The following is a 72089-nucleotide window of genomic DNA, read 5'->3' on the forward strand; positions in this document are numbered from 1 at the left end:
TGGATGTAGACATAAAACCTACCAAGTCCCAAAAAAAACAAGAAAACATTCTGTTCTCTCTGTCCTTCAGAGAACAAAACTCCAACACAAGCCAATTTCCATGGCAGAGTGGTTTTCAGAGCAGCTATAACACCAGAGGTCCTGGGTTTGAGTGTCCCTTCATCATATCATCACTCATCCATCTCATCTTTGCAAATAGCCAAAGTGGCAAAAAAAGTAAGTAAAATAAAGCAAATCAGTCAATCAAAAACATCCCAGCACAACTACAGCCATCGCCTACACAGAGCTTTAGTCAACCGTGGCTACCCTTGTAATCAAATAACCAGAGTTTCTTCCCATTCATCCCACACACAAGGCACAAGTTTTGGACTGTCTACAGGACACATGCAGGTTTAAATCTCATGGGGAAAACGTAAACAGTGTTACACCCTGTCAGGGCAACAGTGTTTTCTTTTTCTTATTGAAATATTTATTAAAATGTTAATTAATTAGGTAATTACGTGTATAAAAATATGTATATGTGATAAGTGTATCTCAATTTATTATGCATTTTTAGGTTCGTATTATTCCATGTGTAAGTACCATGTAGCTCTCTGTTCTTTCTTCGTGTTTCGAACGTTTGAGGAAAAGGCGGGCAGTTTAGCTGTTATAGATTAAACATTTTGAAAGAAGGGCTGTTGGCAACTGACGCCAACAAAATGTATATAAACTCCCAGATGAGAATGGGGAGGTCGGCTGTTGGAACTGAGACTTGGAAGGGAGAGGCTGTTTTTGCTTTGGTCAGCTAGGACTGGAGGACAGGTCTCCTGAAACGGATGCTGTAAGAGATTGGATTGCCGGGCAGGCTAGTGCCTTGGTGTCCAGTTTACAGGTAAAGGGGTACTTTGTACTGGATGTTATTTTGAAAGTAATTACGGTGCACCGGGCAGCCTATTGCCTCGTCACCATGGAGGTTGAGAAATGTACACATCGGGCAACCTTGCACCTGTTAAGACGTTTCTTGGAGTAACGCGAGTCTACCTTGTGACAAGCGTACTCCAGATGTAATTCATGAAATGTAAAGCATCCAGGTACAAACAATAGAGATTTCCAACTTCAAAATTAGAGTTTTGGCCCGATAATTAGAGAAATGAACGTTCGGATACGACTTGTATATACTTCAAATTTTAAGTTAATTAAACTATAGAAAATATCCAAAATTTCAGTTTTTAATTTCACAGATGCTGGACAAGGTAATTTATCCCCCTATAGCAATAAGGTTTCGCAAAGATTATCCGTTGTCTCTTGTAGTTAATAATATAATTATGTTGACTTGAAGCAAGCCACGTGCATTGTCGTACAAAGAAAGATACCCCTAGACAAATCTGAGCCGAGTACGAAGTGCATCGAACCTCGAGTGCGGAGGTAAAGTGTGGGGGGCCAGGCGAGTAACAACAGTTGTTGTGAGATTTCAGCCTGTATATGGGACAGGTGGCTACCCACCATCATGAGGAAATTGGGGATCTACGAATGAGTAGCGTAATCCCGTATCAATCTATAGGATTGTATGTTTATTTTATTAAGTCTCTCTGAACGCTTCATGTTGACCAGGGCATTCACTTGTTTTTCTCTCAGCTGTCTCAAGCCTCTTAGGCATGTTTACAATGCATTGTGTTGTGCCATGCAAACCTCCTGAGCATTCAGGAAACAGGTAACACTTCTGGGTTTTGTGTCAGCGGTTTGCATGGTAGCAATTATAATAAACACGATTCGGCGATTCGACATCGAGGAAGAGCTCGATGGCCAGGGAATATAGAGGTGAGACAAGCTGGGGAGTGGCTGGACTTTGGGAATTGAGTTGGTAGAGAGAGGAGGTCAGCAAGGCAGGAGGTGAAGAGTAGTACAACGCTCTGGTCAACAAATAGGAGAGAAGCTCACAGAGGACTTCGCTATTTTCATTCAGCTAAGAGACTTCAGTTAGACAGGTAATTATCCTACACCCAGCCATGATACAGGTTCAACGGTTCACAAAATCCAACGAGTTGCCTTTGTCTTTTCAGTAGTTTAATTCCTTTGTGTAATTTGTACCTTTCGCACGCCAAGCAATAACTCGTCATGTCAATGACGAGTGGTCTCATCAAGAGGATGAATGATGAGTAGTTTACATCACCCCATCGATTAACTGGTTCAGATCCCTTCATTCTATAGAATGACACGTGGTGGAGATTAGCGGGTCTTTTCATTTTTTTCAGAAATGAAAAGAAATTGTTAGCCAGTTTATATTAACCCCACCCCAAAGCTCGTTACGTGATGAAGATACGTGGGCCTTTTCATTTCTTACAGGAATGAAAAGAGTTTGTTAATCAGTTTTAAATTCAACCCCACCCCAAAATTTTGCTCATTTATTTAGTTTCGTTAGTATGTCCTTGCCATATTTTATTTTGAAAATACATAGGGCTTAAAGCTTTTGCATTTATGGGGGGAGAAGAATTTATATATGCCATGATAGATGTTTAGTCTAACATGAGGATGAATTCGATTAAATTTATCGACTTCAAGTTTGGGTCGATAATCAGCGAAATGTAAAATGCGGAGGAACCTGCGCCCCAGCTCCGTCGCGGTTATCCGCGTCGGGCTGGCAATTTGGTATCAGGAGCGTCCGGCATTCCGCGTGGCGGAAGGTTCGATGTCGGATTTTAGGGAGGCCCATGTCATCAAAAATGTGGCCGGCCCAGGGACGTCCGTGGACGATTCCCTATCAATCTGCTCCTGGTAGCTCTGTGGTTCACTCACGAACCCGGTACCATGGCTACAACAAATTCCCACTTGGGAAATTTTTACCATCCAGAATTTTAAATAAGGAATAAGAATAAAGCATTTAGATTTGATGATTTCTTGCATTGACAGTGATTTTAGAATTTTTTTTATATGATCTTGGATACGAAAATTATGACAAGTTATGAGGATGCAGTAAGCTATAGTCAGCAGTAAACGATTTTTTACCCTTAACATTTTAATTAATTAATAACGTGGATTAAAAGTGGATTTTAAAGTGATTTATGAATGAGGAAAATAAATTAGTGCCACCGAGTCAGAGTCAATCGGCACTATGGTGCATTTTAACGAGTCATGGCACAGAGGATGCTTGTTTGAGTCAATATATTGTTATTATTATTATTATTAATTGAGATTTCTTAAAAGTTTAATTTAAAATTTGTTTAAAACTGACCGTAACTTGTAAAGGATTTAGAATGCTTGAACTATGACTGCTAAGACTTTTGCAACGAGGATATTACATTTTTATACATATATAGTTTTGGGAACGAATAAGGCCCCGAGGACCACTCATTTATATTCTTAATGACTGAAGTCTCCTAGCACCTCATGAAGGGAGCTTAGATTAAGGAGATAGTCAAGTTTATACGAGATAGTCACTTGCCTTACGTTACCTTAACTTACGCATACATTGCCTGAAAATTTTAATCCATGTTAATATGTAAAGAAACGAAACGCTAATTATATTCCTCGACACGCTGTACAATTATGTCCGCTATTACGCCAGGCGTATATAGTTAGAGTGGCGTACCGTGATTTAGGGTATAAACCGCCCGATTAATTAAAAGTTCTAGTTGAGAAGTAATAGATGTATAATTAGGCTGCAGTGACGAGAGATGTCTGTACACAGGTAAGCAGTTGTGACGAGAATGAATCCGTACACATATATACATATACTTATATGCTTTAAGCAAAGTTAGGCACAGCCAACTTATTTTGAATAACTAGAAGAGAATTATGAGAGCATTACACGGCGTGGACGTTTCTCACATATTAACGAGATTTTATTGTTAGTTTATATTTATATATTTTTTTTCCTGTCCGAAACATTGTTTCGTTTGACAGTTGAATATGTATCCTTAGCACGTTGTAGCTTCGAATGTTAAAAACTTTAAAATGTAGTTTGTTTTAAATTTTAAAATATAAATATTAATATTCTGCTCCAAGTTACGGTATTTATTAAAGTGAAACAGGTCTAATATTTTAAATTCACTTGCATGACATAATAATAATTTATAATAAAATAGCACTAATAATATTAAAGATTCAAAGCAGACTTATTATTTAATAATGTGCTTTAGGCACAAAAGTTTTTTTGCAGTATGTAATAATACTAGCTCAGCGAATACATCACTGGAATTTTATAGTTACTCTTCAGAAGAAGGTATATGATTATATTAGCAAAGTTTATTTTAAGCGCCAGTTATGAGAATATTTATATTATATGAATATGTAGACGTCGACGTCAAGATTTTTTTTGCGCTCCTACAACAAGTATTTTCCTTCGGATATTGGATCATGACCAAAATCCTGGAAATCCATTCTGCCATCGCAGAATGATAATGATTAAACCACAACGGTTTTAGTTTCTAACTTTGCCACAATAATATGCTAAGCATATTTTAGAATGAGTAGAGGGAATTATAGATTCTTCATTTTTAGTGATGTTAGCATAATATAAAGTTAATTATCGCATGTTTAGAGAGTACTTTATCTTATTTTTTATGGTCGATTTAAAAATAAACGATTGTTAGCAGACGAAAAGTAAACTAACGAGACTAAAATAATAATTATCTTTTAAATAGTAAAGTTTGAACAAATTTAAACCAGAAAAGCCCCCATCAAGAAAAGTAAAACTTCAGGTAGGAAATAACGTTAGTTGTAAGAAAGAGTAACTGCGGTTGAGACTAAATATGCACAGGAACTTGTACAGTCAAGAGCAGAAGCATTACATAAATCGTGTCATCTTAACAAGAAACCAAAGTAATTTATTAATCATGTTCTTCAGAATAAGAATTTTCTTATTAAAACACCCTCGATTGTACTAAACTGCTTGCCTGGTAATTTGAAATAATATTGGGACATGGTTCGAGTCGCGTCAGCGCGATCGCCAGCAGCAACGTCGCTGGAATCAAAGTTTAAACCTCACAAGCTGAAAAACGGGAGCAGCGCCAAAAGTGTTAACACCGCTGCGGGCGAATCCTCCGCGAGTCCAGCCCGACGTTATAAACATTAGAGAGAGTAAACAGTACAGTTTTAAACACGTGCATTTTTGTATGGGAGCGACCAAAGTCCAGCTCGGCAGCGGAGAAGCAAACCCCTTGCCATCCCGCAATCCTCCGTCGGTCATCTTTGGACCCAGTCGGCTTGTCACGACACATTTTTTTTTTCCAAACGTTGAATTTAGTCTCCAGTCTTGAAGCCGTCGGAATGAAGAATTTGCAACGTAAGAAAATCACCCCCTTTCCCTCTTGTATCGAGTTACGCAGCAAGAAGCAGCCACTTCGGCCGCGAAAGACATGTATTCCTTTAACAGGACAACCACGGGAAGGAAAACTTCAATGATAGCAAATTCTTTGTTTGATACAATGTTGCCACTCCGGCGTTATAATTCCCAGAAACACTTTTACGAACAGAATTTGCTTCAAGCGAAGCAAACTATTAGAATAAATTTAAGCGATTATATATCTTAACGTTTTATTTCCCAGTAAAAGTATGTATTTTTTAAACCTCTCTCACCACAATGAGTCAGTACACGTTCAATTTTTAACGATAACAGGACTTGGTCGACTGTCTAGAATGTTCGTTAACAATAGTATAATAATAGGCAAAGTAGAGTTTTCAATGTTTATAGCAAGCAATTTTCCATTCAAAAGAGTAGTAGTAATTTAAGTTGAATCAAACGGAAACAGGACATTTCTCATAGCACAAGGGAAATTAAAGAAATAATTTCGATAATTTTAACAAATATTTCATTGGTTTCGTTATGAATTCTCACATAAATATAACTAACCTTATTCAGTATCAATCTAATTACATACCTTATTATTTTTTGGTTATTAGCTTTCTTTATATTGTATTATCGTGGTAACTTATAAATGTTCATACGAGGAATGGCAAAGCAGTTGAATTTCTGTATTTGTGTTAATAAGTCTAGATCAACACCCCTTTCCTCATTTCCCGTTTACGAAATTATACTTTATCCTTTACCTAAGTCTGTCTATTCATCACACCAGTCAAGAGCTATCAACAGGAGAAGGATTTTCCCAGCGTATCTATTGGGAATCAACATGCAGCAGTTTGGCCAATCACCAGCGAGGAGAACGGGATCCGAACCCAAATCTGCACGCATCCCGACGGTTTAGCTTCCCAGGACAACAGCATGCAACAGCCATGTGAGCCAGCCAGTCTGCCAGTATTTTAGTACATGGAACAAACACTTTCCACCCTTATAAGAAGAAACTCCCAAACCGGACAAAATTCTTCAGTCCCTTTCCCCATCAATGCTCCCACAAAAGAAGAACAGAAGAGATGCAGAAAAGAAGAACAGAAGACATGAAGAGGGAGCAGGGAAGAGAGCAGAATACCAGAGAGAAGAATGAACACCGTAGTTTTGTCCCCACAAACTACACACAATATGCTCCTGTTCCGAAAGTGCATCGCTTTCCACAAATATCACGGTACTTCAATCAAAAGTGCAGCTTACATAATCCAAGTCATCACTGTGTGTAAACGTTCCCCAAAATCTGCCAGTCTTTATAAATTTCACCCAATGAAGAAGCAGAAATTCATGAAGGACGTATCCTAGTGTTTACACTTCTCACCTCTGTACACTTGCATTACAGAATGTACATGACCCCTCCTAAAAAGTCATTCCGCAGTGTTTACGAAAGTGCATTTTTATGTGACATGTAATGCGTCACATTCAACTCTACAACTTTCATGTAAAGCAGTTTTACACCCACAAAGAAGAACCTTCCAGTGTGTGCAACCTGTCTTTTAACGTCATGCACAGGAGTGTACTCAGTGAGTTTCAACGTCCCATGTCTCATTCACTTTTCCATAAATGCACAAACTATGCTTATCAACGGTGCAATTTTACATGGTTTAAGTGAATATGCTGCATGACAAAATCGTGTTTCGCCAGTGTCTACAATTTTGTCGACCGTTTCTCACTTAGTTCCTTGAAAGAAACGTTGAAATGAAAATCTGTGTGCAACCAGTTGTGCAACTTTTGCACGGGAGTGTACCATGTGAAAATATTTAAAAGTCGTTTATTCATCATTAAGTACACCGAACAATACTAATCAACAGTGCTTTTAACACATGCCCTTGTCGATCGTTTTCTTACCAGCTTTAAAGAAAACATCGAAGCAAAATTGCTAAGTGCATCAACCTACAAAGGGAAGTCTCACAGTAACTCGACGGCATGTTTCCCCCAAGTGTACATGTGTGCTTCATGGATTCCAAATATTAATTCATACTTACATCCGTAATTCCAGTAGTGCCGAGAGTGATAACAATCCACTGAACAATCGTGACAACTCCAAACACTTCCAGTGAATGCGTGTGCATCGCAATATAAAACAAGAAGAACCCAAGTGGAAATATATTTATTATACACACATACAAACACTACGTAGTGTATCCGCGAATTTACGGTACTTTTTAACTCGAGTGAAAATATGTGTCGTGTGAGTCCACTTGTGTTGACTACTAACGCACACGTGTGTTCACGCCCTCTTTTGGCGACCTCAGGTCATAAGCAGTCATCGTTGTTGCTTGGCCACACCTTTAACATGTTACGTCAGTTATGTCAGTGATCATCACATGTCAATCTTCCGCATCTATTACAAAATTGACGCTACCCTCATTCCATGCATGATTATGTGAGCGAGTATCAAAGTGCAAGTTAAGCACTGTGCTATTTTTTTTTTACTAAGCAAAGATGCGAGCTTGTTATTTGTTTTTCTTACGGCCAGTTACACCAGACAGTACATTTATGCCTATGGCCAGTTCTCGCGTCTGAAGTATCGCCAATTATTTACTCAATTACTATTCTGTTATCATTATTTTTTTTCTTTTCGGTTTTGGCGGAAACTATGGTTTCATTTCATTTTTATTTTTTCTATGTTTTTAATAAAAACTTCGATTTATAAGGATAGATCAACATGGATACCTTAAATATAAATTTCAATTCTGGAAATTTTTTCCACAGGGGGTTATCGTATCAATCTCTTCTAAATTGAGATTTATAGCTAGCCTGAATTCATAACCCCTGTCGCCAGCCGTTGCTCTCTCGGGCATTCAAAGAATGTCACATCAGTAATTTACAAATCCTTCCTGGTCTATTGGAGTTAAGGTGCTGATCAGCTGGTATTTCAGGGCAACGACCAGGGAAGGAGGAAAGAGAACAAAACAGAGAGCAACGTGTGGTGTGAGGTCTTTTACCTGGAATCGCCGAACAAGAAGGAATTGAGGAGATTGAGCGATCGAACACGTTTCGATATGAACAGCTATCAGCGGGGAATTGTATCATCAGAGACAGACAGGTATTGTTACTTCCAACCATGTTGATCTAGACTTGAAGGTATAAATCCGAAAGCTTGTGTTTTGCCATTTCCAAGTGTGTAGTTAGTACCTCTCGCCCATTACCATTAGGCTTACCTTGAAGGGCGAGTGCTCAAACGAGGAGGATGAATGATTAAGCGAGCTACATCACCCCCCTCAATGGTGAAGGTTCTTGGTTCGATCCCACGTACTCAGAGTACGTTACGATCCGGTTTTAGAAAACCTACAACAACTTCTGGGGGTTAATCGTGCTGACCACATGTCACCCCGTAACCAGTTGGATGATCTCCCACCTCTGATGGGAGTGAAGCTGGCAGTCCATAGGTAGGCCTTGGCCATCGAGGACATTTAGTTGCCCCGTGGGTTATTATCAGGGCTTGGATTTTCATGACATGTCATCTTTAGCCTTATGTAGTATGCATTGCTCTTAAGTGTTAAAATCCTGAATACGAACCTCTGGTCATAAAAGTGTGAATTTTATTTTGCATTTCTTCATCATATTTTCTATATTTTAAGTTAAGTAATTTTTACAAGTTTAAAGTCATTCTTTGGTCAATTTTTGCTTTTTGCATCTTTTCTGGTCTTTTTTTAAAATTACGTTATGTTTCATTCATTTATTTTTAGCCAGGAACTGACATTTATTACTTTGATGTGGGTAACAAAACAAAAATTCCATCTCTACTCAATTGTAGGAACAAATTAACATTCCACTCGACAATGCACATGGAAGTCTGTCTCTTGGCTACTTATTGTTGCTGCACACTTTTGATTCACTGCCATATTTTTCGTTAGTGAAAAATCTTCAGAGAGGAGAGTTTTCTTTTCTGTTTCATTAGAAGTAAAACCATCTTGTATATTGTCATTGTATCTAAAGATATCTGTTTGGCGGTTAAGCGGAGATAGGTAATCCCGTGCGGGAACGGCAGAAAGTGATAGGACTGCTTCAACTAGAGCCGCCACAAGCACAAGCAGAAGAAGATGGAACCACGCCACCTGCAGCAAGACAGTATATGCCTGACGAAGCCACCAGACAGGTGGTAAAATCGATCGCGAAAGAAATTTGTGCAGAAAAATCAAAATCCAGGCCCTGATTATCTAATCATTGTAATTTTTGTATTGATTCCAATCATTTTTCCCTTTCCAGTGAAGAGGACCTCCAGGTGCAAAGGGTGATGGAAAGGAACAACCTGACCGAGTCGAAAGTAAAGCAAAGGATCCAGGCTCAGATGCCACTGGACAGGAAGTGCCAAATGGCTAATTTCGTTATCGAAAACTCAGGAAGTCTCGACGATACCAAGAACCAATTGTTGAGAATTGTGTCCTTGCTGAAATCTGCAAAAATTCACTGGAGAATCCGAATTATTTTAGGACTTTGCTTCGGTGGAGTGTTTTCACTAATCATGTTTCTTACTTATAAGTTTGTTTGCTATTTGAGGTGATAGTTTCATTATATTCAATAGATGATTTAGTTTCTCTAATTGAAAGTATATATATGTAAATTGCATCATCTTGGTATTATTTGGTGATGGACATTTATTTCTATGAAAGTTTTCATTCAAGCTTTGTTGCTAGGTTACGCATTACATGTGAATAGTTCTAACTACAACTACAGGGTGTCCCACATAAAGCTGATACGCCTGTAATGAATGATATGTATGATGAGAACTGGTTTAATGTGGGACACTCAGTATTACGCTGTCTTACTCTTGTAAACTATATATAGCCAATATGTAGCCTTGTATTCAAACTATCAGTAAAAATAGTACATTGCCATACATGAAACTGTTTTATACAATCACTTTGCAGTATTAATGTCCATATTATTGTTGCACTTGACGTTACATTGAAAAGAAATGAACTGTTTTTTGTAACATTGCTAAATTTGTTACTTCTTCACATATTTCTCTAAAAGTAATTTAGATACTAAGAATTTTCATATGCTCCTTTTCTATATATTAATGCTTACTGAGGATAGTGTCTTTTTAATGGATTTGTATATGGATTTATGAAATGTACATTTGTTCACATTTAGAAGAGAACACAGATGAAAAGTAGTATTACGTAATGTTGAAAAGGGTGTTACAATAAGTAACAACAGTAGTATATTTATTAGTAGTATAAAATTTAAAGAATTTTAGATCTTGATCTTTATCATTATCATTATTTATTACCACATGCTTCTACTGTGCTGAAAGGAAGTTCACATCACAGTTGATCAACCTCAAGTCATAGGTAAAGATAGCATCATCCTGCAACTTTTTTCCAGTTTCACAAAGGATAATGCACAAGATTTTGCATAAATTTGTGGAGGTCATTTACCCGCGATCGGTCAAGGGTGAGTGCCATGCTCACTTTCAATTTTTAATGAAGTGCCATTTTAACAGTATTTAAAATATTGGCCTGTGATGCTTTCTAGATGACTTTATAGTGTGTCGCAAGTGACGTGATCGCATTCTAATGAGATTGAAGTAAATAGCAGTATGAGAGAGAACATTGTTGGGATGGAGTGTTGTCAGAGTGAGTGCAGAGCTCACCCACAACTGATTACATTGCATATTGTTTTATTTAGATTTTACATTTTTTAGTCAATAATTCTATGCTGTTTCTAGTGAGCTTTCGTACCTGTATGTTTTTGTCATGCTAATAGAAAATGCAAAAAGTGTTGTAAGTGAATTCATATTACATATTTGTGGAGCACAGATGAACCTTTTTGTTAGCACTGAGAGCTGTTTAGTTTTACAATATATTATTCTGTTTGAAAACAAAAATGTAATAAAGAAGGAGAAAAATAATAAAAAGATCACTAGAAATAAAAAGTAAAATTTTAAAAAATCAAATGTAGTGAAATATGCCTTATAAGCAAGGCACTCACATGCGACCGACGACTCAAGCGATCCTTAATTGACTGATCATGGGTTAAAAATTCAGGGTTGCTACGCGACTGGAAAACCGGGAAAAGTCAGGGAATTTGGTTGGTCAGGGAAAAGTCAGGGAAATGTCAGGGAATTTTGCAGATTTTCTGGAATTTACGCACATTTTGGAGAACCAGTTACAAAATGAACGGTTCATTTCCAACAAATGAACGGATCATTCCCACTTCCGAGTTAGGTACTTGTGATTCCACTCTCCCAAAAGATTCAGTTCAAAAACTTGTTCCTCTCGTTCTTATGATTTCCAGTCTGTTACGTACAAAATAATGGTTCCTTCGCATTTCGATTCTATATTTATTCACTCTTGGATTCGTTACGACCGTCCGTTCATTTTGCGACTCGTTCTTGTGAACCTGTTCAAGACCGGAATTTGGAGAGGCGTGCGATTTTTCCTTAGAGAACAAGCTACTCAAGATGAAACCTGCAGCACCTGACATCCTCAAAATTTCTTGAGGAAAAAATGTTGATTTAGCTTTGTGTGTGGTGAGCCGAATTTCCTTTCTGCAAGAACACACCCGTTCTCTTTTGATACGTGAAGCGGAGCAGGTTGGTTTTCGGACAGTTCATTGGTTTTGGATCTGCAATAACTGTATACTCCTTGAACCAAAGAGAATGTAATACTTTCTGCCTTGAAGAGCAGAATTTCACGTAACTGGCTGTGGTTGACGTCACACCGGGTGCGGACGTGGAGTAAAAACAAAGGGACTCACTACTTCGTTCCCCCCGTAAAGTTGTTCTGTGAATTTGAGTCCTTCGTTTGCGACCCGTTCAGAAGCAACCTAATCAACTAGTTCATTTGCTCGTTATAAACCTTAAGTTGAACTAACGAAAGCAGGTAGGTAATACATTTAATTACCACTTTTTATACTAGGGTTTAGATAGAATATCAAAGTAAAAGTTGTAGTCCAGTTTTACTGGTGGATAACTTAAGTAGGTTGACAATATGATCATAATTATCAGAAAGAGGTGAAGAAGTTATCGTGTATTATTTTATAGATCGTGGTCTTATTGTCGTTCATATTTTAGTACAATAAAAAAATAAATAATGTTAGAAAGATGATAATGCTTTATTTTTTTTTATTATTTATTATTATTATTAAAGTAGGGTTACAATTAATCTTACATTTTTTTTACATTGATTCCGAACTACAAAACTAGTACAATTTTACGTACTGAAACGTTAACTTGACTTACCGGTTGATTTTACATAATTGTAAGTACATGAATAGTACAGAAAGCGATATACTGTCGTAGAAAAGGCTGATTATGTTTGGAGAAATGTTTGTTGTATGTAGGAATTGCATAGTAAATCTGTTAGAAAGTGGAAAGTTTCTCATTGTTTATGAAGATTGTACTTCATATGAAACCTGTCGTAGTTTTTACATCGCAGAGATGTGTTACACCCGAGAAATTAGTAATTTTATCCAGTATCAGTGACGTCATTATTTGAATATGCACGTGTTTTAGAACGAATTTATTTTTTAAAAACTGGTGCGAAATTAGCGTATTTTTTGCAAGTAGAATGAAATTATGTTGAAAAGTGGTGAAAATGGGCCCAAGTTCCTTTTGTTTTATTACGATTTCATCATGCTACAAATGCAACTTTTACATGGTTCAATTTCGATTTACTTCTGCTAAGACATACTGCAGAGTTTTAGCGATTACTTAAGATTTTGTTCAATATATGCTTTTGTAGTTAGGTTAGGAAGGTCAGGTTTGGGTGTCTTAGAATTAAAATGGAAGTCCCTGAATGCATCCGATACTTACTGTCGCTTGTCAACCGGCGAATGAATACCTTGTCCATGGGAAGCGTGTATGTTTGCGTAAGGTCATTTTGATTTTTTTTTTCAACATAAATAACTTTTTCGAATGCAAACAGTGCTCATTATTTTAAGGAAGGTTCAAATTTCGTGTCAAAATGATTGCCAAAATTCTATGATAATTAGTCTTTCTGTTAGGAAAATTTGGAAAAAAAAATCATAAAGCAATTGGAACTGTTACCAAACATGGGTTGGGATGCGGGATTTTGGAGGAACCGTTGACCCACTGTACCCCTCTAGAATTATGTTAATTTTTTTTGTAATAGACAGATTTTGATGTTTTATGTAATATAAGATTGGTTCCAGTGCGTGGAAAACTCAAACAATGGAGATATTTCGGTAAAAATCTGATATTCCCCGGACACCTATAACTTCTTTGTTTTGTCAAATTTGGACATTTGTACTTAATTTGTACTTACCTATCTGCTTTGCGGAACATTCTTTAACGTGTATTCACATTTTTTTGATCAAAGTACCGGTAATTGCAAATTTTTTTTTAAAAAAAAGTGTTTTTGTAACAGAAGAACGTACGTTTCCGCAAATGGTTTGTGGGGCTATGTGTCAATGGTTTGTGGGGCTATGCGAGAATAGTGTGTGGGGGCTACGCATATATTTTTCGAAACCAATTTTTAACTATTGTAACCTATACATGACCCTACCTAACCTAACCTTACCGTAAATGGTTCGTGGGGCTATGTGTGAATGGTTGAATTTCCGCTATGAAACATTCCCACATCACACAAAACATCTTCCAGATGTTAGACAATGCTACAGGAACTTATTACCGTAAGTAGTTTCTTCTGTAAAAATGAAGGAATCTGTCCGGGGAACATCAGATTAGTACCGATATTTCATTCCAAAGTATGGCCCGTGCATATATTTTTTTAGGGTGTATGGTTGGTCACCGGCCCCATTCAAGTTCTGAATTTCCGAAATATGTACTATTTTCAATAAATTAAAAAAATTCCCTTCCATTTCATAGGTTTCCTTCAAAATGGCAAAAAGAACCTTATTTAATCCAAAATGGTTGACAGACAAGGACATATCATGTTGGGCTGAAGAAATGAAGAGTGATAAATTTTCAGTGTATTGTCGTGTGTGCAAGAAGCCAGTTTCGTTAAGTAATATGGGTAAACAAGCTCTCACCAGTCACATGAAAGGAACAAAGCACAGATCAGCTATGAAAAACAAAGTGTCGTCACTTGGTATTGTGGGGTATTTGAAGAATTTTGAAAAACATGGTACTGGAGTTGAGAAGGAAAAAGGTAAAGTGAAACAGGAAGGAAGAATAACAAACAATTTAGAAGAGCAACATGTTACAGCTCCTACCACTTCCCATGAGTTGGGAAGATCAACTTTTCATCATGAAGAATCCACTTCGAAAAAAACAAATATTGAAGGGATGGAAAAATTCCTAGTGAAGGATAATGTTACACGGGCAGAAATTTTGTGGTGTATAAATGCAGTTTGGACACACATGTCATTAACTGCTGCGGGAAATAGTGCATTGCTATTTAAAAGAATGTTTTGTGATAGCACCATTGCAAAGGAAATAAAACTTCAGCGAGCGAAGATAGCTTATGTCATTACTTATGGTTTGGGTCCATATTTTCAACGGGAGGTGGAGAAGGAAGTTTTAGAAAGTGAATGCTATGCAATTGCTTTTGATGAATCTCTTAACAAGATTTCCCATGAAGAGCAAATGGATTTCGTGGTACGATATTGGAGTTCATCTAAAATGGAAGTTGTATGTCGATATTTTGGATCAGCATTTTTGAAACATACCACATCAACAGATATCTTGGGTGCTTTCAACCAACAGTTAAGCTCCATATTGCACAAACGATTGATTCAAATATCTATGGATGGACCAAATGTGAACATGAAGTTTTTACGAGATTTTAAACAAAGTGTTGAAATTGATGAAAGCAGCCCGGTTTTAATTGACATAGGAAGTTGTGGTCTTCACACACTCAGCAATGCATTGAAAGGAGGAATAACAGCAACTAAGTGGTTGTTAGTAGAATTTCTAAGAGCATTGTACAACTTATTCAAATATGTTCCAGCACGCAGAGCCGATTACATTTACTACTCTGGATCATCAAAATTTCCAAAAAAATTTTGTTCAGTAAGGTGGGTGGAAAATGTGAACGTTGTACAGCGTGCATTAGAAGTCCTTCCACATTTGAAAAAGTACATCCATGGTGTTAAAACAGCGAAGAAGGAACCCAGCTCTCATAGTTACAGGATTGTTGTAGCAGGAGTTGAGGATAAATTGTTGGGTGCAAAACTTGCATTTTTCCAAACTATTGCATCTCAGATTGAGCCTTTCTTGAAGGAATTTCAATCTGATCAACCAATGGCACCTTTTCTGTACACTGAACTTATTTCCATGCTAACAGTAATTATGAATAAATTTGTGAAGAAAGCAGTAATTGACAGTACAGTTTTAACAAAAATAAATTTGTGTGATGAACATAATATTGTTCCTGCTGATAAAGTGGACTTGGGTTACTCAGTACGAGCATTACTTCGCAATGTTGATTTTACAGCAGCCGAAATTCTCCAGTTCAGGCAAGAATGTTTATACTGTTTGAGGACACTTTGTTCTAAAATCATGGAAAAATCTCCTTTACGATATAAACTGACCAAAGGAATCTCTTTTTGTGACCCATTTGTCATATCGAAGTCACAAGCAACAAGTTTTTCACGTTTGAAGGTAACGTTGGAAACATTTGTTCAGAAGCGACAACTAACTGGAAATTCTGCTGATAAAATTGAACAAGACTTCAGACATATATGCTCTAAGCCAGCTGTTATTCAACTCTTGAATAGTTATTCCCGAAAAACCAATCGTCTTGATAAATTTTGGTATGATCTTATAACAACCCACAATGTAAGCTCGTGTGAAGTGATGAAGTTTTTACAAATGATTTTTATCTTATTTCATGGAAATGCATGTATAGAGAGAGGGTTTTCTGTGAATAAGGAATGCGTAGTTGAAAATCAACACCATAGGTCACTGGTTGCTCAAAGACATGTTTGGGATAAAGTCCATGCATCTGGAGGCATTGAAAATCTCATTGTAGATAAAGGTATGGTTCATGCTGCAAGAAATGCACGTTCCAGATACATGGAAGCATTGGAAGAGAAGAAGAAAGAAGATGAGGAAACTGTGAAAGCAAAGGAGAATAAAAAAAGGGCTGCAGATGCCATCAAGGAGTTGAGTGAAAGAAAAAAAAGACTTATTAAAGAAACCGAGAAGGAAATTTATATGCTGGATGAGGAGATCCTTGCAATAACTAGGAAAAATTAATTTTATGTGGTAGTCACATCTGCCAGTATTATTTATGAAAGGTAAGATTTCAATTTTTATAATCATTAAACTTATTACATATTTTCTAAAGGTACATGACACAATTTTCTGTTGTTTCTCATTTGTACTGATATAATAGAGGTTGTGTACAGGTTACATTGTATAGCTTTGATATGCCACATTTTTTTATTGATTTTTTTGCACCACCTTAATTGTAATGACTTAGTAAAAATGGGGAAGTACAATACTTATTTATTTTTCATTGAATAGCATTGTATTAATCACTTGGTAAATTTTCAGGTAATAACTGTGTATATTCATATTAGTTAACGTGCCTGCATATTTAATTGAAAAACATGAAGTTCAAAAGCAAAAATCATGATGACAAACTTGTCTGAAAAAATTTCATTTCTGGACTGGAAAACCTGGAAAAGTCAGGGAATTTCATAATCAAAAAATCGTAGCTACCCTGAAATTATACTACAATATTTCATCAATAACTTACTCATTTTAAGTCAAACTAGTGTGCAGGTAACCATTATTATCCCATTGAATAAACAATAAAATAAATTGCATTTCAAAAATGTCCATAATATTATTAATAATATTAAACTGAACTAAATATTAATATTAAAATATAAAACTTGTTATCAAAGTATATTGAAAATGTTTTTGAGCATTCATCATGCCTAACTAACTTATTTACTACATGTTTACGAAGCCATGCTTCAAGATTATTAAAAAATTGTTGAGTAAATATTTTATGTATTTTATAATGATGTATTAGTAAGAGTTACTCTGTTCTCTCTAGAATTCCAAAGAAGCAGAAATGCTATTATGAAGAGCAAAATAGTATTTGTTTCAGTTTTGAAGTATAGTTGATGACGCACACACATATATATATATATCAACATGTACTTGTATCACAAAATACTTGTTTCTATGTCTCTGTTTTGATCTTTTTACTCTTGTTTATATCTTTCTGTTATTAAATATATATAAAATGCAGATCTGGTCATTCTTTTGCAACCTTATTACTCTCCCAGGAAAGTGACATTGTTTGTTTCAAATCAGTGATAGTTGCCCCTGATACAGCTTCATACCACAAGAAACAGATCAGTGAATGCTGCACATCATTGTTGCATACTGGCCATTGTTAACGTCGCTGCATCGATCTTCGATTTGCAATGCAACTGACCAAGTAACTTCAAACCTGGTAACAGTGAGTGGAAGAAAACACACCTCGTGACACGTACAACAGAAGGACAGTGCTCTCAGCATTGTGGATAATTAATGGATTACTCTCTTATATGCAGATCTAAATTTTAGCTCGAGTGTGATTAAGTTTGCCAACTTTAAAGAATAAAGTTCCGGAAGATTTCTTAACAGCCTTGAAACCCTTTAGATTAAAATGTCCTGAATATCAGCTGTTGTCTGTTTGTGATCTTGCTATTGTGAATACAAAATTCAATCAACTTGATCAAAACAACCTAGCAACAGGAATTTGTTAATAAACAAAAATTGATTGATTTGTTGTTTTAAGTCCACTTTATGCACAGAAAGGCTAATCGGTACTGGACCTACAGTTTAAAGTGGGAATCGAACCACTATGTGCCTACACCAGGAATCGAACCCAGGACCCCTTGATTATAAGGTGACGATGCTACCACTGTGCCATCGAGGAGGCCCAATAAACAAAAGAAAATCAGCATACAGTTCTGAAGCTGTAATACTACAACAAAATTCTTCAGAATGAAATACCACACATTTATTTATATTAAAAACTACACTTAAAAATTAGCATTTGACGTAATAATTAGACTTACCTGTTTCAGGAAAAGGATGCGAGAACAGCCTTTTTCTTCTTTGTTTTTTTAAACATTGACATTCAGCATAATTTGCGTAACATTTACTGCAGCAGTTACCCTCGAACTTTACCAAAAATACTTCGCAACAGTCACTATATACCGCTTCACGGTCAAACCAATCAAAAGAACTTTCCCATGCAGTAATACTTTCTTTTTTTCTCACAACTCTCAACTGGCCATTTCAACAACACAAACACTGAAATGCCCTTATTCCCTCTGTAACATACTACAAACTAAATCAGTATAACACAGCAAAATTGGGTATAGGGAAATGAAGAAGTCTCTATACTTTAATGCAACAAGGTCTTTGCTTTCATTTTCTGCAGCTCTTGGGTAGTTCAAACTATTTCCCCCTCCTCCCACTTATACAATGCCTCATTGTTCACTAGTGCTCAAAGTAATATTGTCAAGTTTGTTTGGTTTGCAACAACAAATTTCTTCACTCTGTAAATGCATACCAAAATAAAATATTAAATTCGTCATACCAGAAAAGAACAAAGTTTGTCAGGGAGATCAAGAGAGATCTTGATTCCAGGAGGATTCACAATCTTAATTGTGATATCATAAGTGGAGATACTAAAATATTGAACCAGCGTGCCAGTAAGGAAAAAAAAATAAAATTGTCATTTACATGGAATTATTTAAATAGATATTGTGTTGCATGCAGCAACTTTATTATACGAGGGTGCATCAAGTGAAAATCCTTACAAAAATTATAAGATAGGTTTACAAAGCTAAAATTTATGTAAGGTATAAAGGTGCCACATGCACAGTGGCATGGCCCAGGATTTTCGAAAGGGGTGTGTTACGTGCACATTTTTTAAGTAGTCAGTCATCTTGCCATATTTTCCTGCTTTGACTTACTTTTTTTTAAATACTGGACCAAAAGGGAGGGTTATAACCCCCCTCCCCCCTTGGGCACCCCACTTGAGATGCAAAGCTGTAAAACTGGTCAGGTGAGTTTCAAAATGCCATTTTATTTTAAAATGGAGGCTCCGCTACACACCATTCCCAATTTCTTGCCCTCTGAAAGCCTAAAATATATAGAAATTCCTCAGAAATTAAAATTCAATACCCTTTGCATGTCCACCACACCAGAAAGTTCACAAATGGAGGATAAATTTCAACAATGGCATCACTTCACAGGCAAGTCAGTGGGGCATAAGTGTCACCAGGCACTTACTGAGCACTTGAAAATATCTTTTGACCAACAATGAGTTTATTCATGTTAGGGGGAATAAGAGACGTGGTTCGTAATAGGAAGATGTAAGTTTTGCGGAAATAATTTAGTAACTCACTCGTGTCGTCTTAATGGTAAAATACAACAAATGTGTGCCACCCCACATGCAAAAAATCTGCCAGATAATAAAACAAATTAACTGTTGTTATTTTTTTTTCTCAAGAAGTATCAGCTTATTTTCAACGAAACTTTGCATGGTTCTAGGAATGTAGCACTGCTATATACTACAGTTTTTCATTCTTTTTTGTCTATTGTGGTGGCCACGGGAATGCCGAATGCCAATTAACTTTCATTTATTGGGATCTACAATGTATAAATTTCAACTCCGATAAAAGCCCTGTTATTCCAGAAAAAAAAGAAAATTTGATCTATGACAATTAGTTCTCGAGCTACGATTATTTTGCACATCCAACAAGTTTGAAAAGCACGTGCTTGAAACGTTCCCATCCTGAGAGGCTATCATGTTCACAAGGCTCCCGTACGCTGAAGGTTAAAAGAAATTTTATTTATAAACATATCTTTATTTGGAAACCAATACAGATACAATAAACATCTTACAACACAACATTAATTACTCCAGGCAATTATTGACAACAGTGCAAAATACATTTACAATATTTCTTGGCTCTATGAGGGAATGACTGAGAAGTTTTGAGCTGACCACAAAGTTGGTATATATTATCATTATACCTTCATCTGTGTATATAGTAAACCACATGTGTATAAGTTAACTTTTCTTTGTTCTGAGTAGTGTTTCCTCTTGCATGTATAAATAGAGCTCTACAGGTTCTGTGGCAAATCGATTCCAGATGAGATCAGAAAAGAGATAGACCAGGGGAGCCAAGTCAGGTGAATAAGGTGGGTGTGGAACAAGTTCAAATACACAATCATCCACTTTCACTGTCAAAAAGTGAACTGGTGCATTTCAGCACAGAGTGAAGCAACATCACTTTCCTAGACATCCCCCAGAATTCCAGAAGTGAGGCATACGTATGCAGTCCCTTACAGTTTCACCCTTGTGCAGGACGTCAATCAACCAAACAGCTTTTGAATCCCACAAGGTGGATGCTATCACCTTCCTCTTCTTCGAAGTGGGAAAGTCATTTGAATCAGCCTCAAAAATCAGTAAATTTTGATTGGACAGTTTTACTCTTGTCACTTTTGATCAATGGACGATGAAGATGTGCTGAACCCATTGCTTGGATATTTTGAAAGCCTCAGCAATTGACCTTGTAGTGTTGTTCCATCACTCTAAGTGAACTTTATCCATCTTCTTATCAGATGTTGAGGTGTAAAGTCACCCAGCACAGGTGTCATCCTGAGGCTTGTTTATGGCATAAATAAAAATCAATTAATCAATTCAACTACCCAGAATTTAAATGTTGCATATGAATGGGCATGTGTCTTATTCAGCATCACACCTTTTACGTGAAGATACTGGATTGCTGCCTTTGTTGACAATTCTATTCATTTCCATAAAGTGGCACTGCCCTTGACACTATTCAAATGCATTCGAAACAAAGATAAGTCAATTGATGGGCATGTTGTTTATTGTAATTCACAAGAAAGATTAGTGATTATATGTACATGAAGACTCACCCCTCGTTCATGATCAGACTCAAAACTTTTCAGTCCTCTCTCACATTCTGCAAGAAAAAAAAACTGTAAATGCATTCACAATTAGCTAATAAATAGCTCATATATTTATTATATGCTTCATATGCTTATTTTTTTATAGTTGATACAAAATAAATATTCCTGAATTTCTATAATTACAATACAATGAAATATTCCACAAGGAATGTCTAGAACTGTGTTTATTACCACCAGATACGAAATAATATTTTTGCAGTACTGTATAAATATGATGATGACTGAAGAAAATAAATATTTTTTATTGAAAAGGTATTGGAGCTGAGATATATATATATATCCCCCGCCCCCCAACTTACAATTTCAAGTTTTGGCTCATTTGTACTCCATCACATCCATGACAAATCGCTGTCATTGACCTCATCATGCAATTCATTTATGTGAAATTTTCATAACTTGCTCCAATGCAAAATAATCTTCATGGTGATCAATTTAAGTAGAATAAATCATACTTTCACTCTGGATTCCCAGATATTAATTGTAAGAAATTTTGTATGTAGTCTTAATGTGATGTTTATGTATTTCTGGTATTCACAAGTCCATATATTGCACAGGTACTACTTGGAATCTACTGATGCCTTACTTGTAATCAAACTCGCATCCCTCCATTAAATTAATGAGGCTTACTACAACACTATTTGGGGAATATGGAGGTGTTCATGTCTAAACATTATGAAGACATCCTTCACGACAGACTATGGTGTGATGGCAGAAGATATGAAGATTGCTCTCATGTGGGTTTTAGGCACAAAAGCTAATTTGCAATCATGACTTCAGAACATTACAATATGTGAATCAAATGTAGGATCTTTGATTTACAAGCAACAATGGGCTGCTGAACTGTTAGGGAATATGAAATTAATCTCATAAAAAGTTTCTACTTTTGCGCTCCTGTATGTGTTTGTGTGTGGTAATATGTAGATACCATTTGGTTTACATATGATGACACAAAAAAAGCTTCAGTATTATGACTAGAAATCATGGTGCAACACAGACAAGTGTTTCACAACCATCTCCATATCTACATGCACACTGACCTGAATGCTTGCAGAAGTCAGAATAAAAATATAATTAATGACAAGAAAACGTTAGATCTTTAATTGAGAATTAAAAGCTAATTTAGAGAGATGCAGAGATGTGTGACAGTGTTCATTTTAAAGCTGCATTGGATTGGAACGTTTTTATTAATATATTTCTATCGAAAATGTAAGCAAGCTTGAAATAATTACTTTGATAAAACTATGACTATTTTCTTGACTAGATTTCTAAATTTTAGGCAACTTTATGACCCAAGCGACAGGTGACAATTGACACAGGGGTTTCACACCAAGGTGACAAGTGACAAACAACACAAGCCCATCCAGTATCTAAATAAGTATTCACTGCATGTGGACAACCAGCAGGCAGAGGTGACACATGCAGCTTGTGTCATTTCTGTGCATTGCATTTATTTCTGAAAGTTCATTTCGAACTAACACATGCCACTTACTGCTTTGGTCTGGAAAGTGTCTAAGGAAGATTTTGCATCAAAATGACACATGCCACTTGGGAATGAACCAATCAACAGCAACATTTCACACTGTAGCAACATGACAAGCTGCACAAGTCTGCATTACACTGATTAAATCTTGAAGTGACACACGTTGCTCGCCTCATTGGTGCAAAATATCACTTACATATGACTAGAATAGGCAACAATATAAATTAAATTCACAATGAAAACAAGAATACATCAAAAACAATAATATACAAAAATAACAATAAGAAGTAATTTGAGTACAAGGTTTTTCACAACTTTGAGAAGATTTTCCTTTTTACATATTCAGTTACTCATATTTTCTGCTGTTAACGCTAGAGTTGTAAGTACACTTCTTCTGTTTGGATTTACCCCTAAATTTTCCCAGTTTATCCAAGAAAGTCTGGCTGTGAGATCTGTAAATAATTTTCAAGAAGTAATTAGTAGTCATACTGTGAGTAGCATTATATGAGTCTTTTACCAAATGCTCCCAAAAAACAAGATTGACCTGAAGAATCCCCCTTGCAAAAATTTTCGGGGGAGTTCTTGTTGTAACAGCAAAAGACAAGCAATTACTTTTGACTTCAAATACACTTTACTAAAGATATCATTATCGCAAAACACACTCTATCTCTTTCAAGAGACTATTAACAGGTCTACACCAATAGCAATATGTGTACAATAAAAGTAAAACAAGATTGCAAGACAAATATAAGTAAGAAATCTAATTGCTTATATTAAAAGAAAGGAAAAACTAAACAAAACTGTTTCATTTCAACTATTACATAATAAAACTATTTCAACTGCATATTTTGGAATTTATTGACATCTTAAACAATTAGTTTGCTACCTTATAAATATATATAAGTATATTAATTCTGTCCTATATATTTAATAATAATGTATATTTTAAATGGAGTGATTTACACACACACACATATGCTATGTGCGCGTGTATGTGTGTGTGTAAATTATGATCTTTCTCCCCCCCCCCCAACCAGTCTTCAATAATTTCACACCCTAACTTGTTATTTTTACTCTGACAGGAAGGTCATTTATGCAGCTAAATTGTTTGTTTGTAGAAAAAGAATTAGCAGTATAGAGCAACCACAAGGAAAAAAAACCTTGGACGACAAGTCCCCGTGCAGCTTTCCCTTCTTCCGTTCAGCTTGGGCCATAAGGAAGCATGGACCACTCTCCCCCTCCTCTCCACACGGGAGTACGGTGCACAGGAGTCGCGGGTCTGCGCAGGTTTCTTTGCTTGTGGTTTCACTATAGAAGTTGGTCTACGTAGGCAGGTATTGCAATTGTAATGGGATCACAACGCCCATGCAATGGCGTTGATTAGGGGGGGCGGGTACGACGGGGATCCCTCCACTTTTTGCCACTTTTGCTCCAGCACTATGCTAAACCTTATCCTTATGTATCAAGGGAAAGTAAACTGCCTTTGCCCCCCCCCCACATTTTTGGAACCCAATCGCCGTCACTGCTCCCATGACACATGGGCGTCCGGAGGGGGAAAAGGGGGACCGTGCCCCCCCCCCCTGGAAAATTAAATTCAATCAAAAAATTATATATTTTTCACATATAATTTCATTTCACCCACAATAACATAAGTTAATTATTGCATGAATTTGATAAATTCAAATTTAAGCAATATTTGTTGAGGGAAATGTGCCTTGTTTGATCCCCCTTGGGAAAAAAAATACCTTCCTTGACCCTCCCTGGAAAAAATGCTGCGGACGTCCATGATGACACACACGAACGAGCTTGCCGTACCACTAACTTTGACGAGCCATACACAAGCTATGATAAGCTTGATGAAAGCTACGCTGTCATGGATTTATCTACTCAAACAAATAAACATCTTACCACTTGTGTTCCATTCCGCTCTCTCGGCCTTGATTTCACCCTTTAGACACTTCTCCACGTACGTAAGTGGGTCGTAGTCGGACACCAGAACTTCTCGAAGCAGGGCAATGTAAGCGATGGCCAGGCGCAGCGTGTCTATCTTGGAGAGGCGCTTCTCGTACGGGAAGGTTGGAACATGCACCCTTAGCTCATCGAATGCCGAGTTGATGCTGCTGAGACAAAAGACCAAAGCAACGTCAACTAGTTACCACCACCAAGTAATATCATGTACAAAGGAATTACATACAGTTATGAACAGGGCTAGGAATTTCATGACCCTACAATATTTTTCTTGTTAAGGGCGATGTGTTCCCTAAATACAGTGCGTTCCTCTGCTCTTTGGGCGGCTGACGGCGGCAACTCCCGTCAAATCGCGTGTGATATCTTCGCTATGGAAGCCGCTAGCTTCGAATTGACTTCAAGTTCTCAGAATTATAGTTACAATTACAAAATAAGCACGTTAAATGTCACGGGGGATGTTGGAAATGTTGTCAAGAACACATCTCTCAAATTTGTAAGAAAGTACGTAGGTTATATATTTTTCTCATGGAAAGATTTTCAAAAAGAAAATACCTTAAAATACCTTCATAAAACAATAGCTCGTCCTATTCTTGAATACGTGATTGAATTATGGTTCTTGAGAGCTAGAAGTCGAATTACTTTCGGAACATCTCCAGCGGACCACGCGAGTCTGTCTAGCGAGCCTAGTGGGCGTGTAGAACCTGAGCAGGGGGCTTAGCGATAGGTTCTGGGTTGAGATGACGCCAGTGGCTCGCTTCGTTGATTGGCTGCTTCGAGAGTTGTGACTCGTTCCGAAGCTTCAAATGCATAACAGCCAAAGATGTTATGGAAATAATCTCCCTCTAAGAATTACTTTCAAACGTTGAATCTGTTCATAAACTATTTATTACGTTGCTATGTACAAAGTTTAGAAATAATGCTATGTACAGCATTATTCGGAATGGCTAACACAGTTAAATAATGTCTACCTTACAAGGAAGAAGAACACTGAAAAGGTACAATTTTGTATAAAAGATATTGTTTTTCCAATTGGATAGTGAATACTTTTCAAAAAATCTATTTTATAAAATTCCTAAGTGGAATATGAGGAATATCACAATTCTAGATTCTCTCAAAATGAACAGAGGTTTAATAGCTGAACTTGTGGAAAGGTACAATATGAATTTTTGATGATGTATAATTTTGTACGATCTTTTGAATAATTTCAATAGTTTTATATTCAATTTTGCATCTTCTATTTTGACATAGTGACAATGAACGTGCTTATTTTGAATGTAATTGTAACTGTAATTCTGAGAACCTGAAGTCATTTCGAAGCTAGTGGTTTTCACAGCGGAGACATCACACGCGATTTGACGGGAGTTGCCGTCTGGCCGGCCGGTGCTTTTTAAGGGCATATTTGGCCGTTTCTACGTGATAGCATATTTTGATTGATTTTCGGTCATATTCAGCATATTTGCGCCTTTTCAAGGAATATGCAGCCATTTTCGAAGTGGATTCGTTTTTACTCCCATGTTACTCAAGTTATTGACTTTTTCACAATTAAACGTTCCACTTTATTTCATGAAAAATGGTGAAAACCAGTCTCCTTTTCTACAATAGAATGAAATCAGAAAATGGGCCTTGGCCCAAAATAATTCTGAGCAAATATTTGCTTATTGTTGAATTTCTTCGAAGTGTAGATCGCTGTTTATTTTCTGCAAAATTATGACAACTAGCTACCTCCCCTATACACATTTTCTCTCGATACTTCAGAACTTGAGCCGAGGAATGACATTGTTTACTTTAAATATGCTCCTCCTGTGTCAGCCGAAGTAGAAAGAAGCTTCTCTCAGTACAAGGTTTTGCTGGCTGACAATAGGCAATCATTTATATTTGAAAATTTACAGAAATTATTCATTGTACATTGCAACTCGAGCTCATCAAGTGAACTAATAGTACGTGAAAATATCTCAGCATATGTCAAACATTGATGTTTGAAACAGTTGTAAGGGCGTATTTTTCAAATTAGAGTGCATATTTTTTAAAATTTTAGGCCATAAGACCATTTTTAATTTTGCATATTTTGTTGATTTTTAGGGCATAAAATTCATAGTCCTAGTTATGAGAAAAATGATGGTTTAATCATGTCTAAGTTGTGAACAGAACTTTCGAAAACATTGGGTGGGCTGTAGTGTTGTCCACGGGACGAGACGGGACAGGCTTTCAAAAATTCGGGACGAGACGAGATTGCCCATGTGTCCCGAGACAAACGAATATTTTCGAGGCGAGACAGCATTTCCACGAGACGAGACAGGGCAAAGTCTCGTCTCGTGGGCAACACTAGTGGGCTGAGATTTGTTCTATAATTATGCAATATTTCATAAGTAGACCGAGGATTTGCCCTGCCTCAATGGCGTACACAGAGGGAGGAGGCTGAAGGGGTACAGCCCCCTCCAAAATTTTGAGAAAATAAACATTTTCAAATAAAAGCAGCGAAGAACTCAGGAAATACCATAGTGGTAAATGCAAGCTCGCCCTAATGACCAGCGTTTGCCATTTTTGAAAGTGGAAAGTTTTTGATATATGGAATATTTTAATGTGTATGCAGTTTCCCTAGATAGCACCTATACACTATCCACCTTTACAATGCCAGACCCTCCCGAAAAAAAATCCTATGTACGCCAATGTCCTGCCTAAAAGGCCAGAATATGTAGGAGTTTGCATTGAAAAATAGTTTCAAGGCATTTCAGAGGGATACCTGAATTTTTATACTGGCTGTTTTTGCCTATTTTATTGATAAGTGCCTATTTCGCATAGACAACTCCTGTTTTGAGTGATAATCCGGGAAACTGATATAAAATCTGTCGATGTTCATCTCTTCTAGTGCCTATTTTGTACTTTTCCATGCTTTTAGGCCTGCCTATTCTGAGAGTTTTTATTGCATATCGATCATCATCCTGGTTTTAAGACCTTACTTTCTTAATAATGATGTGTGACCACGGAGAGTATATTTAATATAGGAGAATGATAAGTATCATATTGAAGATGTAACAAATATTCTGAAATGCTTTGATAAAACTCAGTAATTAAGTTGAGAGAATGGGACTTGATTTTTAAAATAAAATATATTAACTGGCAAATTTTTGTGTAGGCTCGAGTCCCACAGGCCCATATAAGTTGGCGCCATTGCTTGTGAATCAGTGGGTGCGTTCCTTAAGTCTTAATAAATTCAACGAAGATAACTGGGTTCGTGAAAATCAGCCTCCCTGTCCGTGCGTTTCGTCCGACAACGAACTTCACGAAATCGACATAACGAACGCCATAACGAACTTCACCAACTTCACGGCAGGACTTGTGGAACGGAAAGTGGCAACTCGTTTAAAGCGTTAAACTCTTGTAACTTTCGAAACTGCCCAAAAAATGACTAGGGGTCGGAAGTTGAAAAGTCATTTTATGTGTGCCTTGAATATAGTGCTAAAACTGATAGTGATCAATTTCCCTTCAGTTAGAACAAAAAAACATTGTTTTTGTCTGGAATTTTTTGCCTTTTGATAATTTTAAGGGTCAACCACCATCTGTGCGATTTGATGTAGAATGACCCATACATTTATCCGTTTGTATTTCCACATTCTATGCTGTTGTAAAGTTTTCTCCATGACAAAGAAGGGAAAAAATTAACATTGTATACATGTGATACACTATAAGAACTGACAAATAAAAAGGTATCTACCTCCCTTCCAAAATTCCTGGGCAGAACACTGATTTCATTATTCTTATTTGAGTTTTAAAATTTAAGATATATATATATTTTTTCAATAATATCATTAATGATTTTTCCCAAATGCCCTCTTTCTTAATTAGAGTTTTGAATTGTGAAAGCAGAAATGAATGAAATTTATAATAACAATATTCCTAGTGTGGCTTGTAAAATCTGGGAGGCTAAGCCGCTGTCTTCAAATAACTGATGTCCAAAACATATCCGAAGATGATCCACAGAATATCCACGACACATCATTCCTGGATACCCGGTGGATATCTTTGATTAGATATCCCTTGGACATTTGTGTGCTGTATGGGAATTACGTCATTCTACGTACCACGCACATGGGCGTCCGGAAAGGGGGACAAGGGGGGCACGCCCCCCTGGAAAGTGAATGTGCACCTATAAATTATATATTTCACACATAATTTCATTTATGTTAATTATTATAAATTCGTTGAATAAACATGATAATTTCAGACTGAAATAGTGTTTTTTGAGGGGGATCACAATTTTGGAGGAAAATATGCGTCCTTTGCCCCCCTGGGAAAAAAATACCTTGCTTGTCCCTCCCTGGAAAAAATCCTGCGGACGTCCATGACCACGCATGCGCAGTGCGCTAAACTTTTGAAATGCTATTCTTGTAATGTTAATTATTATTGTATAATAAGGGTCCTCAAAATATTCTAGCAAGTATAATAATCCTGAAAGTAAATATTTGATCAGTATAATTGCCGCGGTGGCTCAGTCGGTAACGCGTCTGACTACCATGCTAAAGGTCCCGGGTTCGATCCCGGCCGGTTCAAATCCGGGAACTTTTCTAACGGTGGAAGCGGCCCCGGCGCACACCCAGCGTCGAATAACATGGGTACCTGGGGGAAACCCTGGGGGGTAAAGGCGGTCAGGGGTGTGATGCTGATCACATCACCCCCACTCACGACCGGATCAAGAAAGTGTGGGGTGTTACGCCCACACCCCCTATACACCTTCATGGCGTTGTGCTAAGCACAGGGGAGCACTTTACTTTACTTTACTTTACTAGTATAATTCTTTATAGGGGAGTCCAGGACAAAGAGGACAATCGGGCAAAGTGGAGTTTTATTTTCTGCTGTCATGTTATGTCCTGCTACCTATAATATCTAGGGTGATCTGGAAAGCACTTTAAGGTACAAACTGAGGTTTTCTGTCGCTTTCATTTAAGTCACACTGAATCAATTAAAGAGAATATTATCAGTATATTGGGCATGTGTACAGATTCTTAACAATGATCCTCCAGCATGTATATGATGTCTGTAGTGTTTCCTATTAAAAGAATTAACATAAATAACTGCGTGCTGTAAAATTGCATCTTTGTTGTATGTGCGCATTACTTAGTGACGGGAAACATGGATTTGAATGTCTGGGAAGCTTCGTTCATTGCAGAAGAACACTGGAATAAATTTTCAATGAAAATGGCAACTTGGATAGGATCCACTATAAATCTATAGTGTTCACAAGTGGTAGGCCTATAAGCTACCATCTTTAAAGTTTAATATAATGGAAGACATCAAGAATCTCTGTAAAAGAGGTGATGATTTTGAATTGCCAGATGATATTTGGGAGCTATAATTAAAAATGTGATAAAAATCTTCATCTAAAATAATAATAAAAACAGACTGCTATGTTACAGCAATGTAACATTGACAAGATACATCGTATAACATTCTTTTCTGTTAAAAAAATTTAACCATTGTTATAACTGTATCTTTAATGAAAGTAAAAATAAATGTCTGATGAAGGGAGCATGGCCGTAGACAGGAAATGTTTTCGGGGGGGGGGAGTTCATCCATAATTGTTCCCATGGGCGTCGCGAGAAATTTTAATAATAGTAATAATAACAATAATTATACAATAATAATTAAAATTTCATAATAATAAAACAATTTTATTCCATAATAATAATAGGCCTAATAATAATAATAATTATTATTATTAGTATTGTAACCGCCCCTGTTGTTGTTATATCCTTGACGGGGCTTACTCAATCTAGCAGATGAGTGAATATCCAACACAAGTTGTTGTTGTTTTTTTATTTTTTATTTTTATACAGTGTGTACTGAAATCCACAATTATTATAGTTTGTTATTAAATTGTAGATACCTTCAAGAAAAAGCTTTAAAAGTTAGATAGAAATTTTAGTCACAATGTTTTTGTTGTTTGACCTCAAAACTTAATTTTTGTAATTTTGAAAAGTGTGGAACCAGTTATTATTTTTAAAAAACTTAGCCTGGTGCATGGATTGTCTCAATCGCGAACGTAATGCGCTACTAAATTGGATATCCTAGGTTTGAAGTCCTATCAAGGGGATTTTCAACTTTATCGAACAGGGAATTTCAAAGTTGGAAAGGGAACTTTGGGACAATCATAAGTGAATTTTCAGTCTATATTCCTTGTGAAGCAGGAACAAGACTGGTAAGAGGACAGCGGAAGTGAAAATGTAGGGGTCGCGGGCGGGTTGCGATTCCGGGAATAAATCCTGTTTCACTCAAGTTTCAGAATTCGAAATGTATGAAAATTCTAGCTTGATCGTTTCAACATTGTCTCCTTGTATTTTGTGATGCTTCGAAAAAAATTTTGAAAATGAGTTACAGATTTTGGTTTCTGAACTTCCATTAATCCAACATGTCAGATGTTTCGGGGGGGTTGAACCATAGAACCTCCCCTCTAAATACGGCCATGGAAGGGAGCGTGTGTTCTCCTGAAATGTCACAACAAAAACTATGTTTTTATGCTTGTAATAACCGTAGACTACAAGAGAGATAAAATTTCATTTTCTGACAAGTGATATTTCTCGAACACCCTAGATATAATAGTGATTCAGTGTGAGACTGATTGCCAAGATTCCATTATTTATGTTTGAGTTTTACAGAGATACAAGTGAATCCTAGGCTGCTACTCTTAAGACCCGGCTGGATATTTGGCAGCGGAATGGGCGATTGTTTTTCAAATTTTTCTCCCAATTCGAAAAACCGCTGTGATATTCCAAAATATGAAACAATACATACGCTTAGAATTCTATCTAGACGTGAATTTTCATGTAGTTTTCTTTCCCTGTTATCTAGATATTATCAAAAGTTTCGCGATTGCGTAAGTCTATAAAACTATTGATAATATCTAGATAACAATGAAAGAAAACAACACGAAAATTCACGTCAGTGCTCTAGAAGCAATTCTAAGCGTATGTAATTTTTCATATTTTGAAATATCCAAGAGGTTTTTCAAATGGAGAGGAAACTTTGAAAAAATTCGCCCATTCGGCTGCAAAATACCTATACATTAGTTTCCAGCGGTATTAATTGTTAAAAGCAGTCTCCGCAGGGCTGAGGATGGAGGGGTAAGCGAGGGGACGTTCGTTCCCTCAGTTCCTGAAATTTGTCAAAGCATAAAAGCAACGAAGCTGAACATCCATATTGAAATTTATATTTCTTACCACAGGAACCTCCACAGCCCACACAAACTGAAATCAGAGAGAAATTAGAGTTGTAAAAGGCCCAAGAATTTCAAATAAGTTCAATTCCGGTCCAGGAGAGAAAATCAGCAAGCGTAAATGGGTTCTGGCTGGACCGAAAAGAACCTTTCTATCTGTCAAGTATTTCAATTCGGTCCAGGAGCCCTTTTTCCGGATGAATTTAAATCCGGTCCATAAACAGTTTTTCCGGATCAAATTTAAATCAAGTTGAAACGAAACAACGCGCAACTTGGACCGAAATTAAATTGTTCGAAATAAAAGGATCCGGTCCTCTTGTGGAACCCAATAGAACCCATTAGAATTTATGGGTTTCTGGAGCTTTAACAACCCTGACAGAAATAGATTGTAGCAAGAACCGTAAGGAACTGCCCGTCCTTCTGTGAACGTGAAGAGGAGTAGTAATTGTTCACGAGTAGTAAAAGACGTCCTGAAGAGGCAGCCTGGTAGTGAAAGGAAGAAGTTAAGAACTTGGAGTATAGTCCATTATGAGATATCATTAGTACTTAATCTGTGTCACTTTACATGGACTTCTCATTCCGTTTGGCTTACGATCTGAATTTTTCCTCTCACATAGTCAGGATACGCCACTGGATTTCAGCGGCGTGCATTCGGGATACGCAAAGTACGCACTGCGTACCCACAACACAGTAAGAAAAAATAAACATTTTTTCGTCTTCCCCGAACATGAAAATTCAACAATTATTATCGCTCCGAAAGCAGTTCCACTGCAAGAAATTCCGATTTCCGCACGAACACGCTGCTGCCTTCCCGAAGGCAGTCCCGAATGATCCCGATTGTCACTTCGGCACCCACCCGATCCCCGTTCCTGCCGATTTCCGCAGAAAGACGCTGTTTCTTCTGCTTGGTACCCTAGAAATTCGGAAGGTAACCCCATTGGCTCATATCAGCCCCGACCACGTGTTTGGGTCTGCCCGCGCCTACCCTCTCTCCCACTTGTTTCCCGGTTCTAAGCACCGAGGGTACCCAAGATTTTGACAGCGTATGCAGTGTTGACAGTAGTCAACATATATATTTTTTTCAGGAATGCTTAGCCTACTAGCATTTAGCAGCCACGCGTAGATAGATCACTGTTGGATTGCAATAAAAATACATTATAAAAAGTGATACAGGAATCAGAGAGGAGGACAAGAATATGTAGTGGTGGAAGATCATATTTAATTTACGCGTAAACTATCACATATAAAATATTTATGTGAGGTTAAATTTACACTAGCAAGTTTTTTTTCTTTTTATATATAGGGAGGTGAGGACCAGAATGGACTGTCACTGTGTCGAGGGAAAATATGTGAACAATTTGCAAGTTTCGCACAATTCTCAGAGTATAAGAGTATCTGTTTATCTCCTTTCGGGATAAACATTTCCTTTGAGTTCCATAGCATGGGTGTTGATTGTTGACCCGACGATATGAATGAATGATAAAAGAAAAACATCATAAAACACAATGCTTACAATGGGATTCGAATGAGCCCCCCTCCCTCCCGCAAGACATTGCAAAGTGAGGTACGGTAGTTTAGCTTTTGAAGTGTTCTGGGATGTATGCTGACGTATTTTCTACTTGTCCTTAATTATCTCCCTTCTACAAAATACTTTGTCGACTGGCAACTCCGATTCATTCGTCCACAAGAACGCGTGGTTTTCGGGCATAGCGGACCGGACACAATGTACCGTGGGAGGTTGACTTTTGCTTTCTTCTGTCGTGTGAAATTTGCAGCGAGTGTTTCGTTCATATTATTTACATTACAGGATCTCTATTGTTTGTCGGTGCTGTGAAGTGATAAAATAGGGGGGCCGGGAGTTATTGATGACATACTGGAGAAGGGATTTTCGGAATTTACGAAAAAAGTGTAAACAATCCGAAATGGAAGGTCTGTTCCTGAGTTGGAAGAATTGTTTCAGCAGGAGTTGTGAAGGATGGTAAGCAGTATATTAGGCATTTTGATTTTTGAGAAGAAGAAAAATATCTCTACAGAGTGATTGACTGAGTAGAAAAACAGTGAAACTTTATTGTTGGCCTTATTCGTTGGTTTCCTCTGCGAAAGGTGTTGTGAAATAGTAGAGGATACTGAAATTTATCAAATTTATTACATGAAATTTGAAAGGACGGAAAATGATTATGCCATTTCCTTCCCGTTCAATGTTCATCGCACTGCATGAAGGAAATAATCGCAGTTGAATTGTTGGACTCTACGTAGCTATACGCCTTCATGGCGTGGTGCTAAGCACAGGGGAGCACTTTACCTTTTTTTTACGTAACTACTATCAGAATATATTTGCGAATATAAAATATCATACATATATTTTACCTCGTTACATTTGGATATTGATACAAGGATGAGAAATTTCCCATTATAAAATTGTAGAAAGAAGTTATTTTCTGAATAACATGATGGCCAGGGAGGGGGGGGTTCTGGCCCCCATAATCCATCTCGGTTGGCCCATGTTGCGTACCCTAGTTTAAATGTCACCGCACGCCACTGCTGGATTTGTATGCAAATAAGCAATAGCGATTTGTATCCTCTCTGCATATATGATGCATTTATAGTGTAAATTTACTAAATAAACAAAATATGTGCATTTATGATTTGGAACCATTCGTTAGGTTGGTCCATTTTGCCACCGTTATTTGAACGGGTTATTTCAACTCTTCGTATTTCGCGAATGGTTCATTATGTTTTCATAATTTCATTTTTTATTTGGAGCGAATTAATTAAAGTTATATTGCCCGCAGTGTGAATAATATATTGTATTCATATTGATAGTAAAAAGAATGCATAAATAATCCACTTTGTCCTGGCCTTTCCTACTTGAAATAATACATTTGTTACTCTTATACTAACAAGACAATTAACTTGTGATGAATTTGTATATAAATTTGAACACAAATCTGACATGCCCCCCACCCTGTTCCATCACATATTCTTGAACTCCAACTATGTAAAAACCAACTTCTCTTTAATATCATTCTCACTAAAGACAAAACACAATATCATTTTGCCAAGATTCTATCAACCCTACTAATTCAATTACATTTTATCATGTAAATTAAGCAGAACATATATTTTTAGTAAGTTCCCATAGTGTTGTGCACACACTTATTCTCTTAAAATCCTAACTTGATCTAACTCATATCTATACGTATTTATGAACTTAAGTTACGCTTCTCTCAGTACAGGTGGCGCCAGCGGGGTGCTTTGCACCCCTTATATACAGGTCGATACCCCCTTCCGCATCCTTAGTTTTCATATCAATGGTAATAACAACGAAAATAATAAATTAACATGAAAGCAAGTTTGCTATAGTGTACATGGTAATAAAGTTATATGCTCCTCATCAGAGGCGATTCACATGTCCAAAGTGTAATCCAGTGTCGATTAGCCTGCACGTATGTAATTACTATTTAAAAACAATGGATGTTTAATCTTTCTTACTGTTTCGTAAGTATAGTTAGTCGTCTATATAATATAAACTTATATGGCGAAGAATACAGCATGCGAAATGGGCAGACAAAGTGAGAAACAAAGTGTTGAAAAGAGTTGGTGACAGAAGAGCAATGCTGGAAGTGATCAAGAAGAAAAAAACACATTGGCTGCGACAATAGTTAGGAAGGGACGATCTGTTAAAAAAACGCACAGGAAGAAATGGTTAATGTGAAAATGATCCGGTGAAGAAGAAGATATCAGATGAAAGATGATACTAAATTAAGTGGATCCTATAGGCTATGCTAACATGAGGCGTAAGGCACAACATCGGAAAGAATAGAGTGAGTTTCTGCTTAGAAATCCTTCTCAAACAAGTGTTTCTCAACAGCCCCTGTACCGGGCTCTGGCGTCAATTATACCGGGCCACGAGAGGTCCTCCTGAAGTTTTCGACTTGCAGCCCGAGCTGGCAACCGCTTGGAAAGATGACCTTTTTTGTTCGGGTTCCCACTGCGAGAACAGAAAATGCTTTCGCGACAGTGGCCGTGATGGACCAAACGATCTAACCCGGATGGGGGGTGGGTTTGCTCCCCGCCTCTAAACTTAGAGGTTGATGTAAGTGCACGACGGGCAATTTAGTTTATGCAACAATTTTCATTAACAAATTTCACATATCCACCAGAGAAAATTAATGATCCCATTCGATGCAGTCGTTCTCAATTAATTTAAACCAATTTGTCAAAAATTGATTGATTAATTTGTTGTTTTTAAGTCCACTTATGCACAGATAGGCAAATATTTGTCAACAAGTCTGGACACAATCGAATTCATACTTTCTATGGTTATGCCATTATTTATTTATTAATATTAAATTTCAAGGGTTAACCAGTACAATTGTTGGGATCGGAGCATCGAGCTTTAAAAAACTAATTTATCGGGCCGCGGGTTCACGAAGGTTGAGAACCACTGTTCTTCGCGTTTAATAGGCTTACTTAGCTACGAAACCATTATGAATATCTCGACAACGTCGAAAAGAAGATTAATGTGAATGCTCTACAAGGAATACTAAACAGATGAAATTTTTCAGAATTTCATAGCGGTTTCTAGAACGGAGAGAAAATTTCGAAAACGGCTTCTATTGCGTCGGCATAACTGAGTTACCTTTTCTGCAAAGTAACTGTAACTCGGTTAAAAGTAACTTTCGAAACACTGGATTTTATGGAGCTTCTTGCATGTTATAATCTCTTGCATTGTTTCTTTACTGGTCGCAACGTTTCACATTCCAATTGATCGGTTGATTGATTTTGATTTGATGGGCATATCAACACGTAACACAATACGGGGAGAAGCCCCTTAACTAGAACAAAATTGGGAACAGGCTCGTTAAGAAGCAAATTAAAATGTATATTAAAAACTTTCTTGAAGCTAATTTCTTCATTCGTTACACTGTCTCTGAGGAGTGAGGAGCAAAATTTCCTAACCTATTGTCGGATAAAAAATTATAGATGGTCGAGTTTGGACTCCAATTAAGAATTAACCAGTAGGCCTACATAAAAACGAGTTACACTAAAATTTAGCTTATTTAATTCCTCGTTAATCTGCACGCAGCGATGTCCGTTGAACCGTAGAAACTACGGGCTGTAACTGCGAGTCATTGCGTGCTGTGTCGCCACGTCCAACACACATCTTTACTCCGTTCAATGAGAATCTGTATAAAATCGATTTCGCAATGTGAATTGACAATGATAATGGATTTTAAAAACAGATTCAAAGAGCTTCAAAACAAGACTAATGTTGTATTTGTACGACTACCCAATACTAAGAAAAAGTTGTTTCGCAAAATTGATAAGAGAGTTGTTTTTTTTTTTTTTACAAATTTTAAAAATCTGAAAATTAAGAATTGTGTTAAAAAATTGTGTTTAAAACCTTTCTGCCTGCACCATACTAAAATTTCATTAAAATTGGACAACCCGTTTATCATTTATAGAATTTCAAAGAGAGCGATCGCTTTCAAAACTAAAAAGAAAAAAATTGCACTTTTTCTTCTCACGACGATAAAAAATAGAAGGCATGTTCGAAAAAAAAATGGTTAGCATAATTAACGCAGAATTGAAGAAGCTAAATTTTGATGTAACTGGTTTTTATGTAGGTGTACTGATTAATTTTTAATTGCAGTCCAAACTCGAGTATCTATAATTTTTAATCCGACAGTAGGTTAGAAGCTGAGGCTGTAAAGGGGCACTCAGCACACGCAGGATAACTTGACTCCACAGAGAATTATTCCCGCTCTAGACTAAATCATTTTCCTTAGCATTTTTCTTAACATTTGTGCCATGACCAAAATGCTACCGTGTAAAGTGAGAAATCTTATGGCTCTCAGATGCCATGGCATATTTCATGACATTTCTCAAGGATAGGCTCGGTCCGTAGCATTTTTCGTAGCGTAACCAATCAGAAGCGACCTCTAGGTCACGAGTGCAGCTGTAATGGCGGCCGCGCAAACAATGTATCATTTCACATTTTTAAAAGCCGATAACTATTCAATCGAGAGGAATAGCGTTTCGTATAAGACAATATTAGGTACAAAACAATGGCGCTGCTTAAATACATACGTTACAATATTTACTGTGCACGTATGGAAGAATATTTTACTTGTTTTAATTGTAAACACCCTGCACTCAGCATAGATGGTGTAACTCGACGTGTCTTTCGTGCTGTATATGTTGTACATTGTAATAAAATGTTAAAGGTCTCGTTGGCCTGCAAGAAGCAGTTACTACTACGGGGAAGTGATGTTGATTTTGGGTGCTTTCTACTGCCATTTACACCCAGTTGCACATTTCAAGTGCACAGAGTTAACATGCTGTGCATAACACTATGGGAACGTACCTTGCTTAGCTTAGAACAGAAAACAGAAGCTACACCAATCTACTAGAAACCTTCAAGTCAATGTCAAACATCTACACCTAAGACACCCTGCCATTCCCCATCCCCACCCGGCAATACTATGTCTCACATCTTGACTGCAGGTTTCTCAGGGGAACGGGGTTCAGGTGCGGACCTCAGCATACGCTTCCTTTCCCTGATGTTGGCGGCGTGGCGTTGGATGCGGTACGGGCTGCCCGTGGGGTAGTACGAGTCGTCGCCGCCTACGTCGCTCTGGTCGTCTGAGGAGAAACAAAAGAACGCTTTTAATACATGGAAAGAGTATGTATATTCTGTCCCGGGAGTCTGTGGATCAAGCGAGCGAAGACAAGTCCTCTGCGCAAGTAGCGACGCGTGAGAGCACACTGCTTTTCTCCACCCACTCGCTTCTCTACTCTTGTACGCGGCGTTGTCCCACAGACTTCTGGGATAGACTGTAGATTTGGACATAAAACCTAGTGTTTATATTTACCTTTGCTTTTGTGCTACTTGGTGGCTAGTCGCGACGATGCGAATGAGTGATGATACAAGTACGATGAAATTGATGAACGGAAACTCAGAAAGTACACCCACGTCGAAAGTCGAACCCTGTGTAGAGATGAAAGTCTCGGCGTTAAAGGGGTACAGAACATTCTCTGGTTCAAACCTCTTGCGTATGACGAGCTACGGACCTGCTTCTTCTTATATTGAATTAGTTAGCATCTCCACAATCAGATGTCGCTCTTCAGAAGCTCCAGAGCATTTAACTTGCCACAATCACATCGAGATGGAGACAGTGCCACATTACCACTCTGCTAGCTGTTGTTATATTTTATTGTGTATAATCTGTGGACGGAGTCAAGGTGTGTACCAATTCAGGAGCCGCATGAGCGTTTCTCTTGATTTAGTGATTGAATTAGGTTCTTTACGTCGCTTTTCTGTAACTTTAGGCTCTCTCTCTCTCTCTCTCTCTCTCTCACACACACACACACACACACACACACACACACACACACACACACATATATATATATATAGTCACGCAAATCATCATAGCATATTAAAATCTTCAATTTGAAATCAAATTTTGATTCAAGGACAGTCGATATAATATATTGTATATATTATAATATAATTTGATTATTTAATAATTGACACATACAAATTTAAAGACCTTATAATATATATATATATATATATATATATATATATATATATATATATATTATAAGGTCTTTAAATATATATGGGTTAAAACAAGGAGATGCATTATCTCCATTGCTCTTTAATTTTGCCTTAGAATATGCTGTTAGGAAGGTAAAAGAAACTAAAGAAGGACTAAAATTAAATGGTATGACTCAGTTGTTAGCATATGCAGATGATGTAGACTTACTGGGGGATGATGTGAATACAATTAAGAATAATGCTAAAATATTTTTCAAAACTGCTATAGAGATAGGTTTGGAAGTTAACAAAGAGAAAACTAAATATATGCTTACAGGCCGAAACCAAGTGTTAGGTAATAATCAAAATCTAATTATTGATAACTACTCGTTTGAACCAGTTTCCAAATTCAAATACTTAGGAGTAATATTAACAAATGAAAATTATATTAAACAGGAAATAAAAAGTAGGCTTAATTCAGGAAATGCATATTACTTCTCTCTTCATAAACTTTTGTCTTCTCGTTTAATATCTAAGAAACTAAAAGTTAAAATATACAAAACAGTAATTTTGCCTGTAGTATTATATGGATGTGAAACTTGGTCCCTTACATTGAAAGAGGAACATAAATTGAGAGTATTTGAAAATAAGATCCTTAGGAAAATATTTGGACCTAAAAGGGATGAGGAGACAGGTGAGTGGAGAAGGTTACATAATTTAGAACTACATAATTTGTATTCGTGTCCAGATATTATTAGAATACTTAAATCAAGAAGACTTAGGTGGGCAGGCCATGTGGCAAGAATGGGAGAGGAAAGAGGAGTTTACAGGATTCTTGTTGGGAAACCTGATGGTAAGAGACCTGTAGGAAGGCCAAGACGAAGATGGAGGGACAACGTTGAGATGGACCTAAGGGAAATCGGTAGGGATGGAAAAGAGTATATAGATCTTGCTCAAGATAGGGAAAGATGGAAGGCCTGTGTTGCTGCAGCCATGAACCTTCGGGTTTAAGAAGGCTAGGGAGTTAGTTAGTTAGTGCCTAAATCGTGATTGGAACACGGGACCCCTGACTTACAACTTGGAAGTCTTGCATTTTACAACGATTTCTCAAATCAGGAATAAGAGTACTCTATCTTGTTTGAGTATAGACGATGCACTTTGAAGAGAGATGAGCGATTGCATTTTTAAAAATTACCCACCACGGAAGAGATTTGGCATTTGTAAATTACCCACTTAAGAGATTACAATTGCGCTGCGATGTAGCCACAAAACTTAGTTCGTGGTTTAGGAAAGTCTGTGCCTTCTACCCCTTAGAGGCAACCGCCTAGAAAGAGCCAAATGTCTCACGGGTTGAGTGGAAATCAGGATCTCCAAAAATCATGTCAGTCACCTGAACTCTCTGCAACCAACGTGACACTTTTGGATTTCTGGTTACAAACCCTCAAGGGGAAAAATAATGAAGTGGAACTTCTCAAAGGACACGAATGGGGAGACGTAAAAATGTTCATCGAAGGCAACCTAAGTGAGCCTCACTTCCGTACACCCCCTAACTTCAATGTCGGGCAAACAAGGCTCTGATGTCTGGACTCACATCGTGGTCCGTCGTTTGTGACTGTCCCTTCATTCCTTATCTCTCATTACCATTCACCCCCATTGTCGCAATTATCCAAAAGTGAAAGAAATGCCACATTAAATAAACTAAAACAATGAATATAAAGATGTCCGTTTTTGACTAGTGTCCGCTATTCGTAAATAATCTTATGAGCTATAAAAACTATCGATTTATGTAGCAAAATGTTTTTTAAGTATTCAAATGCTCATAATTTCCTCTAAGTTTAACGAATAAAATGTGACATGCACGTAAATTTCCCATATTCATTTTTAAACTTACAATTTTTCTAAATATGTGCTTGTTTCTCTTTCTCGTAGCCATTGATGATTAATACTTTTTCATTTTAAGTGTATTGTTTACATGTCTACAGACATGATGCCATGGGCGTATTTAAGGGGGGGGGGTTCAACGGGTCCAACCCCGCCCCTCTTTGGTTCAGTAAAATTACCAGATTACCTGTCTACCCGCTATGCGGAGAGACTTGTTCGTAAAAATTTCTTCAGACTTATTTTGTTCTCATAAATTACAAGCGTATAGAACGGGATACGGATGGGAAAGAAATTAATTCCACACACCAGATGGGACTGCAAAGCAAATGTCTGCAATTTCCTGATAGTTTCGGAATTTCTCTGGAAAATACTCAGAAAACTCCTGACGTTTCACAAATTCTATAATGCCACATGTAATTTCTGCCCGAAGCATCTGCTTGTGAACTTATAGCGCGAATATTATAATTTCATTAGAAGTTCCCGATATGGTTTGTTACCATTCAAGGTTTAAGTATTCCTCAGGTTCTAATTTTTTGATAATTTCAAATTTCCCAACTGTTTGATAATCCGGATAAACCATTTTCCAAAGTCTAGATCGGAATGGGAAACTTGACCATATTGGAGATTGTAACTGCATCTGGGTTAGCTTCAGCTATTAGTACTTCTACTCTCTCTGGGTTGAGTGGGTGTGGATTTAGAAAAAGAAATAGTTGGTGAAGAATATGATAGTGCTGATGTAATGGGTGGTACAATAAGGGGGTGAGATAGATATATAATTTCAGAGAAGTGTCCAAAAGCAATTTTTGTACATTGTTCAGCACATTTTAACCCTGGCTATTGCCTATGTCAGTGGAATTTCTGTAATATTGAGGCTATCAAATCAGTTATAATTTTCCCCCCTCGAGTCTTCTCAAAGGAGCAGCCCCCTGTGCTTAGCACATCGTGGGTCCCGGGTTCGAAACCCGGAATGGGCATGGGCGTTTATGGGTGTCCATTCATCAATTTCATCATGTCATCACTCATCTCTATCTTCGGAAATTAGCCAAAAGTGGCACAAAAAGCGAAGTAAAATAATGCAAATCAATCAATCAATCTTCTCAAAGTAATTTTGTTGTACAAAATGCAGTGCAAGATAGCTAGGGAAGTTCTGTAATGTTCTCAAGTTGTTTGACACAAGATGGACAGAATAGTATCAATACTCAGTAAGGTGACGTGAAATCGTATACACTAATAGTATCAACTTTACTGTTTCCATTTTTGGACTATTTTGTAGTAGAAATGAACCCACGTTTCTCTGAACAAAGTCAACACATTGAAAAATTGCACATTTTTTGTCCCGGATTTTCACTTATGAAATATAGGAACCCTAATTGAACCAAAAGTTGACCCCCCCCCCTTACGTGAGCTATATATACGCCCATGCATGATGGTATATCATCGTAACACACGTGCCACATACTTCACAATATAGAAACATTCCTAAAACAATGAGCTTCTGTAACATTAAATATTCTCCAAACGTCTGGCCTCCTTAAAATCATCACACATTCTGCATGGAAATAAATTTTGCCCATCTATTTTCCCAAATAGTGTTAATATAACTTTCGTGAAATAACTTCGGGAAAAAATATAATGATAACTTAAATGTAAAGAATATTATGTATATTTAAGAAAGAACTCAGACACAATGCGGCTCAAAAGCTGTTGGGTCAAAAATAAATGATTTATTTATTGATTACACACACCCGACTGTATTTCTGCTAGAGTATTAAAAATGTCTGTTATTTTGAAGTGTCCGCTATTCAGTGGCACTAGCGTACGCGAAAATTTTTTTTCGGAGGGGGCTGGAATTGTAAAGATAGATATTATATACCTGCGTTCTGGGGAGCATATATACGTATAAAACATTTTGTTTTAAAAGTCCTTCAAAGACAAAAATGATAATTGGTCAATTTAATGGGAGTTTCAATTTATCACTTTGTTTCTTTCATAGTTCATTACTGCTTTCATTTCAAAATTTTTATTTTCTCAAAGTTTAGGTAAAGGCTGTAACTCCCATCAGCTAGCTCACCACTTGCGTACGCCACTGTTCAGACGTGTGCATTCGTTTCATCTAATCATCACTCGTCCCCATCGTCGCGATTGGGCAAAAGTGGCAGAAAAGCGACGACAAATAACAAAAATATCAAAAAATATTTTGTACAGCAATGAGGCATACAAGAAAAACAAATTTAAATGTGAATATTTTTATCTTGCAGAAAAGGTAGATCTTGATTATAACTTGCATTTGTGCATCATAAATATACAATTGAATCATTAAATTTACATCAATCAGGTTAGCTATATTAAAACCGTTAATACTAACCAATATTTCTGAAAGCACTCTGTTTCGTAGCCAATGAAAACTGAGAGAGTCCTCGGAAGCAGCCCATGTTAAGCCTGGGTGGTCGTCATATCAAAATTAGTTTCCTGAGATGTGTTGGTTATCTAGTGGAGGGTTCAGTCTTCCAACAAACCCTTCTTCAGATCATTTACGGAGGTAATACTGTTAAACCTATACGTTACCGGCCATACCCGGAAAACCTATCCAAAGCATTTCCCAACTCCCGAGGTTAACAACCTGCCTCAGGAGCAGTGATGTTCGTCTACGCGCAAACAACGATAGTCTACATTCTACACATAGACTATTTTATACACGTAGATGACGTAATGTATGTAAACAACATGGCGAAAGGTGATAACTATTAGCAAAGGGCGCCGTAGAAGTAAAACAAAATTTACTGCGCATCAGTTGCTGATGTGTGAGGAAAACTTTTCATACTCTTCCTTCCAAATTCGAACAATTTCTCACCTAGAAAAAACGTAACACAGAAATATTCTAGTGTTTTATGGGAAAAATACTAATTTTGCCTCACGACTGCCATCTGCTTCTTTTTTGCATACTATTTTTCTTCTTCCATAGTTGATGATAGAAGAGGAGAGATTTTGTTGTAAATAGGATTCTTGTCAGTTCGTTAGGAACCAATATAGTTGAAAATGTCACTTTCCTATCATGATAGCCTTGAAAATTAATTTAAATGCACTTTAGGTTGTCTACGTAGTCTATGTAAACTACAACCCAATGAAATCTACGCGTAGATTACGTGTAGACAACGCATGTAGACGTAAACTTATAGTGTACTACACATCACTGCTCAGGAGGAGAAGCCAACGAGAACGCCAAGGATCAAGATCGGGTCGAGGGAGCCCGACAGTGCCGGACGGGGAGAATCGACTACAGGGCCGCCCAGATGCGGTGGAGCCTAAGCCGGGGCCTGTCCAGAGGCGAGACGTCTCAGGCCAGCCAGCGGGTCCAGCGCCCAGCCGATCCTGAGATAAGTACCTGCCCCTTTAGGGTGTTAATCCTTTCGCCCCTTTATTATTCTACCCCCTCCCCTCTTTGTTTTTCATCCTACCTCAAGATTTTAAATTTTTACACTTCATTGGGAAACCATATGTACGATTTATATATTATCCCGATGCATTAAGAATAATTGTGGAGTATCCCTTCACAAAATCTTTGTAACATCACACTACTTAGTAATGGATTTGAAAACGTTGCATGTGATTGGTTGAACGCTGCATATTTACATTGGTAAAGTTTCTTTAAAATGATCGGTCCTCCTATTACGTATAGCAGGCACGTCTCTAGAAATATGTTTCGGGGGGGGTCCAACCCAAGTGTCTCAGGAATAATAATAATAATGTTTAAATTAAAATAATTTCATTAAATAAAATTAATACTAAATACAATACATAAATTAATATTATATTATACGAATAGGTAAAAAGACTGTATAAGAATAGAGATTTAACAGCACATATTCATTACGTAGCTTACTTGTAGTTAAGATCGGAATAATTTACATAAAAACAAGTGCCCTGCCACTGAAATTATTGTCAAATAGATGAATAATTGAATATTTATCGAATAATAAAAATTATGTTACATGTAGTTGTAAAAAAGAAAGTTTCTGATTAATATTTTAAGCATATTTATTAAGTAGTAGTGTACATAAATCTTCTTTTTAATGTCATTCAAAGTCGTATGATCCCAATATAATCCTTGCCTTCTCAAAGGTTCAGAGGAAATTAATAACCATCGATTAGGCAACAAATGTTAATATTTTCATTACTAAATTATAGTACTTCGTAAGTCTTTTGGTGGGGTAGGAGACACCACTGGACACCCCTAAATACGTCCTTCCTGTTCTTCAAAGCCGTATGATCCCAATATAATCCTTGTCTTCCAATAAGTTCAAAGGATATTATACAACAAAGGCTAAAATAATATATTTTTCATTATTTAATTTTAGTACTTGATAAATCTTTGGGGGGGGTCTGGACCCCATGGACCCCCCCCCATAAATACGTCCTTGATGCATAGCTATAATTGTTGCATTGCATACTTTCGTAAGCATTTGTGAGCATTTGACGTCACTTGTAGGCAGTTCTTTGCTCATATTACAAAGGAGGAAATAATTTCAGCTTTATACACCTTTAAGTTAAGTGACAACGATATTGGTTTCATAGGTCACATGTATGTGGTTTCCTTTCATATAAATGTGAAGGAAAATCTGGAGGTAATTAGTGATCTATTTTTTCAGAACAGGAATCATTAATGTATCCTGTGCTGTGATCACTATATATAAGAGAGTCAGTCAGTCATCCAGTGTTCGAGACGTTAGGGTTCCGAACACGGATCACTCGAACACCGATCACAATTCAGCTGCATATCTTAGGTTTCCTTCTCTTCGCGAGCTCTTTCGTAAGTAACAACCATTCATTTTTTTAATTTTAATTTTAAAATGCGTTTTTCAATTCAACACAAATACCAGCACACTGTATATCTCCTGCTTTTCGTCACACTGAAAATATTTTATGTATTTTAGATAACATTCACGTATTCAGTATCTAAGTTCCTCGGTGAACTGATAAGCCTTGCGAGCAAGGGGACATTCTTCCAGGCAAGAACTATCATGGACTGTCATTGCTGTTAGCTTTCCTATGTTAAACTAAAGCATTAGCCAGTCAGAGTATTATAATATGCAATGTCTATAAAGGCCAATATACGTAGCTCGATTAATAGGAAAATGAAATGAAATTTTTCGTGTAAACTTGTAGGACCAACACCCACTGACATTTTTGTAATTTGAGTATTTTTGATGTATGTGTTTATGTTTTACGTGCATTTTTTTTACTTTTCTTACTTATCTGTGTTTTTCTTTTCTTTGGTATTCTAAGCTATTTAGTTTTTAATATTTCGTAGTTATAATCAGTTTTTCTATAATGTAAAGTAAGAGATTGTTAAGTGGAAGAAAAAGCTTATGCCTAAACTTCGCCATCCAAAACAAGAAATATTTTTTAAAAAATAAATAACTAAATAAATATATAAACTTACAAAGTCTTGCACTTGTTTAGCAACTCATAGCCGCCGACTTAAGTGGGGCAAGGCACTTGCTGCCTCCTCACAATCCCTCAAGAAGTATAAAAGAAAATGTTATCAATATTGCCCCCTCCCAATATTTACGTGAAGTTCGCACCTCTGATACTACACTTACTTACTTACCGACGTTTGTGCTCTGCACACTGCTTGTTTCATTTGTTCATCTTGTGTCAGGCAAATAGAGGAAGTACACTGTTCGGAATTACGCTAGATGTCAGTTCCATTCGGCTTGTGAATATTTGAAGTAAGTATTTTCATATAAAATAATCAGTACTTTATTTCGTAGATAAAGTTACAAAATTCCTTCGTGTCATGTTGAAAATGCAAAAAAGAAGGGCTAACAATTTTCGTCGAGTTGTGTTAGTTTCCGTCCGGGCTCGTATTAGCGTCCTACATGATTATTTAGGTCTGTTTGAAAATAAATGGATGCTGTAAACATTTTCTTGTTAGGTCAGTTCGCAACATTAAGACAAACGGGCAACATGATTTCGTCAGGTGAGTGCGACTCCTCCACACGACAAGAGACACGTTGTACAGTCAACTAGACAAGGTTTATCTCAGAGACAGGAGGAAAAATTGAGAGTGAGAAAATTTCAGGAATTTAGCCATGGGCGTCCGTCCCTTCCCCCTTCTTCTGGCGTATTCACTGTTTTACATTTTTAATTACCTTCGCAGGCCTCAAATAAGCGAGGGTTGAGTACTGTCACACGTAATATAAAATCCGCCTTATACTGTTCAAGTGGATTACTTCTTATTTAACTCGGCACAAGCACTTTCTATAAGTAGTGACCACTGGCATCGATTAGGGGGCCAGTTGTCCCCCATATTTCGCCACTTTTGCCCCCACACTATGCTAAATCTTATATACAAAGGGAAATATACTGTCTTTGTCCCCCCCCCCCGTTTTGGTATCTTGCCGCCCCCCGGTTTTGGCACCCAATCGCCGCCACTGAGTAGTGTTATAGCTATTTGAAAAACATGAAGGGTAGTGGAATATCCAATTACTCCTTTCAAAGTAGTGAGGTATATAAATTATTAAAAATATGTATATATAGATATAGGCTGTACTACATATGTATGTAAGTCACGAAAAAGCAATTATTTTTTTCATGCATTTAAAGATTTGCTAAAATTATTCCAGAACACATCCACACATGGTGCTATGCACATGCACTCAATTTAGTGCTTCCAGACAGCACAGTGTCTGAATGTTAGCTTGTTGCAACTCCTGTATTTCTGAAAGTCTCACAAACGCCTGGAAGTTTATTTGCGGCAGAATCCCAGCGTTAGAGTTGCAGAAATAATATCCACAAGATGGAGAAGCAGAAGCGATGCCACGATAAAAAATATTTGGTCGTCTGCATTACTGGACTGAAGGCCACGACAATCAAAAGAGGGGTCAAAAATCTGTGTTTTGTATCTTGTTACAATGCTCTTTCTCAACGCTCATTCGAATGAATTCAACACAAAAGTGAGAAATGATTCCACAGCATTTCTGAACAAGTTGACCGCTTTCGAGAAAATCATTGTCGCGATGATATGTCTACAGATTTTAAAAATTGCAGCTTCCCTCTCAGCGACAAACGAGAAACTTGGATTTTGTTCAAGCTCGGTGATATGTTTCCTCTGCAACAATAATATTCGAAGGCTTCAAGGAATGCATTCTCGAAAATCTACCAGGATGTAAGCAAGTTTGTTTCTATCATGTTTATAAACATTGATGAATAAGGGTGGGTCATTTAGCTGTGTCAATCGATGCATTTTAAAAGTGAAATTTTGTTATCGTTGAAATGGTCTTGTCTGATCTTCCTAATCGATGCATTTTTAGTTCATCACACGGAACACCAGCTGATGAAAGTTCCTTTTGATGCATTTCTGCGTGTATTTTGACACAAGAAAAAGTGCATTTGCAAAGTTTATACATGTTAATGTGTTATTGGAGTCAACATATACAGTATGCGTTAATTTTTTTGTTTATGAATGCCAGGAAGCTTAACCATATGTTCGAGAGTGACAAATATATTACCCTATATATATATATGATAAAATATATAGGCCTATAGAAAAACTCAATATGCTGACCAGGGCAGTAATTTATTTTATTATAAAACATAAACTAAACGTAACGTTTCAACCTTCTAGCAAGGTCTTCTTCAGACTCTGCACCAAGTACAAATGTAACAAGGTACAAAAACAGGACGATACATATACACAAACATTACTCCCCTCCAGACTATTAGAAAGTTGTTCTGGAATATTCTAGCAGGTAGCTTTCCCTTGTCAACTGTACTTTCACCTAAAAGACTAAACATATTTACTTCCATATAGAATATATATATATAGTCCTGTTTTTGTATCTTCTTACATTTGTACTTGGTGCAGAGTCTGAAGAAGAACTTGCTAGAAAGTTGAAACATTACGTTTAGTTTATGTTGTATAATAAAATAAATTACTGCCTTGGTCAGCATATTGAGTTTTTCATATCATTGAAACAAGGCTTAATGATGTTATAATTAGGCCTATAGATGTGAAAATTACAAAATTAGAAATTGTAAAGGAAACTAAAGAAAATTATGAGTATACGGGTATATGCGACACATGAATACATAAGTGAGTGATGATTTCTTTTACCATATAAAAAATATGTTCTAACATTTTTAACACCTAAAAAACATGGTAACACTACTTCGAACAGATGTTCTCGGATTACCAGCCATTCCTGGAATGAAATCAATGTATGCGCTCGAAACGTTGGAAGCTAACGCCGGTTTAACCTGGCTGGTAACCGGAGAACATGTGTTCGAATCACGTCGCCAGGAAAGCTACAATACATATTTATGGTAACACTAATAAGCCTTTTCTCCATGTTTAATAAAACACTCAAAATGCTAACCAAGGCAGAATTTATTGAAAAATAACACACTATAAACATGCCATTTCCACCTTCTAGGGTCTTCTTCAGACACAGATTCACACGAAAAAAAATAAGGGGATTATACGAGTAGTGTATTTCGTTTACAGTGTGTTATTTTACAATAAATTCTGCCTTGGTCAGCATTTTAAGTATTATACTGAAAAAAAAAAACATGCTTTTTTGTTCGGAAATTAAGAACAAGTTTAAAAATTCGTCTACCTGACATTCCTATGTAATGCATCTGCCCAGTTCGGTTGGCGTACGCACAGGAAGGCAGGTCGCTCACTTCATCCTCGCTGAGGTCGTAACCGGGGCATTGTTGCATGCCGCGGTGCTGTCCCACGCCGTACTCGAGCAGCTTATTGTTGCCGTGATGCACGCAGGACGAAGACGAGTCGGCCGCTGCCCTCGAAGTCCCTCGACCTATGACCTGGGACGACCCGGGGGACACCGATCGGCCCTTATCCAGCAGTTCGTCCTCTCTTTCGGCGTCGGCAACGCTCTGGTACGTGTACAGGTCCGCAGACATTCCTCGCGGTCGAATGCGGTGGTTGAACAGTCTCTTGAGAGGACCACGGGATGGTACTGACAGGCACAAAATGGTTCTCCGCCTCAGCCAATGGGAGAAGAGGGATCCTGTCGGCCAATCGGAGCGCGGTGTGTGTTCTTGACAGTTAACTATCCCTCTCGTAAAGGGTGGGAAATCAATGAGGACTGGGAGGGGGAGAGAAAGCTCTTAATTCACACACATACGTGTGTATGCGTCTCTCTCTCTTTATATATATATAATATATATAAAACTCAATATGCTGACCAAGGCAGAAATTTATTTTATTATAAAACATAAAATAAACGTAACATTTCAACCTTCTAGCAAGGTCTTCTTCAGACTCTGCACCAAGTACAAATGTAACAAAGTACAAAACAGGACGATATATATATACACAAAAATACTCCCCTCCAGACTATTTGCTGAATGTTCCAGAACAACTTTCTTATAGTCGGGGAGTATTTTTGTGTGTGTATATATCGTCCTGTTTTGTACCTTGTTACATTTGTACTTGGTGCAGAGTCTGAAGAAGACCTTGCTAGAAGGTTGCAACGTTACGTTTAGTTTATGTTTTATAATAAAATTAATTTCTGCCTTGGTCAGCATATTGAGTTTTTCATATCATGGAAACAAGGCTTAATGGTGTTATAATATATATATATATATATATATATATATATACACACACACACACACAGAGAGAGAGAGAGAGTATATATGTGGTATGTGTGTGTGAGTATGTGTGTGAATTATTATATACTATATTACATATGCCTTATGTTATTAAAAGGGGCATTCCAACTTTATGTGTACTACATTCACACATAATATCGTCGTGTGAAGACCAGGGGGATGTAAATGCAATTAATCAAATACACAAGACAGAGGAAACAATGTATTCTAAGGAATAGCTATGTCTGTCTCTTTAAAAAAGTCAGCAAATTGGAAATACCTGACTTCATCTTACTGCTGAGGATTCATAATGAACTGATTTCACACAATTATGAAGTACTTCATGCTACCTGCTAACACATTTTTAAAACTTGGGTATGATGACTAGGGAAAGAATTTTAAGGAGCAAAATTATGGGTTCTGAAAACATTTTCAAAAAGGTGCAAAAAAAAAAAAAAGGTGCTGATAAAATGCCTTCATTCAATGCTCTCCTTTTCTGCGCCTTCTGTATATAATGCGCGCGGACCGCAGAGAGAACTATGGTTCTGCTGAATAGGTTTTGTTGAAGTTTGTGTTTTCTGTCGCCGGTTTTGCTACATTATCTTGTGAACTATTGGGGCTGCAATGATTATACTATTACACCATTTTATAGCGCTCGTTCTACTCTATACAATGAGACTAAAAGATTGTATATAGCTGCTCAAGAAGAGTAAAAATAATTTATGTTTCTGTCCATTTTTTTTAACAAAACATGAAAGAAAACAAAAAGGTACTGAAGGATCAAAAAGGGGTAAAAAAAGGGATAACTGTTCTAATCTCGCAAAAAGCTATGCTAAAAGGTGCAACAAAGTGTGTTCATTTTACTTGATCTCGTTCTAAAACGCATATCTTAAACGATCGGTAAGAAAACATCCGTTCCTTTTATGGCCCAATTAATGGTCAATTTTTGCTCTAAATGTAGACTTCAACCACCACAGACGGAAAATTCTGGAAAATGTCCTGATTGGGCAAATATCGTTACCTAAGTGCAGATCTAAGTGGTCTCTTGAAAGAGTGAGAAAGCACATCACACACAGACATACACGGAGAGAGAGAGAGAGAGAGAGAGAGAGAGAGAGAGAGAGAGAGAGAGACGGTCACGTTATTATTCGTTATTTGTGTGCATTTTCGATATCGTTCTTAATAAAATATATCTGAAGTAAAAACTAATTGCTTACCTTTGTCATTGTAACAAAAGTTCTCTCTCTCTCTCTGATTTTCTTGGACAACATTGTTGGTGGGGGATCCCCCCCTTCTCTCGCATCTTCGTTGATGTACGGTGAAATCGAAGGATTAAGTAATATTAGAACTGAAGTTTGAGGATGCGCAAGCACAAAGCTCCGAAATTAATCGAAGAAAGCTGTAATCTGGAACTTTGAGGAGGAGCTTGGAGAACGAAGCGACCAATAGGAAGTAGGCGCAGGGGGGTTGCGAATGCCGGAGGCGTGGCTTCATAGCGACCGTGGGTTGAGAGGGAGTTACGAACTGGGTGTGCGAAGATCAATAATTCCTGGGCTAGTCGCTTGTTCATCTTCACATCATAAGCAGTGATTTACTTAACGTTATAATCTTTTTATAACGGTTACGTTTTACCATAAAATTCCGCAAAATTAACAAGTATACAGTGGCGTAGCAACATATCGCGAGGCCCGCATCCGATCTTTAAATCTGAAATCTCAATTTGAATCGATAGAAATTTTCAAGGATACGTCAGAAAATTATCATATTTAAATATTAATAATAAATTACTGACGAAACTGATATCTAATAATATACAACAGAGAAATTTACACTTGGCAGAAGTATATTCTTGTAAAATACTAATGGAACTTTCTTTAACCAAAGTAGTAGTAATAGTACGTTTATAAAGATGTTCTTCAGGCACTAAAACATAACTGAACTATCCTTATGCTAAACCTTTTTTTTTTTTAAATATCAGGAATGCAAACTACGATTATTTAAATATAACCAATATTATTTAAAATTAGTCTTCCTTTGTTTCTTCATTTCAAAATTTGTACAATGTAAATGTCACGAACCATGGCATAAGAAGAAATTATCAAAGGACGCACATATAGCTATATATATATATATATATTTGCGTACACATGACAAATACGACAATAATGTTTACTTTTTTCGGGCCCCCTTAGGCTTACGAACCCGACGGCCTGTATGTTACGCCTCTGATTTGACGTATTCATTCAAATTATAACGTTAAACTAGAATTTAAAGTCAGATAAGAATAGAATGTTTTAATTTTATTGCCCGCAAAAATTATTCTTTTCCATGTATTTTTCTCACTTCTATGTATTACATTTTTCACATCAATCCCATGGGACGCGAGGCCCCTTCATGCACGAGGCTCTGGGCTCCCCCCCCCCCCGTTGCTCCGCCACAGCTCTTATACAACGAGACGAGAACGATCGAGACTTGGCGAGACGAGACTAAGAACGAGACAACCCTGTGTCCTACCGGAAACTTTATCGTGTAGGACCGCATGTGCAGTTGTACCATTAACCCCACTAATTTCTGGTGCTGACAATACCGTTGCCCGATAAGACTCTTTCTCCCTTTACTGCACGTTTGGCAACAAGTGGTGTACCCAACGCTTCGTCCCACGAACAACGTTCGGTACCTTGTGACTCGAAAATGCCCGATCTCCGTCGAAGAAAATTCAACTGATCGCTGATTCGTTGTTTCCCAGCCGCCAATTGGAGTTACGTTCAGTATAATTATCCTGGAAATTATGCAAAATTCAAACTTCCTTTTTATTTTGCACCAATTTGCACGAAAACCTATATTTTGTGATTATACCTGCAGAAGAATATGTACACACCAATATTGATCAATATTTTGAACATATTTTTAACTATTGCAGTTTTCAAGTAGGGTCAAGTGCCCATATTTCGGATACTTAATTTCAAATTAGATTTTCAGTACCTGAATGTAAACAAAATAAGCCATAAATGTGTTGATAACATTGAACATATATTTATTAATGTTTCTGAAAGTTATATTAACATTTATAAGAAATACTTTGTATATTTTATGAAACAAATAATTGTATGCATATTTTTAGTAGTGTTGCCCACGGGACGAGACGGGACATGCTTTTAAAAATTCGAGACGAGACGAGATTGACCATGTGTCATAAGACAAACGAATATTTTCGAGACGAGACAGCATTTCCACGAGACTCCACGAGACGAGACAGGCCAAAGTCTCGTCTCGTGGGCAACACTAATTTTTAGTCTGACAAAAAGGTTGCCTAATGTCGGATAGGGTTACTAATGAGTATTTGGAAAGGGTGCACAATTTCGGATAGTCGAAATTAGGTACCCGTGTAGCATCCGAAATTAGGAAACCCAGTCGCATATTCAATATGGCGATTCTGTGCGTTCCCCCTCTGAAATAATGTGACTGAAACTACGTAATAATGTTTGCTGAATCTCTCAAGATTATATAAAATTTAGACAAAAGTGAGTAAATACTAACCTTCTAGTTGTAGGCCTTAAGTTTGGATGGTGAAATACGAGGGCGATTCAATAATTATTGTCCCCGGCATACTTAAAGGATATGAATTGCAATGAATGATGGGGATATTGTAGCCTAATGTCTTACATGCCTATATGCAAAATTTCAGAACCGTAGGTGCTATAGTAAATTTGTTTTTCTCGTTTTTGGTGTGAGAGGTGGCACTTAGTTTGAAAAATGGAGAAAACCGAACAACGAACTGTCATCAAGTACCTCCAGAAAAAGGGGCTAAGCCCAAAGGAGATTCATGAGGACATGGTCAGTGTGTTGGGTGATGGGGCTCCTACCTACCAGGTGGTAAAAAACTGGTGCCGCGATTTCCGTTGCGGCAGGGAAAGCTGTCAACAGGCCCCTGGTGCTGGTCCTCCAACAACAGCATCCACCCCAGAAAACATTGATGCTGTGCATGACATGATTATGGCTGACAGAAGAATCACGGTGCAACAGTTAGCAGACATCATGCACATCTCTGTAGGCTCAGCGGAAACCATTGTGCATGAACACTTGGGATTCAGAAAGGTGTCAGCGCGATGGGTCCCCAAAATGTTATCCCGTGAACAACAGAAAGACAGAGTTCAATGTTCAAGGGCTGGTTTGGAGCTGATGGGGGCAGACCTGAAGCAGTTCTGTGATAGATTTGTGACAGTGGATGAGACATGGCTCCACCACTATGATCCCGAGTCCAAACGACAGAGTATGGAGTGGCGGCACAGCAATTCACCTCCCCCCCCCCCCCCGCAAATTCAGGGTGCAAGCATCAGCACGCAAGGTTATGGCCACAATTTTTTGGGATGCAAAGGGTGTGCTTCGTATTGACTACCTGGTGGGACACACTGTTACTGGGGACTATTATGCAGCCCTAATCCCTAAGTTACGCGAAGCAATCAAGGAGAAACGGCGTGGGATGTTGCGGCGAAAAGTGCTGTTTCACCACGACAATGCTCCAGCACACAGAAGCCATGTTACTGGTGCCGCAATCCATGCTGCTGGTTTCCATGTGTTGGAACACCCTCCCTACTCACCCGACCTCGCCCCTAGTGACTTTCATTTGTTCCCGAAGTTGAAGGAGCACCTCAAGGGGACGTATTTTCCCTCGAATGCTGTTGTTATGGACGCTGCGGAAGAATGGCTCACGGCTCAACCACAGACATTCTTTGAAGCTGGCATAGTGGCTTTACAGCATAGGTGGAAGAAGTGCATTACTGTGAAGGGGGACTGTGTGGAAAAATAATACTGCTTATATGTCAGGGACAATAATTATTGAACCACCCTCGTATTACATCAAAACTCCGGAAAAGTCAAAAATATCAGCCACACACTAAAGAAACATTGCTCAAGGTCACGCACAAGGGTGACACTGGGGGACGAAGTAGCGTGTTAGTTGGCACTATCTGCACTTCGGCGCTGCTGTTCTAAGGTGGAAATGTCTTGGTATCCGAAATTAGGAACCTATCCGAAATATGGGCACTTGACCCTATCTGTATCGGTTCAAAGTGGTATCGTCGCAGCCCTTGTTTTTACCCCACCCCCTTCCTCCGCCGTTTTGGCATCCAGTCGCCGCTACGGAACCATATACATTGTTCCTTGGAGAGTTCACCTTTTTCATTACAAGATAACCAATAGAATTTTCTAAAAGTCTGTTAGATGAGCAATATCTCTGTTCAAGCTCCCACGAGCAGCACTACACAATACAACTTAAACTGAATGCGAGTCCCGCCAATCCTTGACAAATCTTAAACTTCAGGGTAGCCACAGAGTCACGTTTCCCCTATAATACGCCAACACAATGAACGATAGTTCTTTTGAGTAGTTTTTATTGATAACAGACAATGAATTTACGAAACACCTCTGTGATATAAACCATTAATTTATGCAAGGGATCAGTCTGTGCATCATCATTCTCATGGCAAAGGATAATACGCAGCCAGGTTCTGTGCGACATTTTGCGGAGCAATTCTGCGTAACACGAGTGAAATCCCGTCTCACCAGTGGCGTCTCGTCCCTTGGGGCTTCTGGGGCTTAGCCCCTAAAGAAAAACGGACGTATTCACGTAATTATCAATCACCATAACGCATAATAGTGTTGCCCACGAGACGAGACGAGACGAGACGAGACTTTGCTCTGTCTCGTCTCGTCTCGTGAAAATGCTGTCTCGTCTCGTGTCTCGTCTCGAAAATATTTGTTTGTCCCGCTCGTGTCTCGTCTCGAAGGGTTCTGTCTCGTCTCGTCTCGTCTCGTCCCGTCTCGTTTTATCTCGTCTCGTCTCGTAAAAGTAATGCAGGACATTATGCCAACAAATGTTATAACTGGGAGACATCACAAAATATTATTCTCGAAAATGGGTTTAACCTGTAATCACTTTGCTCACTGTAGCCATAGTGAGAATAAATATGATTCCTTAATTATAAGAGCATGAATATATCAAATAAAGTTTGTTGATTATCAATAGCTAGATAGTGTATAGAAGTTGCCTTGCTTTTCTAGCTCCCATCCACTCTTTATCCATCGTACACGCGGGGAGCTTTCAGACAGATGGAACACGCGACAGGCGACAAGCCACACGGGGTTTTACACTGAAGTTACAACCGAACAGGATCCCCTTCCGTTCCGTCTATGTAGTGGTTAGCACATCGCGCTACGACGCCAAGAGTCCCGGGTTCGAATTACACTCGGGCTTGGTTGTTTGTGAATGTCCATTCATCAATTTCATCATTTCATCACTCATCCCCATCTTCGCAAATTAGCCAAGAGGCACAAAACGCAAAGTAAAATCAAATAAATCAAATAAAAAGAAATCCGTCTATGATAAAAGTATTCACCGCACGGGCAGTATCAACAGATCGAGGTGATTCTACGCTCGATGTTAAGAAAACGACTCAATTTGAGCGACACGCAAGCGACAAGAGACACGTGGTCCTTCGGTTCGGAAGGTTACGTTTACTGAGGGTTCGTCTCCAAGCGAAACATGTTTCTTGTCGCTTCTCTCCTGTGGCTTGTTCAATGTGACAAGCGACACGGAAGTATCACACTGAAGCAACGAACGACAGGGACACTTCAGTTTATAAGCAAACATTCATCGCGCATGCGCGGATAACAACCCTCGCGACTATACACGGCTTCCAGAAAACGGCCTAAGCAGATCAACAAGCAAGCGACAAGAGAGACGTGGAGCTCCGGTTCGAAGAGTTTTCTGTGAGAAAGATTTCTTCACACCAAAGTTACAGGCGACAAGCGACACGAGTCGCTTAAAAGCGAACTTTCAGTAGTCAATGCAACTTTTCGAACAGTAGACAAACGAAAAGCTGCACACGTGTCTCTTGTAGCCTCGGTCCGTTGTTCACGGATGCGGGGTGAATGTTTTCCTTCAAACTGAAGGGGAGTGTGTCGCTTGTAGCTTGGGTGTGAATTATACGTGTCGCTTGTCGCTTCGGTGCGAAATATCCACAAGATAGCTTTCAGGTTGAAGCGACAGGCGACAAGCGACACCGAGTTTTCGCACCAAAGTAACAAGCAACAAGCTCCTTTAGGGAGATTTCAGACCGGAGAGACAAGCGACACGCGACACATGTTGCTTTGGAACGAGCCAATCAACAGAAACGTTTCACAGCCTAGTAGCATTGCAGGCCGCAAAAACCTGCGTTCGATTGGTGAAATCCTGAAGCGACACGTGTTACGGGTCGCGTGTCGCTTCGATGTGAAATCTCCCTTAGTCTATAGGCAACCTTTCACTGTGAATTCACTACCAACATGCAGAGGCGACACAATGAACGCTATTAAAGAACGGCCCAGTCCGAACGACACGCAAGCGACAAAGCAACACGTGCCGCTTGCCGGTCTAGTCGCTTCCGTTCAGAAGGTTGCATTTATTACTGTTGGTTCATTTCCAAGGGACACTTGTTGCTGTCGCATGTCGCTTATTACTCCTATGACTTCAGGCAGTTTTATGTTCGTTACGTCATAGTAGTAGAGTATCTAATTGCACTAGCTTTTTACTAGGTTTTTAGAGCCGCGGTGGTGTAGTCGTTAGGGCGTCTGACTGCCAGCCGGGAGACCCGGGTTCGATTCTCGGAGTGGGTAAATAAAGATCGGAATTATTCCGCATTGTCCCCGCATAAAGCAGCTCCGAGGCTCAACAACCTATCAATGGGGGCAATCCTGGAGGGCAAAAGAAGCCGGAGTGTGATGCTGATCACTTCGCCTCCAAAATGACCTTTCCCCCACATCCCGTAAATGTGTCTTCATGGCACTATATGTCCTTGGAACTTTACCTTCACCTAGGTTTTTAGTGCGAAATCTTTGAAGTTGGCAACCAGCACTCGAGGCTGCTGTGGATTTTGAGAAGAGGGTCGCAAATGAAAGAAGGGTCTGTTTGGGCGAGAAATTTTATGACGATTGTCGCCAGTATGGCTGGAACAGGGCCGTAGGAAACAATGGCAGTAACTACCTCCGGATCGTTTTGCGCAATGATGAATGGAAGAATGAACCATCAATGAACTGAAGGACAACATCCGAAGGGAGATAGCGGCCATCCCAGCCGAAACCCTGCGCAAAACTATGCAGAACATGACTGTTAGAGCCAAAGCATGTTCTCGTCAAGGTGGTGTCCATCTCAGGGATGTAATCTTCAAACATTGAACACAGTGCAAAACTCCCGTCCTTTGGCAGTATTTTCCATATATTTGGTAATAAATGTTGCTTCCTACATGCTCCACATATGCATTTGAAATGTGTCCCATCAATATGGCCCACCCTGTATAACAAGTAAATAAGTTTAGAAACGCTAATGCTTCAATGCAATTATTGTTTCAATTTCAAGATAAAGTTTAAAAAAAGTATACACAACGGAAATACTATGACCATTTTCTAGGGGTGTGCGGGATAGAATTTTTTGAGTCGAGACGGGAAATTTTTTAAATCCGACATTCGGGACGTGAAAAATTCGCAAATTCCCGACAAAGTCGGGAAATTTTCGGGACGGGAAATGTTCAAAATTTCCCGAAGCTCTGGAAATATCGAATTCTACACGTCATTTTCACTTTAAGTGATTGTTTTCGCATTTCTGGTACAAAAACGAACGATTTTTGATTAGTTCCAGACATTTACAATGCAGAAAACGTCGAGAATTAACGACTATGACTGTTTTTTTCTGATACTATTGTTGAGCAAGAGAGGGAAAGCTTTGTTGGTAGTCCTGCAAAATCAACCTGACATGCATCTCATGAGACTGGCATTCCACGTGTGACCATTGTTGAGGCGGGACGGGAATTTTTTTTCCCGATCCCGGTCGGGATCCCGCACACCCCTAACATTTTCTAATATTCGAAACATATCCTATTTATGTTCATTGTTGGATAACAAGTTTTGGATCAGTTCTAGACATGTATTACATATCCAGAATTGTATGTATTTCGGATATCCAGTTTTGGATATCCAGAATTGGATGCGTTTCGGATATGCAGTTTTGGAAGAGATCTGGCGACGTATTGGATATTCGGAATTGGACAACGTTTCTTACAACCAGTTCTACACACGTTTAGGCTGTGTATTAGATATCAAGAATTTGTCGAGTTTTGTTCAGTTCTGGATATCCTATAGACGTCCAATGGATATCCAGAATTGGATATCTAATGGACATCCAATGGATATCCATAATATCCATGGATCTGATCTGGACATTGTGGATATCCAATGTATATCCCTGGGAGATTTGTGCTGTATGGGCAGGTACCGATGTTGATTCGCAACACCGTCGAAGAAGAACGGCCCAAACAAGCGTCTGTTGTCTATGGCTGCCCATATCATCGCACGTGAGGGGGGGGGGGGTATTTTCCAACTCTTCGTAAAAGTGTGTCTCTTTGGACCAGAAGAGCACATTCCGCGATCGAGAAATCCGGTATAAGGCACACTCATCGGAAAAGATCACTTTAACTCGCTTTGGTAATGTGTCAAACACTTGCAGCAGTGCCGCACAGGCCTCTTTCCTCCGGTCGTCTGGCAGTATTCGTTATTTCTTGAACGAGCGTAGGCCGATACGGGCGCAACTGTAAATCTTGTTTCATGTGCTTCTGCATAGTCGACCGCGGTATACCAATTCCGCAGATCGTTTACGAGTCGACTTTTGCGGCGATCTCTCCACGGACTCCTCGACGAGTGCGCCTGTTTCTCTTCTGGTGGACGATCTGCCACATCTTTTCTTATCCTTTATATCACCTGTGGAGAAGAGTTTATGTTCCCATCTTAACAGCGTCTGTTTCGGAGCAGGATCCCGTTGACTGTATTGTATATTATAGTTACAAGTTTTCCAAATACAACAATATAGTAGTTAGTATTAATTAGAATTTTGCAGTGTTCAAAATGCTAGATGTCAATGAAAATCTGCACTTAACCCGTGGCTCGACAGCCCTTGAAGGGCCTAGGCCGATCTCCCGACTGCCATTCTCCCTCCCACAATCCTACCTAGAGGTGTGGAGATCTTCAACCAGTAAAAGGGTGACGTGGAGTCGGCACTAGAAACCTCAGCGGTTATAGGAGATTCCCGAGACCGGGTTACGCTACTCACTCGTAGCTCCCCAATTTCCTCACGATCGTGGGTTGCCACCGTTCCTATACACAGGCCGATAACCCAGAGACTGAACCCAGCTGGGCTCGAACCCATGCCGTCCCGCAGTCGGAACCCAAAGCACAGCGCCTTAGACCGCACGGCCACGGAGGAGAACGAAAATCTGCACTAACCAAATTATATTAATGATGTTCGTCTGAGGCAACTACTACAAATTTGCATTATAACCACAGTTGACAACGAATTTAAATGTAGTATAATATTTGCCAACAAGGCCTCCCCGTAGTGGTAACGTCGTCGCCTTGTAATCAAGGTGTCCCGGGTTCGATACCCGGTGGAGGGCATATAGTGGTTCGGACTTCACATAACTGTCCAATCCCGATTAGCCTTTCTGTGCATAAAGTGGATTTAAAACAACAAATCAATCAAACATATTTACATATTTGCCAACAAGCCTAGACATAATATTACGCTTTATAATTATGAGACAATTTATCAATTCATATTTGATTTCAAAAGTACATATTAATTAATGTATAAAGTAAAATAATTAGAAAAGTATTTACGAGTGAAATTGTTGGAACATAGACTTTTCAAAAAATTATTTACAGGGCCACGGTCTAACGAAGGTTGAGGAGGAGGAGGATTCTTTTTTGGGGGGGTCTCAAATCTGATAGTCCTCCCTCACCCCTCGCTATTACTAGTAACCGCATACAGCATTTGGTTCGGACACTTCCCAAGCCACAACCAGACCACTCTTGCGTCTGAACACAACGATACATCAAAGGTTTGTTTGCATTGATAGGTCCTTATGTTCTTCCAAATCGTCAACGCTGCGAGCCGGAAAGAAAGAGAATGAAAAAATGCCAAGTGGGGTTCTCTGGTGACCCCATTATTTGCAAACAGAGCGGAAAGCCGTGAAATCTCAATTCCGCGGAGCAAAGCCAATCCCCCCCAACCCCTCGGAGCCCATGCTGGGCGCCATTATTCGGGGTCGCGTGTCTTCAAAAGCCGCCACGTGCCGTCACTCGCTTTGGAAGTCGCGCCGCTCGGGCGCTCGGCTTTTGTTATTCAATCTGGAACTGTTGAGCCGTCGAATATGTTTCCCGCCGCTTAGAATGGGGCCCGCGGGATGTTCTCTGGGGGTAATCCCTTCCTGTTGTTGGGCAATAATTTCCGCTTGTATCAAGCGAGGAGACGGAACGACACTGTTACGTGGCGGAACAAACCGACTAATTTGCAATCGCATTCATTAGAAACATAAGGTATATTTAGTGTACTATCGTTCCAAGAGTTGCACCTCCAAAACTGTAAAGGCCTTTCTGATAGCATGGTGGTTACCGTTGTCCATGGGCGTCGCCAGAATTTTTTTAAGGGGTTGGGAGTAAGGCCGTATACAAAACTTGAATAGTAGAAATAACAAAATAATTATTAAACAATAATAAGTATCATAAACTGTAAAATAAACCAATTTCATTCCTAATTTATTATTATTATCGTTATCATTATCCTTTCATCAACACCACAACTCTTTTTTTATTTTGTTTTCAGTTAGGTAATAAAATGAACATTTATTTGATATTGTTATTAACTTTTACAGAACTCGTTCAAAAGGCTTTAGGGCGTCCCTGAAGCGTAGCGGTAACGTTGTTGCCTTGTAATCAAGTGGTCCCGGGTTCGATACCCAGTGAAGCCAGGTAGTGATACGAATTCCACTTTAACTGTAGGCCCAGTCCCGATTAGCCCATCTGTTCAGTAAGTGGACTTAAAAACCCAAATCCAAGAAGAAGCTTAAAAATTAGGGGTAAATTTTATTTGTAAACTTTATGTTCTCCTCCCACATAAAGCTCTAATCTTTGGAACTTTGAGAACTGCTGAACCACTTATAATTTGGTTTAATGATTGAATACCAAAACATAGCCTGGTTTCTGTATTTTACGCTCAGATTGTTCTACCTAGCGCAGTTTCTACTTTGATTAATCTGTTAGAATACGAAGTGAAAATAAGCGATGCCCATTTCCAGGGCAGGCAAGGGGTAGACGGACCATCAAGGTGCTACAGGTTCCGTTACCCCCAACCTCTCCCCTCCGAACCAGCAGAATATATTTCTATTCATCGCTCTCTCCCTTGGTAGGCAGGTTTTGCACTGCAACCTGCAGGCCTTCTGATCTTGCACCTTAGCGTAGAAGCCACTCGATGTAATATCTTCTATCACGTGATATCTTATTTTCCTCCTCCACGGATCCTTTCCCCGTTAACTATTCCTTCATTTAGCACAGAGTTAGTTCCTTCCTAGCCAATTTATTTTCCTTTTTTGTAACCACTTCTAGCACTGCTCATTTGTTACCATCTCTTTCCAATCGAAACGCATTAAGCGCGAAAGGGCACAACCGCGTCGCATAACACAGGATTAAATGCGAAAGGTACAAGCGCAAAGGAACAAGCGCGAACGGAATTACAGCGAATCGGATTAAGCGCGAATGGAATTACAGCGAATCTGATTAAGCGCGAAAGGAATTACAGCGAAACTGATTAAGCGCGAAAGTAATTACAGCGAAAAGCATTATGGCCGAGAGGAATTACAGCGAATCGGATTAAGCGCGAAAGGAATTACAGCGAGAAACATTATGGCCGAGAGGAATTACAGCGAATCGGATTAAGCGCGAAAGGAATTACAGCGAGAAACATTATGGCCGAGAGGAATTACAGCGAATCGGATTAAGCGCGAAAGGAATTACAGCGAATCGGATAAAGCGCGAAAGGAATTACAGCGAGAAGCATTATGGCCGAGAGGAATTACAGCGAATCGGATTATGAGCGAAAGGAATTACAGCGAAAAGGATTAAGCGCCAAATGAATTACAACGAATCGGATTAAGCGCGAAAGGAATTACAGCGAATCGGATTAAGCGCGAAAGGAATTACAGCGGAATCGGATTAAGCCCGAAAGGAATTACAGCGAAAATGGTTAAGCGCGAAAGGAATTACAGCGAAACGGATTAAGCGCAAATGGAATTACAGCGAAAGGAATTACAGCGAGACGGATTAAGCGCGAAAGGAATTACAGCGAAACTCATTATGCGCGAGAGGAATTACAGCAAATCGGATTAAAAGCGAAATGAATTACAGCGAAACAGATTAAGCGCGAAACCAAAATTAAAAACCGGAATAAGAGCGAAAGGATTAACAGCGAAACGAATTAAGCGCAGGATTGATTAATTGATTTTGCTACGTGTCACTTTTGGCTAATTTGCAAAGATGGGGATGAGTGATTATATGATGAAATTGATGAATGGATGCTCAAAAAGATCCATGCTCAAGCCCGGATTCGAACCCGAGACCCCTGGGGTCGTAGAGCGATAAGAGCGAAACTCATTGAACGCTAACGGAACAACAGCGAAGGAATAAACGGGAAACGTATATACCGCAAGAATTTCGCATCGCGCTAAAATTCCTCTCGCGGTTGTTATGGAGACAGTTTGCAACACAGTTTTACTTCTTACTTTGTCCATTCTACGCCATAGCCACATTTCTAAAGCTTCTAGTTCTAACGTCTCACATTTTGTACCGTCTAGTTTTCTGCGCCGTACAACACTACACACAAAACACTTTATTAGTCAAGAGAGGGGCGGTTGGGAAACGCTCCCCGATCGAACGGACCACACCCTTCCACCCCGGAGAGCAAACAAGGAAAACTATATTAATAAATGCTCTTCTGGCCCAAATTTGCATTTGTATGGTATTTAGGCTATTGCTAAGTGTCTTGATTTTAGTCCAGTCTCGAATTCTAAACTCCCGTCTCGTTATCGTCCCAAGTCTCGATCTTGTCTCGAATATCTAAATAATAAATACGAAGTGCAAAAAAATTACTACTTTGCCACTTTTCTTAAAATGTGTTTGCAATTTATACAACATAACATCTAATTATACAGGGTGAGCATAAAGTATTTCCCTGATTATGAATATTTATATCTCAACTTCCACGGTAGATAGGCAAATAAAACCTATGTCAATAAGTACATCAAGGTTTTTTTCATTTCTTTGTTTTGTCTGATTCTTATTCTCTTGTTTGATTTCTTCTTCTCTTGTGTTTCTGTAGCGTAATTTTGAAGTGCTGCTCCCACAATGACGTCTATGCAGGAGAAAGCGCAATGTGTTTTGTGGTTCCATATGACCTGTTACAGTTCAGCGAGAGTTCAAAAGGGTCTATGGTCGAAAGTTAATGTTTGGTGTGGCTTAATGCACAACAAAATTATTGGACCGTTCTCTTTCATTGAGCCTAGCATTATGTCAACAGTTTACCTGGACATGTTGAAACTTTACGTTGCGCCTCAGTTACAGGAATTTCAACCATGGGTAGTGTTTCAACAAGATGGTGCACCGCCACACAGGGAGTTAACTGTTCGCCAGTTCTTGCATGACACCTTTCCAGACAGATGGAGTCGGTAGAGACGGTCCCATATCATGGCCACCGCGTTCGCCGGACATATCCCTTTTATGGGGTTACGTTAAAGACACAGTGTTAAGTTCGCCAGTTCCTGATATGCAAACTCTTCAGACACGAATACGGGAAGCTATAGAGACGGTGACGGAAGAGATGTTGGCAAAGACATGGAGATAAATTGAGTATCGCCTAGACGTTCTAAGGGCAACAAAGGGAGCACATGTCGAAGTGTGCTGAAGAAGTGTACTGATAACAAAACATGATGAGTTAAGCTACCATTTCTAACAAACCGCATATCTGTATCTAGCATAGTTCTTTAGCAATAAAAGTTTGTAATCAGGGAAAGACTTTATGCTCACCCTGTATAATATATAGCCAATTCATCTAAAAACAAAACGCAGATGGCTAATACCTTGGTAGTCTGAATAAGCCACATAGTAAAATAAGTTTAATTTAAACAAAATTTGGAACATATTTTAAATTCCTATTTAATAATTTAATAAAGTCCTATCTCTCTCTCTCTCTCTCTCTCTCTCTCTCTCTCTCTCTCTCTCCTTCTCTTATCACTTTCCTTCTTTTCCTCTCTCAGTTGTATCACTTGAAACAAAAAAAAATGAATGTCTGTAGATGAGACCAAATGTTTAAGTGCATCATTGAGAAAGATTCAGGAAGGTGCATCAAAAAACGCATGCATTTAAGTACAGATCGACTTACTGGCGCTACCTTTACAATCGATATACAAAAATACATCAAACTGTAAACCTGATTCTTGCCAAAGGCCAAAAAACAACTTTAGTGCATCAATCTGACACGCCCTTTCCCATTGCACCAATATTTATTGTTATTAATTATCTTTTCATACAAATGTTTATTGTTCTTTAATCTTAATTTCTGTTATTTACCTATCACTGATAATGTCAGTATATTGACTAACCTGTATATACTTATCTGGTTAAGAGCTGTTGCCATGGCAATTACAAGTGTGTTTTGTCTTGACTTTGAAGTTCGGGCTCGGTTTTTTTAAATGAAGTGATCAAGTTGATAAGAAGTTTAATTTCTTTGAGTGACATGGATTATATATGTTAGGCATATAAGTATTTAGTTTGCAAAGAAGTACAATGGACTTCCTTTTTCTTAGTGCAAACTTAACTTTGATTTTTATTTGACGAACTAACAGAGAGGCATCAAGTGAATGCTTTCGAGTCTTTCATGTGAACTTATTATTTGCTCTTTTAGTTAAATCATGTTCTTTTGACTAAGGAACGTGTCAAATCGATGCATTTCTGGTGCATCAAATAGATTTTATGCATTTAGTTTTCTGTGTGTGTGTACAGTGAGAACTTTGCAATAACTCGTACCCCCAACTAACTAGCATCGTCCTTAACTCCCATCACCCAAAGTAGCAGTATCCCATTATACGCACCCACCCAGGCTGCCATCCCAAGGGACTCTCCTACCAAATGATACGTTAGCAGTGAAGGACACACTCGCAGGATGTGGTCGCCTATTGTCACGGCCTGTAATCAGCGACGATTTTCACTCCTTGCCTATAATCACCACTCTAAGTCTTTGCCGCCGCGAAGGCTACTGTTACATGCAGAAATCTATTCTTTCGTTCACGTGTTGCTTCGTTTTGTAGGGTTAAAGAACTAGAGGGTAGAATGCCGTTTAAAATCGAGCATTGAAGAAGCGACGTTGTGCAGGACGTTTGACAGTTCGGAGCTGCGAGTTAGGATTTGTATGGACGTCAGAGGCGGCTAACTTCAACACCTACTGTGACGTCATCATAGTTCAGATAATTCGACAGACTACCTTGAAGTACAAAAAAACTCGGGACCGTACGGAAAAACCCAGAGAAAGTTGGAAGAGGCAAAAGTCTATAATTAAAAATACGTACGTGAAAAATAGGATATACACGTACAGTTTTATTATGAATAATTGTACTTACATTACTAAGCACAGTAGAAATAATGATGTTAAGGGAATATAGTGAAACAATATTGAACTTACACTTTAAAGAAATGGCCAAGTGTCTTCTGCTTCAGGATATTGCATCGTATCAAGTGGCGTGCCAAAGGGGGTTGGTAGAGGGGTCATAACCCCTTCCGCTTTGGCCCAATATTCCTGTTAAAGAACGTCAAAGATAGGAAAAGATGTTATAATGAGGATTGACCACTAAAAAATGTATACGTAACCCCTCCCCCTTTCGAATATCCTTGGCACGCCACTGATCTTATCAGTTCATAAACCCACTTATCTGAGCACCAGTGGCGTATGCTGAGCCTAAGACCTGGGTTATCTCGATAGGACACCTGGACCTAGGCTATTCTTGACGTCTTCAAGGAAGCCACGTTGCCATCCCAACGGTAGTCGGGTTGCAAACTTATAAAAATTCAGGTTGCCAACTCCTAAGAATTCAGGTTGCCAACTCCTAAGAATTCAGGTTGCCAACTCCTAAGAATTCAGGTTGCCAACTCCTAAGAATTCACGTTGCCAACTCCTAAGAATTCACGTTGCCAACTCCTAAGAATTCAGGTTGCCAACTCCTAAGAATTCAGGTTGCCAAAATCAGTTAGCCTAGCTAGCCTGTAATATACGCTGCTGCTGAGCACTTATCAGAACAAAACTCGGATATAATGGTATATTTGCCTCGGGTTAGACGGTACATAGGGTTTTCGAAACAATTCTGTATTAGCGTAGAAATATAGCTACGTACTGCCTCAGGAATCTGTGAAGTATTGCCGCTCGTAAAAAAAAGCGAGTCGGCGGAGCAAGTAAGTGCGCGCTGCTGCAAACGGCTGGTAGCTGCATCCGCGTTTTTTCCTCCATGCACTCACACGTTCATTGGTTTATCGCTCTCGAGCTACGATACTTGCAGCACGGATGAGGGTTGTTAAATATTGGATGCGATTATCACAAGAGGGCCAAACTATGCTGAGGGGACAATGTTTGGAAATACAGACAAGGGATGAAAACGTTTACAGCTGGGGTCTGGAAGTGAAAAATATCTTATATAATAGCGGAATGGGTTGGGTATGGGAAGAGGGAGGAGGGGCATCTCAACAGAAAATCAAATCAGAGACAGGTTACTGGACATGACAGACAAGAAATAATAGCAGACTGCCAAACAAAGACCTCAATCAAAGAACAGCTAAGAGTAAGAGAATGGGGGAAAGCGAAATATATCCAGGTTGTGGGGGAAATGAAAGAGACGCGCTGGCATGGTTCAGATTAGGGGGATGGAAACATCTAAGAAAGAGAAACGAAGCAGGGGAAACGATATGTCCTTTGTGCGATGGGGAGGAGACGGACAAGCATATCCTACTGAACTGCCCTTCTACACGTGACCTAAGGGACAAATGGATGAAAAACTTAAGAGTTAGGGAGGTGATAGAAGTGGTAGACGACAGAATAAAGATAATGGAAGCGGTTCAGGAAGTGGGGGAATGCCTGGGAGAAGTAAGAGAACGGCGGGGGAAAGCTATTAGAGAAGGCAGCGAAATGAGTGATCATGCTCCAGACGAGCCGTCTTTATAGTGTAAGTGTGTGTATAAAGTAAAATGTATGCGTTTTTTGGTGAGAGTGCAGGAAAAGAGAAGTGGGGCCAGGAAGAAAGAAGAACTGTTGAGGGAGGGGAAGAATATGTATATAGGGGACAAAGTGAGAGACAGCTTAAAAGAAAAATAAATGTAACAAGATATTGTAGAAAAATTAAAACTATGTAGTGCGTACAACCTATGGGTCGCACAAAACAAAATAATTCTAAATCTAAAATCTACTATAGGCAACTTGCGCAGAGAATTTGTTTTCGTTCACTTGCTCCAGAGATTCCCTGGACAAAGTACAGTTGAGGCTACAACGACGAGGAACAAACGTTTGAGTCCTTAAGTTTGAGCTTTGTAAAACCTTCCGGCAAATTACAAATAAATCACATTAATGATGATTTACAGTCCTAAAAGTGTTAAATTAATAATGATGATTATGATGATAATAATAATAAGCTGGTTCTAAGCTACTATATATTATGTATGAGATTAAATTTACATGTAAATTATATTGTTTTCCGCTCAAATACACATCGCAGCTCTAACAATAAGCCATACGTCTTTACATTCCAAATGGTGGTGCCATCTGTTCGCTGAAATAAGTATTAAATTCATGATAAGCCAGTGCAAATACGTAGTTGAGATTTCACGTATTGCAAGGAAACTTTTGCATCTGGCTTGAGCGTTGGTGGCGTCTAGACAGCCCCTCCCAACCCTAGGTTTCTGGGATCTATTGATTTCCCCTAGCATTCTGTGGGCGGGAAGTTTGGGATGGGAATTACTACGCTGTCGGTTGCAGGTGCTTAAAACGGGCAGTCAATTTATGGGTAAAAAATGTTGTTGATAATACGGGTACGTAGGCTAGGAGGGCTCAACCCGAAATATTATTTTATTCTAAACACTCAAAACAATTTTTGAAATTAGTATAATTAGATACATTTTGCAGACTACAAAGTTTTATTCATTTGTCATAGAAATTGTTGAGTAAAAATGATAGGGTGTGATAAGAGAGGTTGGGAGCTCAAATCCAGACCCGAAAAATATAATTCGTATGGAGGGAGTAATTGATTCAAACTCCACAATTCTCCAAATTACCAGAAATTTCATAAATTAAGAACATTAAATGTTATTAAAAATTATAAACGTATTATAAATTTATAATTATAATAGTATTATTTCGTTCAGACAGAGAGATCTTTAGGCTACGGATTGATATACCTAAGTTTTGCCGTTTTACATGAAAGATTTTTTCAATTTTATGCACAGATAGGCTAATCGGGACCAGGCCTACAATTTAAAGTGAGATCCAAACCACTATGTATCTCCACCGAGCATCGAACCCGGAACTCCTTGATTACAAGGCTACGACATTACCACTACGTCATCGGAGAGGCCTGACATGTATGGTTATTATTGTAGCTATATCGTCATGATAATTCCTTCCATTGCCAGTGCAATCTCTCAAGGTGTCTTGGACTCTATCCCCTTCGGAGGCACATTGCATGAGATAAATAATAATGCGTCGTTGATTTAATATTTCGTTCACATTTTATTTCAGCACTTTCCACTGTACAATTTTCGCACGAATTTATAAGAAATTCTGAAGCAAAAACATTTTCATTATAAGTCCATTTCGCTTCGTATTGGACGGGAAACAGTTTACAATTGACTGATTTGGTTCATTTTACTTTGCCTTTCTGCCACTTTTGGTTAATCGCGAATATGATATGATGAAATTGATGAAGACAAGGTCACATATAAAGCCCGCATCACACGGAACTGGATTTCCAGTAGGTATGCCCCAGTTGGCGCTGGGCTGGCTACCAATTTGCTAGTTTTCGCCTCACACGATACTTATCAGCGTACTTGTCGATAGACATTTGTTCCCATACGAGGGAAGTTGTAATGGCGGCCGCGTGAATTGTAAACAATGTATCACTTCACATTTTTAAAAGCCGATAACTATTCAACCGAGAGGAATAACGTTTCGTATAAAACGTTATTAGGTACAAGACAATGGCGCTGCTTAAATACATACTTTACAACGTTTACTGTACACGTATGGAAGCATATTTTAGTTGTTTCAAATGTAAACACCGTGCACTCAGCATAGATGGTATAACTCAACGTGCCTTTCATGCTGTATACGTTATACATTGCTGAAGTAACACACGGAAACCACATACAAAAACGCTCCTTTGCACGCTCACAGATTATCTTTACATGGCGAAACTTTGCTCTGATTGGCTGTTCCACAGAATCCAGTCGAGGAAAGCAAGTAGCAATTAGAACATGTCCTATTCCTCCAAACCAGTCAAGCAGTCAGCCAGGCGGCCATGATTGCTACCTAGAAAGTCAGTTCAGCGCCAACTAGGGCATTCCAACTAGAAATCCAGTTCCGTGTGATAGGGGCTTAACACCCATGCCCGGGACTGGATTCGATCGAACCCGGGACCCCTGGCGTCGTAGCGCGTTGTGCTAACCACTCCGTCATGGAGGTTGGTGAGAACGATGTGCGAACAGCATCTTGTTAACTTACATTATGCCAAATTGAGCAGTGTAAAAAACATAAGGTGCACAAATTATGCGCAAAATTCACGTTCCCAGCGAATAAACTCGCACGAGCGGAACATTGTTTGGATTCCATTGTTGCGGTGAAGTTTAGAAAACCATGAGAGCTGTTCAACCCCACCGCAACGGGCCGTGCTAATATATTTACCCATCGTAACGCATGTCTTCCTTTATGGAAGCGATGTAAATAGAACCCATCGTTTCCCCGATTTATCCTGGTGACGAATGGTGGGTTGGGGAGGGCCCTTGTCTCCCGCAGCCTTTGAAGAGCGCCCACCCTTCTCCCCCTGGTGCGACGACACCCTGCGGAGAATATATCTCTGTGCGCTTCGGTCTTTTGCCTTGCTGTCACCAGCACGCTCGGCGGTCAGGGCACCCCCTGGCGAGAACATCTGATTGGCCACGTGGCCGACTACTTGTCAGCGGAACGGGAGAGGAGACAGGGTTGCTAACTGAAGCCAAATTATCTCAACTGCG

At 38.6% G+C, this 72089-nt stretch overlaps 2 protein-coding genes across 2 annotated transcripts in view; one reads left to right on the forward strand and one right to left on the reverse strand.

Annotated features, from left to right (window-relative positions):
• The window catches only part of Dpck (Dephospho-CoA kinase), a 16857-nt gene extending 5582 nt beyond the window's left edge, over positions 1-11275 (forward strand). Inside the window, exon 4 of the mRNA XM_083111456.1 lies at positions 9530-11275. Within this exon, the coding sequence (XP_082967582.1) occupies positions 9530-9824 (295 nt within the window). The 3' untranslated portion in view covers positions 9825-11275. The remainder of the gene's footprint in view (positions 1-9529) is intronic.
• Positions 11276-23034: 11759 nt separating this feature from the next.
• Positions 23035-50225, reverse strand: Fer2 (basic helix-loop-helix domain-containing Fer2). Its single transcript, XM_083112066.1, has 4 exons — positions 49916-50225; positions 38365-38515; positions 24601-24809; positions 23035-23144 (listed from the first exon to the last, which is right to left on the reverse strand). The coding sequence occupies exons 1-4, from the start codon at positions 50223-50225 to the stop codon at positions 23035-23037; spliced, it is 780 nt and encodes a 259-aa protein (XP_082968192.1).
• Positions 50226-72089: the final 21864 nt, after the last annotated feature.

This window comes from Lepisma saccharinum, chromosome 25 (assembly GCF_977018435.1).
Source record: "Lepisma saccharinum chromosome 25, izLepSacc3.1, whole genome shotgun sequence".
Taxonomy (NCBI): Eukaryota; Metazoa; Arthropoda; class Insecta; order Zygentoma; family Lepismatidae; genus Lepisma; species Lepisma saccharinum.

Coding starts and splice junctions, on each gene's coding strand:
- Fer2 (XM_083112066.1), bottom strand. CDS start 50,225: ATGTCTGCGGACCTGTACACGTACCAGAGCGTTGCCGACGCCGAAAGA. Junction 24,810..38,364: donor GAGAAACCTGCAGTCAAGAT/GTGAGACATAGT, acceptor TTGTCTCAGCAG/CATCAACTCGGCATTCGATG. Junction 23,145..24,600: donor AGCGGAATGGAACACAAGTG/GTAAGATGTTTA, acceptor AATTATTTACAG/ATCTCACAGCCAGACTTTCT.